We start from the raw sequence: 70,765 nt of genomic DNA on the forward strand, positions 1-70,765 counted from the left end.
ATTGCAGACAGCGAGGAGCTGAGTGGCTCCGCCGTCGAGCTCAACCCGCGCTCACGCTCGCAGCACAGCCGCCAGCTCAGTGCGAGAGCACGGCAGGAGCTGCCGGGGACGCCCCTTATGAGCACCCGGCCCTGGGACGCCCTTTGTGACACGGGGCCGTGCGGGGCCGCGCAACAATGGGGCTGGCGCCGCCCGGCACCTCCTGCAGCTGCGGCTGCGGGGCCTCCCCAGGCACCGGCCGCGGGGCAGGGGCTCCTCCCCGGCAGAGCGCGCACCTCTGCCCACACCAGGGTTCAGGAACAGGCCAGAAGGCGCTCCAGCCTTTTGGACAAAGTACGATCGACTTCAAGACTCATCACTCTTGTCCTTTTTCCGCCAACACTACTCCACGAGGTTGTCAGGAAAGTCAACTTCTTCACTGAAACAAGGAAGAAGAAGGAGTGTGTTTGCAGTGCTGTGAGCTCCCAGAGAGGAGCATCGAGCTCTGGCAAATCTGCCAGGTTCTGAGTCCCCCACGCAGGGCGAGGTGCCCATTGGAAGGCTGAGCAGCAGCTTCTACTGTCCCCTTCTTCTCCTTTCAGGAGTTTTCCGTAAGCGCCGAGTGCTAATGTAACGTCGAGCAGTTGGAGCAGGTTCTCGGTCGGTTGCTGCTGCATCTGGTCCCTCATGTCTGTCATCTCCCTCTCCTTTGCATCCAGCATCTTTGTGATCTTCTCCCACTCGCCAGCCATTGTTTCCTCCAGCTCGCGAATGCGATCTTCCGTGGCGCTGGCCTGTGAAAAACACAGTTGGCATCTATGTGGGTACAATAAAAACGTTCAAAAATCCATCTCCCTCCCAAATGGACGTCAAGATTTCTGTCCGCAAAATTCATGGAACGCAAAGGGACGGAAATGTCAATCCATCCAAACACCACAGTGCTCTGGATTAGTTATGAGAGCAAATGTAGTGCCTTTACCTGTTTCTGAAGGCGAGAGAGCTGGTAGCTGAGAACTTCTTTCTCATAAGAGCCTCTTTCAGCTCCTATCGCGCCGCACCGGCCGCTTTGTTGTTTCGGTCAGAGGACAGTTTGGCATTTTCCAGCTGGAAGGCAAGATTGATACACGTCACTTGCACCGAGTTGGATATTCTGCAAATATCCTTTCAGTACAAAATAGAAGCTATTTAATCTCTAATAATTTTAAATGGAAATCTGGGAAGTTTATTAGAAGAATTGCATAATGTTAAGGAAATGCCCAAAGGACCAGAAAAATCTATTTCAGTCCTATTTCTATAGGATTTGCTTATAGAGTCACTACCTAGATCACATCTAACAAGGGGGCTGTTGCTGCTCAGAGATGCCCCCACGGTGGCTGAAGTGCCCGGGATGTTCAGCGCTGCCCAGTGCCCATCGACAGCCATTGGCAGCTCCAGAGGTGATGGGGCCACCGCATTCCCCTCTGTGCCGCTGTCACCCAGGTCCCCAGGCACGGGGCTGCTGCCTGGACCATCCTGGCTGGACTCCACCGCCCCCCTGGGAGCAGCCGAGTAGCTGCAGGGCCTCTTGGAGCAGCTCATCCTCCGGGATGGCCAGTTCAGCTGCCAGGTCTGCAGAGGCTGGTTCGGCAGCAGAGGGGCCGGATGGAGCGTCGCTGCCCAGGGCTGTCGCCAGGGGGTGGCCACCGCAGTCCCCTCTGCGCTGCTGCCACCCGTGTTCCCAGGCGTGGGGCTGCTTCTGGGACCATCCTCGGTGACCCGCACTGTAGCTGGAGTGACACCAAACAGCCAAAGGGCCTCTAGCAGGAGCATCTCCTCAGATACGTCAAAGCCATCGGTGGGGTTCTCAGGGGCTTCATTGAGGAGGGCAGCAGAGGGGCTGCTCCCGGGGATGTTCCTGCCTCCAGATGCCCCCGCGGCGGTGGCCGTGCTGGGAATGCTGATCGGTGCCCGTTGCCCCTGGACGTGCCGGTAGCCGGGGATGGAGGTCGGCAGCACCGGGGGTCTGGGGCCACCGCTGTGCCCTGGTGGCCGTAGGGGATGGTCCACTGGATGTGGAACAGCCGGGGGTCAAACCATCCAAGTAAAACCAAAAACCCTCTGTGCCTGTTTACGTTGAGTTCTTTAAGGAAAGTAGGTGGGAATTCCTGCAACAAAGCTCTGACAATCAGGTGCAAACTTGAGTGGAGAAGCCTGAAAAGTGCTCCTTGAAAATGTCCTCTTTACCTTACCTCCTGAAACCTCTCTAATTTGCTGTACAAGTCTTCAGGACTTGAACAAAATGATGAAAGAGGCAGGGCTTGTCAGGCTTTTTGCCATTTTAAGAAGCCCATTTGTGTGTTTGAGGCTGCGTCCATGAATCACAGGTACTGAGAAGAGACTGAAAAAAGGCCTCAAGGACCCAAACTCAAAATCAAAACCTCAGAGTTCCTTGAAGCATTAATGGGCCCCACTGAGGACTGTTACTGACAAAGCCTCCCCAGGGGCTCGTTAGAGCAGATAATTGGAGGCTGTTATGAGAGGTGGGCCAAGGCCCTGTGCAGGTGGCTCTGATGCTCAGAAACCCCTTGGTTTGCTTTCTGAAGCAGAACGGAGAAGCCCTGACCTGCAGGCAATGGGAAGGGGGATCCTGTTCCTCACATGCGGCTCTGGGCTCTTCCTGGGACCGTGGGATGTGGGTGTGCAAGGCCAAGGGAAGGACAACACTGGTACAGCAACTTCCAGCTTCCCCGTGGGGCTGCAAGGAGGCAACGAGGCCCCAGTGCCATGAGGACAACATGTCTTCTCCCAGGCCTCAGTGGCAGAGACAACTGCCTTGGCCAAGGGACAAAGACCTGGGTCCTGTTGGTCCCTTCCAGCCTTGCCAGCGCCCTTTGCCATCTCCACCTCAGGCTGTTCTTTATGGTCCTACCCCTGCCCCTCTTTCCCTCCAGGCTGCAGACACCCATCTCGCTTCCCCACCTGCTCTCACCCCAGCATTTCTGCACCTTCACTGCTGTGTCTGCACCTTCACTGGCTGTTCTTTGGAACACAAACCATGGGCTGATCCAGACTCCCTCCTGGGGACATCTTGCACCACAGCACTGCTCTTCCAGTGACATTTTTTCCTCCTGATACCCAGTCTCCACCTTCCAATCTGCATTTGGTGTCTTTTCCTTCTCTCTCCTGCTTTTTGCGACTACCAGGGAAAGCTCACCCACCTCAGAAATTGCCCTTCAAACAGGGAACCCAACCTGTTTAGGCTTTTTCTGGTCTTCCACTTGACCAGAGAGAAGTAACCTCGGCATGATCTTCTAGATCCCATGAGTGCTGCTGGCCTTTCAGCTTCTCTGACAGACACGACCATGTCCCTGGGCACTTTGGCAGAGGTTCTTTCCCAGCCATGTCCCTGCTGCTGGGCTGTCACCTCCAGAGACAGAACTGACTGCATGGTCCCCTTCACAGCCACATGCATCTTACAGGATTAAGAGTTTCTGAGACACAACTGACCTCGTACACCACCCTCCGTATGGCCCAGGACCTGACCAGATAAAAGTATGTTTGTTTTATGAATTTGATGAAATCTATTTCCTGCAAATGACTGGAGTGGAGAAACATTCTTCACAGGAACTGCTGTATTTATGTTGACACTTTTTAGTTCTCTTCCTCTGTCTATTTTTTGTTTTTTTTTTTCCTTCTTCCTCCACATGTTCTGTTTTCAAAAACCTCTCCAAGGTGAAGATTCATTGAATCATAGAATAACTCAGGTTTGAAGAGAGCCCTGAATATCACCTTGTCTCACTCTCCTGTTCAAGGCCGGCTGAACCAGGTGAAGTTTTTCAGGGCCTCTGCTCAACGTTGCATCTTCCACAAAGGAACTGAAAGTGCACTGTGTCTATCTGGACTTCAGCAAGGCCTTTGACACTGTCTCCCATAATATACTCCTGCAAAAGCTGGTAGCCCACGGCTTGGACAAGTGCACTCTACGCTGGGTTAAGAACTGGCTGGAGGGCCGGGCCCAGAGAGTGCTGGTGAATGGGGCTGCATCTAGCTGGCGGCCAGTCACTAGTGGTGTTCCCCAGGGGTCAGTGTTGGGTCCAGTCCTATTTAACATCTTTATTGACGATTTAGATGAAGGGATTGAGACCATCATCAGCAAATTTGCTGATGACACCAAGTTGGGAGGGAGTGTCGACCTGCTGGAAGGCAGGAGGGCTCTGCAGAGGGATCTGGACAGACTGGAAAAATGGGCTGATTCCAATGGGATGAAGTTCAATAAGGCCAAGTGCCGGGTGCTGCACTTTGGTCACAACAACCCCCTGCAGCGCTACAGGCTGGGCGCAGAGTGGCTGGAGAGCAGTCAGACAGAAAGGGACCTGGGGGTACTAATTGACAGGAAGCTCAACATGAGCCATCACTGTGCCCAGGTGGCCAAGAAGGCCAATGGTATCCTGTCCTGTATCAAAAATAGCGTGGTCAGCAGGACAAGGGAAGTGATCCTTCCCCTGTACTCTGCATTGGTGAGGCCACACCTGGAGTATTGTGTTCAGTTCTGGGCCCCTCAGTTCAGGAAAGACATTGAAGTGCTGGAGCGAGTCCAGAGAAGAGCAACAAGACTGGTGAAGGGACTTGAGCATAAGACCTATGGGGAGAGGCTGAGGGAGCTGGGGTTGTTTAGTCTAGAGAAGAGGAGGCTTAGAGGTGACCTCATCACTCTCTATAACTACCTGAAGGGAAGTTATAGCCAGGTGGGGATTGGTCTCTTCTCCCAGGCAGTTAGCAATAGGACAAGGGGGCATGGGCTTAAACTCTGCCAGGGGAAATTTAGGCTGGATATTAGAAAGAAATTCTTTACAGAGAGAGTGGTCAGGCATTGGAATGGCCTGCCCAGGGAGGTGGTGGACTCGCCGTCCCTGGAGGTTTTTAAACTGAGATTGGACATGGCACTTAGTGCCATGATCTAATAAACGGACTAGAGCTGGACCAAGGGTTGGACTTGATGATCTCTGAGGTCTTTTCCAACCCAGTCGATTCTGTGATTCTGTGATTCTGTGATCATTGAGAAGGAGAATAAAGATGATGGCCCAAGTGCTGGTCGCTGAGGGATGCTACTAATAACTGGCTTCAGAGAGGACTTTGTACCACTGGCGACATGTGGACTTGACCGTTGGGCCAACTTCCCACCCAGCGTCCACTTCTTCAGCCCAGAGAACGCCAATCTGGCTGTAATGACACCACAGGAGACTGTTCTTGACCCTGCTTATTTGGGTTCAACAATCCCGTTCTTGTCCTTCAAGTGCCTGAAATGGCTACAGGTAGACGAGTGCCATCCCCTTCCCAGGGACAGAGATAGGCTGACCAGCCCGTAATTCTCCCACTTGTCATTCCTGCCATTTTTGAAGATGGGTTTGTTGTCTGCTGAGATGAATGTCACCGGGCCAGTGGGGTTTGTTCCTAGAGCCACACACAGAAATGTCAAGGCAGCCACATCTGGCCTTGTGAACTCCTTAAGCAGCCAGGGATGCTCAGGGGCAAAGTCTTCCCCTTCTGCTAACAGAGGCAGGAGTGACAGTGTCTCTCCAATCTCTGGTTCCCACTACCAAAGGATGGGTGGCAGCTCAGCCCTGTGGTGTGCCTTGTTAGTCTAGAGTCATCTGAAATGTCCCACTTCATGAGGAACGGGCATGGGGACATTGGTTTGAGGAAGCACATTGCAGTGCTGCATTTACATGGTTTCCCATGGGCTGTTGCTCACAACATGAAGTGACCTTGAGATATTGTCTGTCCCTCAGGCCTTCACGGAACACCGAGGAACAGCTGCCTTTTAATTTGTTTCAACACACGTAGAGCACAGCTCCTCATTTACACAGCCGCTCAGTCAAGAAGTCACTGCATCCTTGAGCTCCTGGTTCCTCATGCGGTAGATGAGGGGGTTCAATGTTGGAGGCACCAATGAGTAGAGAACTGTCATCCCCAGGTCCAGGGTTGGGACGGAGAACGAGGGGGGCTTCAGATTGGCAAACATGGCAGTGATCAAAACCAGGGAGGCTGCGGCCAAGTGAGGGAGGCACGTGGAAAAGGCTTTGTGCCGTCCCTGCTCAGAGGGGATGCTCAGCACGGCCCTCAAGATCTGCACATAGGACACCACGGTGAACACAAAACAGCCAAAGAACAAAAAGTCGCTAATCACAGGAGGCCAGACTTCCCTGAGGTGGGTGTCTGAGCAGGAGAGCTGGAGGATGTGGGGGATTTCACAGAAGAACTGGCCCAGGGCATTGCCCTTGCAAAAGGCAGTGAAAATGTACTGACCATGTGCAGCAGAGCAGTGAGAAACCCAGTGGCCCAGGCAGCTGCCGCCGTGTGGACACAAGGTCTGCTGCCCAGGAGGGTCCCGTAGTGCAGGGGTTTGCAGATGGCAACGTGGCGGTCATAGGACAGGACAGTGAGGAGAAAATACTCTGAAGCTGAAGCTAAAGCTGAAGCTGAAGCTAAAAAGAAAACAGAAAGACTTGAGAAGCACACCCTGTGTAGGTGTCCCACAGGGAATTGACCACGGATTTGGGAAGAATGGTGGAGATGCAGCCCAGGTCGAGGAAGGAGAAGCTGAGCAGGAAGAAGTACATGGGGGTGTGGAGGTGCTGGTCACAGGCTATGGTGGTGATGATGAGGCCGTTGCCCAGGAGGGCAGCCAGGTAGATGCCCAGGAAGAGCCAGAAGTGCAAGAGCTGCAGCTCCTGTGTGTCTGTGAACACCAGGAGGAGGAACTGGGTAATGGAGCTGCTGTTGGACATGTATATGGGCATTTACACTCTAAGGCTTGATAGCCCATGCACAAGCACATACCTAAGTGGTTCAGATGAAGGATAGTCTTGCACAAGTCACCCTTTGTGTCTCCCGGTGCCATGGACACAGGGTTGGTCTCTCCAGAGAGTGGCAGAGGATGCACTGGATCCCCTTCTCAGGACAGACCCCTTGCCAGAAAGACACAGGCACGGGGGTAACTCTGGGTAACTCATTCAGATGAAAAACATCTGAACAGCACCGCAGCCATTGGTCCCAGCCAGCGCGGGTTCGTGAGGGGATCTGGGGGTTCTGGTCGACAGCAAGTTGAACATGAGCCACCATTGCCCCTGGCAGCCAGGACATACTCTGATTCCGTCATTCTACCAGGGTGCAGGATCGGGCCCAGGGCAGGCAGCACTTCACTCGAGGCTCCCGGTGATGCAGCTCCTGGGAGAGCTCAAGAAACGGCGGCAGTTGCCCATAAGTGCTATTTTTGGTCTCTCCCCATCGCTCTCTGGCCGGCTCGCTGCCCCCATTCTGTAATTCCCCCCGTCTCCGTCTTTAGCCCATTGTGCTGGTTTAACTGCAATCGAGTTACTTTTCTTCAGACACTTAGAAACTCTTTTGGTTTAGTTTGGTTTTGGTTTGGTTGTCATAGCCAGCACAGCCATTGTTTGGGATCCCATGACAGAATTAATGTTTTTCTTCACGTAACTTCCCAGTGGTCTTGAGGTTATTTCTTTAACTGTATTTATCTCAATCCACAAGATCGTCCCTTCCCTTTTGATTCTCTCCCCTATTTGGAGGTGGGGAGTGAGAGAGCGGCTACCGTGGATGTGATTGCTAGCTTGAGTTAAATTCATTTATTAATAAACTCATTTATTAATACATTTAACAAATAATTTACGAAGGGCAAACCCTGGCCAATAGATGAAGGGGATTATAGCGGTGCATACATGGAAGTACAGAACGAGAAGGGGTAGTTACTGAGGATGCACTGGATAGCGTGGCACCTGAGCATGGCACAAATGGCATGAAATGGCAGGAGAACCCCAACAGCATCCCGGGACGCCCACTCACCAGCCCCGTCTCTCAGGAGCCCCTCGGAATCCTCCAGCAACCCCCAGGAAACGCTCTTGCCGTCAGCGAGCTGCCCCGAGCCCCTGCCCATCCTACACGCTGCTGGAGCTGCCAGGAACACAGAGTTCCAACCCTCCCCAGCCCTGGAATGCCAGTGCCGAGGGGAGGGCAGAATAACAAGGGGCAAAACACTTCAAAATTCCACACGGACACTAATTAACCCGACACAAATGAACCTCTGACACAGATGAGCCAGATCAAGAACAGGAACGTTCATGGGCTGAGGAATCGGGTTTGCAAATCTTCTACACCAATCTGAAGAGACACAGCATTTTTTATTTTTTGCCTTTGTTTCTGCTCTGGTGTCAGCTGAGGCTTTCTGGTTTTGCCATCTTCCCATGAACCTGCACTCGATAAATGCAGGTATATTTCGGGTATCCCCAGTTGCTCTTGACAAGAAATTTGACGTATGAAAAGGCTCTGGGAAGTGCCTGTGAAGAAAAGAGGCAAAAGGAAACGGAGGCGTCAAGAGCCAGAGTGCAGTCAATGGATCTGCCCCTGCCAGCCCGGCTCCTGCGCAGAAACCAGCTCCCAAAAGTGCTGCGGGCCCCTGTGCCCAGCGAGAAAGCGTTCACGCTCTTCCTGCTGCGGACGTGCGGGCAAACCTGCTTTGCTCCCTGGCATCTCTCCCCCGCATGTGGACCGTACCTTCAGCGGGAACGTCTGGATGGGCTCTTTCACCACGTTGTACATGAACGTCCCAAGCAGAGTTTCCTCTTCTCCGTCCGCATCCAGTCCCTCAGGGGCGAAGCACAAGGAGAGCAGCTCAGACTCATCCCAGCATCGCGGGGATGTACGCGCTGGATCAGCCCCGTCCCGTTCCCAGCCTCTCCTGGGAGCCCAGCGCTCGTCTGGTACTGGTTGGGCTGGAGCTCAGTCTCCACCTGGAGTTTTGGTGAAGAACCCTGAGGTGCCCTGGACAGACTAAGTCTTGAGAGGGAGGAAACCTCTTGAGCCCTTGAAGTATCATACCAGGGCACGGCCGGGCTCAGGAGAGAGCGGGACACAAACCTCTGGGCATACACAAAGTCACTGTTACGGCTTTGCCCCAGGGCAGAAGCGCCCAGCAGACACTTACAAAGACGGCGACGTCTCTGGGGGCGCTAATGACGGACCCAGAGGGAGAGGCTTCCTTGGAGATGTGCTGCACGGTGACGGCGCTCAGGTGGACTCGTGCTGGCAACCGGATGACCACCTGGCCCTGGCACCCTTGGAAAGGCCAGCAGTTCCCTGGGGAAACATCCGGCTGCACCCAGAACAGCAGAGAAATGAAGCGTGAGAGAGCACTGGGGCCAACACAACTGCTCCTGGAGCTTGCAGCGCAGGCACCGGGTGTCTGTGGGGTCTGCTGCAGCTGGGAAATGCCCCTGAGATAGACTCCAAGATCCCAGGAAGGAAGGAAACCAGCACTGAGGATTTCTGCTGCCCTACCTGCAGAACAGCCTCAGGAGGGTTGGCAGCACGAAACAGCTGGATAACGCTGCAGATCCAATTCCCTTGGCAGCTGTAGGTCTGGGAAGTTCTCCGCGTGTCGATGGCGGCACCTGGAAGGAAGGGGGGGCAGATGACTGCAAGCTGAGGACTCGGTGCTCAGACGCGACCCGTGAGGCCGCTGCCAGCTCCTCGTTTTTCAGTCCTGTCCTCATCACCAGTTTGGAGAGCAGCGCCGGGAGCACGGCTGGGCTGCTTGTGTCCGTACCAGCGCTCTGCAGGGCCCAGTCAGACATCTCCACGGAGACTTGCGAAGCCGCCTCGGACGCTGCCTGGTTGAGGAACAGCGCGGTCAGCAGTCCAAGCCCACCAACAACCCCAAGGAGGCTTTCTCGGGGCTTATGCCCAGCCAAACCTCCTTCCCCAAATGCACGCTCACCTTCCTTGCGCTCAGGACCTGCACCCTCAGCTGAGCCACCTCCTGCAGCAGATGCCGCATAGTTTGATTTTGTGCCACCAGCAAAGCCTGGTAATCGCTGAAGGACCAGGAAAGCAGATCTCGTCAGAGAGATGTCCATCCCCTCTGGGGAGCGTCGGAGCTCAGCACGGAGCACAGACACGGGTGCTCGCCTGGCTTTGCCAGCGCTTCCCTCCTCACCAGGCTGAGCAATGCAAAGGCCAGAGGGAAGGACGGGAGCCCTGGCTTTAGGAAAATGGGTGGAGGTAGCACGAGGTGTTGGCTGAGGCTTCTGCACAGACCCAGTTCCAGCTCAGGAAACATCTCTTACCTCCGGGTCTTCCCTTCGATCGCAGACCCACAGATCTGCTCCTGAAAGGGAACAATTCCCCGTTAGAGTCTCCACCACCAGAGCTGCCGGGGCTCCCCGGGGGAGGCTTCCCCAGGAGACACAGCACAAGCTGCTCTTTCTTTGGGTCGCCCTGCACGGAAGCAGAAGAGCCCGTGATTTCTCCAGACGCTGTCAGCAGCACTCCCTTGCAGGAACCACCCACCTCCATCCATCCCTTTGCCCGCATTGTCCACCCTGGCATTGAGGTTTTGCAATAAATGCCAAGAGCCACCAGGAGCAACAGGAGGATGACTTGGAAGCACCTCAAGTCCCTCAAGAACTGCATCCTCTGCCTGTCCATCACAAACCAGTTCTTTTTGGGGGCCATCTTGTGCCTGAAAAAGAGAGTCCAGGGGCTGTCAGGGAACCAAGTGCTGAGCGAACCCCTTCAACAGCTGGATTTGCATTCTTAGGCTGAAAAGCTGGAGGAACCTGATTTCTGTCCACACTGCTCAACACTACTGGCAGCTCTTCCCCAGAGGAAGAGCTGCAGGAGCACCTTCTGAAAGAGAAGGAAAATAATCCATAAAGAGCAAATGAAGACTCTTGTCAGCAGCCTTGTGGTGTGGACCTCGCCCTCTCTTTGGCTGAGAAACCAGGATTGTTCTCACATAGAATCACAGAATAGTTTGGCTTGGAAGGGACCTTCAAAGCACATCAAGTGCAACCTCGTGCCATGAGCAGGAACATCTTCACCCTGATCGGGTTGCTCAGGCCCCGTCCAGCCTGGCCTGGGGTGTCTCCAGGGATGGTTCATCCACCACCTCTCTGGGTACCTGGGCCAGGCTCTCACCACCCTCAGGGGCAACGATTTCTGCCTCATGTCTGGGCTGGGGAACACACCCTGTTCTCCCCTTTGTTTGCACTGGCCCTGGACATCCCCTTCCCCCCGTCCACAGCAGAAACCTGCACTACGTACATGGCAAAGACGGACACACTCAGCAGACGCGTCCACAGGGAGACCAGGGCACCTGTCCCATGGCAAGTGAGGCTGAAGACCATCCCTGGGCAAAAGAAAATAGAGACAAGTCAGGCCTGTTTCTTGAGGTCTCCTCTCCAGGAGTTCACCCCCTTTGTCTCTATTTCTCGTATATCTCCAACCCTGGCATGCCTGGGTGCGGAAGCAGAGGGCAGAGGTCTCACCCTGCTCTTTATCATTTTAAGGGCTGTGCAGAGAAATGCTACTTAGGTGTACAGTGCCACTTCCACATGTTGGCGAGTACGTGGCCGCAAAGCTGGGCGACCTGGGCTGCAGCTGCGTGCTCTTCCAAACCTTTGGCAAGTGCGTTTACAGTGTCACCTGCCGCTTTGCCCAGTCCCACCTCGGAGCCGGCTACCAGAACAGATGAAGATCTTATAAAGCTGCGGGCATGCGAGAAGAAGAAGGTGAGTTTGGTTGAGGGCTGCCGTCTCTTGTCAAGTGGCTGAGATTGTGCTTGGGAAGACAGGAGGGAGCTCTGGGCTGGGTGAGAGGCAGAGGACAGAGCTGCCTGGGGACCGTGTTACTGTTGTGAGGAGCGGGATGTGGGAAGGTGAGCTCTTGGGGTCGTGGTGGTGTCCTTGGAGGGGGAGAAGCAGGAGAAGCTGCGGCTCCTTGCACGTGGAGGAGCTGAGCTGTTGGTGAGGGTGGAAACGAGCTGCTGGAAGAGTCGAGGCTGGGGCTGGTTGGTTTGTACTGCACGATGCCCTCCTCTCCTCCTTGTCACCTCCCGCCTCTCCTCCTCGTCACCTCTGTCCTTGCACCCGTTAGCCAGTCTCGCATCCCTCGGTCTGTAACTGCTTTGAGTTTTCTCCAAGCCGAGAAGTGAAAACAGCTGGAGCGGTTCAGTTTCTGGTTCTTTCATCCAAACAATACATTCTCAGGGAATAGCTGAGGTTCCTGAACAAAACCAGAGATCTTCTGGTTTTCCCACTGAGTTATTCCCATGGCAAGTGATAAACTTGCTGACTGGAATATCTTCCTCCATCCCTCTTGTTTCCCAGCTGGAAATCCAAGGCAAGCTCTACTTGGCTCCACTCACCACAGATCATTCTCTCCTTTTGTCAAATGTTGCTGTTCCACATTTGGAGCAGGGCAGATCTGAAGAACCACGTCTCTGCTGTCTCTCCCAGTGTGGTAACCTCCCTTTCCGAAGGATCTGCAAGCGCTTTGGGGCGGATGTCACCTGCGGAGAGATGGCTGTGTGCACCAACCTGCTCCAGGGCCAGTCCTCCGAGTGGGCTCTCCTCAAATGCCATCACACCGAAGATATTTTTGGGGTGCAGGTGAGTGCTGTCACCTTGATAACCTAAAAAAATGATAACTCGCTTCTGAAGAGAAAAGCTGCTTCTTGAACTCAGGCAACCTGTCCCCGCCTACGTAGCTGGAAGGGGCGTTTCCAGACACAATGACCAAATGTGCAGAGCTCCTGATCCAGACAATTGAAGTAGACTTTGTAGACATCAACGTGGGGTGTCCCATTGACCTGGTCTACAAGAAGGTAAGATGTTCTCTAGCACGGTTTGTGAGTCCTGTTGCTCCAAGTCTTGAGATGCTCCAAAAGTCTTGAGATGCTCCAAGTCTCAGCTGCATCCCCTGAGCAGAGAGCTGCTGTGGAGCAGCTCCAAGCAGCATCTTCACTATGCGAGGAGGCAGAAAATCTTGACTCTCCCGCTTTTTGTCCCCCAGGGAGGAGGCTGCGCCCTGATGACTCGGACCAACAAGTTTGAACAGATCGTCCGAGGGATGAACTCGGTGAATCGGCGCATCTGCCGGCAGCGGGGGATGAGCTGATGGAGCCGACTCCTGCCTCACCCTCCATTTCTGCAGGTGCCGGACGTCCCGCTGACTGTGAAAATATGGACGGGGGTGCAAGAGAAGATGAACGTGGCTCACAAAATAATCCCCAAGATCCGTGAGTGGGGAGCCTCCATGGTCACGGTACAGGGATCATTGGCCGTTGTCCAGGGAACTCTGCGCAACACGGGGGTGACTTTACCACTCCCCGCAGCCCAGCGGCTCTTTTAAACACCTTTGCCAAGCTGCGTACGAGGTTTTAGTGTTTTCTGCTCATGACTGTGAAAAATTCAGGTGCGGGGAGTGTTTTCGTGGGTGCTTCTGAGCTTTGCGTGCATGACAAAGGGAGATGGTCCCTGCGGTGCTCTGGGAGGGAGCTTTCAGCCCAATAAACCTCATTCCAGAGGGATCCTTGACCCCTGCCCGTGTCATTTCCTTTGCTGAAGCCCGTTATTCCCAGTCTGCTCTGCCTCCTCCGGGCATTTTTTGGGGTCTCACTGCAGGTTTCTTCGCCAGCTCCACGGCCGGTCCCGGGAGCAGCGCTACACGAGGGGCATGAACTGGGACTACATAGCAGAGTGTGCCAGAAGAGCCAGCCCCATGCCTCTCTTGGGTAGGTGTTTCGTTTTGTCACGTGGAGTGGAAGTGCTGCGTGTTGAATTCAGGAGGATTAGCCTGAAGGAGGTGGAGTGTCAGCAACATCCCTGGGGGGCTCAGAACATGAGCTGCGGGGCCTCTTTGGCCAATCTGGCTCTTGGACCCCGTGTCCTTTGTGAATTTTCTCCCATGCCTGGATTCGCTCAGCTTGACTTGCCCTCTGAATCGCTCTGACCTCTGGCTTCTCCCTTCTGGACAGGAAACGGTGATATTTTGTCTTATGAAGATTCTAATCGAGCCCTGCAGATGGGTGTTTCGGGAATCATGATCGCAAGGCAAGTGCTTGTGTTCCCCCCTGGCTTCTGAGCTCCATTGGTGCAAGAGTAAAATGGGAATTAAATACCTGAACAGACCTGAAACACCAGAAGTTTCTTCTTGGCGAAACTACTCTTTGAAAGTTGGTAAAATCACTTTGCATCTGTGGGAACGTCCAGCAACGTCCTGTTGAAATTGAGATAAAAATTCAAGCGGCACTGGCTGGCAGGTGAGTGCTGGAAAGCCTCTTAGATTAGTTGGCATGTTCAGAAGCATCAGTGAGGGGAATAACAATGCACTTCTTTGCTGCAGAGGGGCACTCATCAAACCGTGGCTTTTCACTGAAATTAAGGAGCAGCGCCACTGGGATATCTCTTCCAGTGAGAGATTTGGGATCCTCAGGGACTTCACCAGCTATGGCCTCGAGCATTGGGGCTCGGACACGCAGGGGGTGGAGAAGACGAGGAAGTTCCTGCTGGAATGGCTCTCGTTCCTCTGCAGGTAACTGCTGGCCAGGGATGCTCAGCACAGCGAACCCGCATTGTCCGAGCCACCGCACCCACCGCTGTTGCGTTTCACTGCAGGTACATCCCAGTCGGCTTATTAGAACACCTACCTCAGAAAATTAACGAGTGACCGCCTTACTACATGGGGAGAGACTATCTGGAGACGCTGATGGCAAACCAGAACGTGGATGATTGGATTAAAATAAGGTAGGAAAGCGTTGAATTTCAGTAAAATCGGTGGGAAGGGACAAGGCAGAGCACAAAGTCACCTATGGAAAGTTTTAGCTGAACCAGCATCCAGGAAATATGTTAAACCACCTGAACTCTAAAGAAAAGTACTGTGCACTGAAAATACAGTGTGAAATAGTTCAAGTCTTAAGCGAGGGCAAATGTGATCGCGCTAGCGCTGACTGCCATTATTTTGGGACCTGACCTTAATGCGGTTTGGCAGGAGCAGGGTTCTGGCTCCGCACACACACAGCGAGAGGTTGGGAGCAGCTTTTCGGAGGCTCGTGTTGGTTTTTGGCACGTCCCGGCCTGCAGTGATGCCACGTTCAGGTCACCAAACCCGGCACCGACCCTGGGGGCTCCGCGGCGAGAAGGACGTTGCCCTTACCTGGTGGTCTCGTCCCTCCGGGGCTGTGGTTTGGGGCTGAAGCTCAGCACTGTGGGTGCTTTTGTGCAGCAGCCTTCATTTTCAGGGAGATTAAAGTCTTGATTTGAGACAGCTGAGTGTAGTCACCATCGCTATAGAGCCACGGGGCCATAAAACAACTGTGTATGGTGCACTGAACACAAACCTCTCATTTTTTTGTTTTATTCTTCTCTTTCTTCCAGAGAGATGCTTCTGGGCCCTGTACCTACCAGCTTTACCTTCCTGCCCAAACACAAGGCCAATTCCTACAGATAGGGCTGAGGAGCCCTTTCCCGCGTCTGCGAGTCGAGCGGAGGCGTCGAGGGGCGGGTTGGCTCCAAAATGAAATAAAGGTTGATGTTTTTAGAAGCCCGGTTGTCTTCACGCCCCCAACGAGAGTCCTTGCCACGAGTCCCGCAGCAGATGGGCTCAGCCAGCCTCGCGGCCAGCGGTGCCTCGCTAGTAGAGAACAGTGCGATTAATTAACAGCATATGGGCCATTGCAGAGCTCTGGCCTCTGTTTCGCAGCAGGAGTTGTCCTGGCTCACATAGCAGAAGCAAAAGCCCTCTTGTTCCTCCCAGGATGTCCTTGGTGGTGCCAAATGATGCATGTACGATGTACTGACCCGATCCCCGGGGTCCTGCAGAGCACAAATAGTCCCAGCACCTAGGCAGATGTGCAGCATCCATCCCGTTTTTTGGGGAGCACACAGTGGTGGGTTCCGTCTCCTCCCAAGTGCCACCCGCCTGGGAAAGCTCAGCGTGCAGCAGCAGCCCATCCCTGCAGCCTGGGCACCTCCCCAGGCCCCACCAGCAGGTACGGCACCCCTGGCACCCTGTCTGCTCGGACACCCCGGCACCTTCGGCCCCTTTGCCATCTCCAGCCCCGGGCACTCCCAGCACCCACCACCCCTGTCCCCCGCACAGGGGTTCAGCCAGTGCGGCCAAGCGGCCCTGCCCTGCGTCATATGTGCCCAGAAAATCCCGTTTTCTGAGCATTTTCCCAGTGCCCGGGGCCATCTCTCCCGTTTCCCCTCCCAGAACTGAGTCTCCTCCCACTTTGCAGCCCCGTTCCCTGCACAGAGGCTCACCCCATGGGGATGTCCCGGCCACTAGCAGACCCAGGGGACATTGGTGATGGGGACCATCCCATGACAACTCCCTCTCCCCCTCACAGGGCTGCTGAGGGCACCATGTGGGTGCTGCTTTGACCCCAGGGTGTTCCGCATTCAATGGACCGTGCCCTATAAGCACTAGGGCACAGCGGTGGCCGCAGCCACTCTACTACTGCCACCTCTCATCCCATCTGGCTGCCAGAGCCTGGAGGAAAAATTCACACGTCCGACCATCTCCAACAAGGCCACCGCTGCAGGGACAACCCCGGGCCGCCATGTCCGCCCCAGCTGCTCAGCTACCCCCAACAACAAAGCCGCTGGGGACCCCACAAGCCACCTTGCGGTCCCCAAGAAGATCGTTTGAGAACATGCCCTGAGCAAGAAAGAACTCAGTAGTGTCCCCAAGCCTGAAGAGCAGGGGCACAAACAGAGGCACAAACAGGGGCACAGCCCTGAGCCCCCAAGCAGGCACAGAACAGCGATGGAGCTGCCGCTGTCCCAGGCTGCCCCGGCAGAGAAGCAGGGCTGCAAACGGAGGCACCAACGGGGGCACAGCCCCGAGTCTGAGCCCCCCAGCAAGCGCAGGGCAGGGGTGGGAGGGGCGGGATTAGACGAAGAGCAGGGGATGGGGTTCTGGGCAGGGTGGGGGTTGGAGGGGTTTGGGAGGATGCGATGCTGCATTGAGCGGGGGCTGGAGGGATTTGTGAGGATGGGATGCTGCATTAGGGAGAGGGGCTGGAGGGGTTTGGGAGGACGGGATGCTGCATTAGGGAGGGGGCTGGAGGGGTTTGGGAGGATGGGATGCTGCATCAGGGAGGAGGGGGGCTGGAGTGGCTTTCATGGGACCTTTTTTCTTTTTCGCTTTCCATTAAATGCTGTTTTTCCAGAACTGCTCTTTGCCTGTGTGGGGTGGGGTGAAGGGGCACTGAAAACCACAGACCCGGCTCCACCTCCCTGCTTCAGCAAAATAACCCCAAATCACCCCCAGAATGGCGAGGGAGGCACTGCAGGGCAGGGACCCTCCTGCCCTCGTCTGGCTGCACCTTGGGCAGCTGTTTTTCCCCTCCCTGGTCCTGCAACCAACCAAACAATCACTACACTAGCCAGAAATTGCCTGGAAATCTCATCTCCCTTTATTGCTCATTTCCCACCCCAGCTCCACAACCTGGGGCCCATGGAGCACCCGACGACCCCAGCTCCGCGGGTCCGGCCAGCAGCAGGTGCATTGAGCCCCCATTCCGGACGCTGGTGACGGTGCAGCCCCCGCTGCTGCTCAGCACCCCGAGCTTAATCCTGGCCCAAAACTCGGGTCCCTGGAGCAGCTGCAGCACCCACCACAGCTCTGGGCGGGGGGGGGGGCACAGAGAAAAGGAGAAAAAAAAGAATCCCCAAACCCAAATGTAGAGAAGCCTCAGTGCTGCAGGACGAGCTCTCCCCTCCCGATGCTGCTGGAGAAGCCGCTGGCGCCATTGTGGCTGTGGGGCAGGTGCAGGACCCCCTTGCAGAGCCCGAGGAGCTCGGACACCCCGGTTGTTGCTGGGGGGATCCCGGGGCGGGGTTTGGGATCCCGAGAGGAGCTGCTGGCCCAGGGGGCCCAGGCGGGCGCCCCGCTATCCCAGGCACCGCGGGGGCTCTCGGGGCTGGAGCAGCTGCCGGTGCCCACGTTGGCGTCGAAGGGAGGGAAGAGGTCACTGGAGAGGAGCGATCCGGTGAAGGTGTCGCTCCAGTCGCTGGGATTGAAATCGCTGCTGGGCCAGGTGGGTTCCGAGGGCTCCTTGTTCAGGAGGAGCGATGGCAACACTGAGGCACCGTTCAGCTCCTGAGCGCTGAGCAGGGAGCCCCTGAGGCTGTAGGGGAACATCGCGGCTGTCGCCTGCGCTTTCAAACCCAGATGATCCACCAGCTCCTCCACCGCCTCCAGTTTCTTCTTGGAGCCCTTCCCGCTGAGCTGGACCACCCTGATGCTCTGGCCACCCGGGTGTCCGAGCTCCTCCAGGGCTCTGCGGGCGCTCTCCAGGCTCTCGTACTCCACCAGCGCGCAGCAGCGGCTCAGCAGCTCGGGGAAGCGCGACGCGTATTTGCGCACAGCCGAGGGCAGCTTGCGGCCCGGGCGCAGGATGCAGATGGAGGCGATGGCACCGAAGGGGCTGAACATCCTCGTGATGGTCTCCAGGAAGTTCTTCTGCAGCGGCAACAGCGCGTCCTGCTTGTGGGGCAGCAGCTCCCAGGCCAGCAGCAGTTTGCTGGGGGGCATGCTGAGCAGGGACTCGGGGATGGGGACACGCCGCCGCACTTTGGTGCCCTCCTCGTTCACTTCCAGCACCTCCGAGAACCGCAGGGCGTAGAGTGTGAGCCGCCAGTCGCGCGTCAGGTATTTCACCTGTGGAAGAGACGGGGGTCACCACGTCCCCATGAGCATCTCAGGCAGGGACCACCCTAAGCCTGCCGTCCGGGCAGGCTGCGACCCCATCAACCTGAAACCACAGCAAAGCAACGTCCCCATGCCACATGAGCATCTTTGGGGTTTGCAGGAGAACGTTCCCAATGGGCTCTGGAAATGGTAACCTGGACCTCCCCATACACCCCAGCAGAAGCAGACAGAGAACAGCCAGACACACGGACACCCTCCACATGAAGACCACTTCCCAGCCCCGCTGGCCAGCACCAGGGGCCACCTACCTTCTTGAAGGACGTCAGCAGTTTGATGCTGACGAAGCCCATCTTGTTCTTCTGGATGTCTTTCAGCAGGAAGGCATCCTTGGCCAGGTTCTCATTGGAAAGGTAGAACTCCACCTGGGACAAGATCCTCCAGACCAGCTGTGGGTCAGGGATGGAGCAGCTGCGGTCCAACAGATCAGCCCCCAAGGCATCACTCATGTTGCAGAAGCTCCTGGCAGAGCAGCAGGGACACAGGTGTGCGCTGGTGGCCTTTGGGATGTCAGCACTGCCCAGTCTCTGCCATGAGGGCAGTAGGGACACCAGGGACCCCAGCCCTGCCCTGAACACAGGGGAACAGCAGCCTGCGCCCTGCGAGGCTCCCGGTGCTGAGATCGTGAATCTAAACCCATCCCAGAGAAGAGACACGTTCCCTTGGGGACAAACACGAGGTGAGACCCCGTGCACATCCCAACAGCCACGTACCCGCTGAAGCCCTTGCCGAATCCCTCACGGCTGAGCAGGGCGAGCGAGCGGCTCCGGGACGCACAGACGTTCAGTGCCGGGACAGAGTTTCTTTGCGCTATCAGAGCCCACTCCAGAGCTACGTGACAACATCGTCCTTCATCTGGGACGGCAAACAGGAGGAGGACAGGGCTGGGACACCTCCTGACTGCAGAGCCCCCGAGCCCAGCCCAGCCATGGGGGAGCAGAGGCAGCTCATTGCTGTGTCCTTACCTGCTTGGCAGTGCTGGGAAGGGTAGAAAATCCTGATACTACATCCTAGAGACCCACAAATAGCAAAACCCAACCCTCCCCACCTCCAAAGTGAGGTTCCTGAAAGACAAAGTGAAAAAGAAGGACAAAAACAAAGAAAGAAAGAAAAAGCCCTCAAGACAAGCAGGCTGCTGGTTTATAAGGGGAGCTGCCCACTAAGAGCCCAGGTGGGTGCTTATGGACCCACCAGGCTCCAGGTGAGACCTGTCAGGGGTTAAACAGCCCCAGCTGAGCCCGGAAGCAGCTGGGCTGGCCTGCGGTGACCCCAGAGCAGGTGGAGGGGCAGAGACAGCGCTACCGGCAAGCGGCATGGCCGTGGTACCGGCACGGCCATGAACTGCTGCTGTGAAACGGAAAATCATAGAATGATTTGGGTTGAGACCTTCCCAGCTCCCCAGTGCCCCCCCTGCCATGAGCAGGGACATCTTCACCAGCTCAGCTTGCTCAGAGCCCCGTCCAGCCTGGCCTGGGATGTCTCCAGGGATGGTTCACCCACCACCTCTTGCTCAGGGTCAGGAGGTGCTGCTGAGCCCCTCAGGGGGAAATAACCCCCTTGTTTGGGCCCTGAGACTTGGGATCTGAAGGAAGAGGCTCAGGCTGGTCCAGCCACCCCTGCACGACTGGCACAATGCAGAGGGAGAGCGAAAAAGGATGCAGAGGGAGAGGCTGAGGCTACACCTTCCCCGTCCCGAGGGCTCCCAGCAGGAAGGAGCCGTCGCTGGTCACGTCCCTGTGTCCTGCTCCCATCCTCCACAATCAGTCTGGAAGCATCATTACAAGATGCTTCTTGCAGCCCCATCTCCCACTCCGTGGATTCTGGTCTCACCCCCCAAAACAGCCGCCGTTTTGCAGTGAATCCACCTCCCTGCACACACTGGATCCCTGGCCAAAACCTCTTCAATCAGACCAGACCCTGCACCTCCCCACAGTGCTGCAGCGTCTGCCTGACACCTTTTAGTGATTAAAGAAGAAATGGGACCACAACAATCCTTGTACAGGCCAGAGCATTTGATAGATGTTTATTGCTATTCAGGTTTAGTCGGGAATTGGGTGCATTGGATTGGGGGTGAATCCAGGTCAATGGAGGAGTTTGCTTTAGTCGATGAGGACTGGGTTAGGGAGCAATTAAATAGTCTGCACATCCATAAATCCATGGTTCCAGATGGGATGCACCCGCGGGTGCTGAGGGAGCTGGCTGAAGTCATTGCTGGACCGCTCTCCATCATCTTTGCCAAGTCTTGGGAAACGGGAGAGGTGCCCGAGGATTGGAGGAAAGCAAATGTCACTCCAGTCTTCAAAAAGGGCAAGAAGGAGGACCCGGGTAACTATAGACCGGTCAGCCTCACCTCTGTCCCTGGGAAAGTAATGGAACAGCTTATCCTTGGTGCCATCTCAAGGCATATCAGGGATAAGAGGGCTATTAGGGGCAGTCAGCATGGCTTTACCAAGGGTAAGTCATGCTTGCCCAACCTCATAGCCTTTTATGAGAATGTAACAAGGTGGATGGATGATGGCAGAGCGGTGGATGTGGTCTACCTTGACTTCAGGAAAGCCTTGGACACAGTCTCCCACAGCATGCTCACAGCTAAGTTGAGGAGGCGTGGTCTAGACAATAGAGTAGTGAGGTGGGTGACAAACTGTCTTAAGGAGAGAAGGCAGAGAGTGGTAGTCAATGGTGCAGAGTCTAGTTGGAGGCCAGTATCTAGTGGAGTGCCTCAGGGGTCAGTACTGGGGCCAATATTATTCAATATATTCATTAATGATTTAGACGAGGGAATAGAGTGCACTATCAGCAGGTTTGCTGATGACACCAAGCTGGGAGGAGTGGCTGACACGCCAGAGTGCTGTGCTGCCATCCAGAGACCTGGACAGGCTGGAGACTTGGGCGGGGAAAAACCTGATGAAATTTAACAAGGGCAAGTGTAGAGTCCTGCATCTGGGCAGGAACAACCCCAGGTTCCAGTATAGGTTGGGAGATTACATATTAGAGAGCAGTGTAGGGGAAAGGGACCTGGGGGTCCTGGTGGACAGCAGGATGACCATGAGCCAGCACTGGGCCCTTGTGGCCAGGAAGGCTAATGGCATCCTGGGGTGTATTAGAAGGGGGGTGGTCAGTAGATCAAGAGATGTTCTCCTTCCCCTCTACTCCACCCTGGTGAGACCCCATCTGGAATATTGTGTCCAGTTCTGGGCCCCTCAGTTCCAGAAGGACAGGGAACTGCTGGAGAGGGTCCAGCATAGGGCAACAAAGATGATTAAGGGAGTGGAGCACCTCCCTTATGAAGAAAGGCTGAGGGAGCTGGGTCTCTTTAGTTTGGAGAAGAGGAGACTGAGGGGGGACCTTATTAATGTTTATAAATATATAAAGGGTGAGTGCCACGAGGATGGAGCCAGGCTCTTCTCGGTGGCAAACAATGATAGCACAGGGGGTAATGGGATCAAGCTGGAACACAAGAGGTTGCACTTAAATTTGAGAAGAAACTTCTTCTCAGTGAGGGTGGTGGAGCACTGGAACAGGCTGCCCAGGGAGGTTGTGGAGTCTCCGTCTCTGCAGACATTCAAAACCCACCTGGACATGTTCCTGTGCGACCTCACCTAGGCATTCTGGCTCCAGCAGGGGGATTGAACTAGATGATCTTTTGAGGTCCCTTCCAATCCCAAACATACTGTGATACTGTGGTGCTGTGATAATTTGATGCTGTATTGGGATACTGTCTCTGGGATGCTGCACCTAGGATGCTGTATCTGGGATGCTGTATCTTGGATGCTGTATCTGGGATGCTGTATATTGGATGCTCTATCTAGGGTGCTGTGTCTGGGATGCTGTATCTTCGATACTGTATCTAGGATGCTGTATCTGGGATGCTGTATCTTGGATGCTGTATCTAGGATGCCGTATCTAGGGTGCTGTATCTAGGATGATGTATCTAGGATGCTGTATCGGGGATGCTGTAACTAGGATGCTGTATCTGGGATGCTGTATCAAGGATGCTGTTTCTAGTATGATGTATCTGGGATGTTGTATCTAGGATACTGTATCTGGGATACTGTATCTGGGATGCTGTATCTAGGATGCTGTATCTGGGATACGGTATATCGGAAACTGTATCTGGGATACTGTATCTGGGATTCTGTATCTAGGATGCTGTATCTGGGATACGGTATCTGGGATACTGTACCTGGGATACTGCATCTGGGATGCTGTATCTGGGATGCTGTATCTGGGATGGTATATCTAGGATACTCTATCTAGGATGCTGTATCTAGGATGCTGTATCTGGGATGCTGTATCTTGGGTGCTGTATATGGGCTGCTGTGCCTGGGATGCTGTATCTTGGATACTGTATTTAGGATGCGGTGTCTGGGATGCTCTATCTGGGATGCTCTATCTGGGATACAGTATCTGGGATGCTGTATCTTGGATGATGTATCTAGGATGCTGAATCTGGGATGCTGTATCCCGGATGCTGTATCTGGATGCTCTATCTAGGATGCTGTAGCTGGGATACTGTATCTAGGATGCTGTATCTGGGATGCTGTATCTAGGATGATGTATCTGGGATGCTGTATCTAGGATGCTGTATCTGGGATGCTGTATCTTGGATACTGTATCTAGGATGACATATCTGGGATGTTGTATCTAGGATGCTGCATCTAGGATTCTGTATCTTGGGTGATGTATCTGGGATACTGTATCTACGATGCTGTATCAAAGATGCTTTATGTAGAATACTGAATCCAGGATGCCTTATTTGGGATGCTGTATCTGGGATACTGTACCTGGGATGCTGTATCTGAAATGATGTATCTGGGATGCTGTATCTGGGATACTGTACTGTTAGAGAATGGCCAAGAGAGAAAGGGCATGAGACCCTCTCTACGGAGAGGATCTCTTCTAGTTAGCCTGAGTAGGCCTCAGTTAGCATGAGCTGAGCAAGGGTAAGTGAGAAGGTATTGCCTGAGAAAGGCCTGGACAAACAAGTCTCAGGAGGCAGCTCCTGAGAAAGGCCTGGATAAACAAGTCTCAGGAGGCAGCTCCAAGATAACAAGGGAATTCACATACCAGGGGGGCCACAGAAGGGGATGGACTCATTACGTATGTTGGGATGGGCTCATTACGTATGCTATCAAATCGGTGTTTGACGAGTAGGCATAATTAATAGAACCACTATAAAGGTCTGTGCTCTGTATCAATAAATTGAAGCATGTTTATCATCCGCATCGGATGGCCGCATTTCTTCCTCCATCGCTGTCGGCCCGAACCCATGTCGGGGGTCTTGACCCCCGACATTTGGCGCCCGAACCGGGACCTGAAGGCCGAACACGGACTTGAAGGCCTAACAGGGACCCGAAGGACTAACGAGGACTTACAAGGATTAATGGGGAATCACAAGAACTAACAAGGACCACGGAAAGTACCACGGGGCCGAAGCGACGGAACCGACAGGGCGCCGGATCAGCGACCAGCGGGCAAGAGCGACTGAACACTGTGCTGCGGTGTGTCGTCTCCGACGCCTGAACCGATTAAAGTTCGCCACTGAAGGGCTACTAAAGGGCAGAGCAATAAAGGGCAGAGCAATAAGGATATCGCTGAAAAACATAAGTGGATACATAAGAGGACACATAAGAGGACCGGCCGGAAACATAAGAGGTACCGTGCCAATTTCATTATGGATAAGGGGAGGCATGGATTTAAAAGTAGCCTTAAATCTTTTACGGAGCTTTTTAGAAAAGCGGGGAGTTGATAATAGTTGCGTTAAACAGCTAGCTGGTCTAGTAGCAACAGGGAGGACTAAAGGGTGTTTTCAGGATCCTGATTTATTGTTTGATGAGGGAGAGTGGATCAGCGAAGAACCTCAAAGGACCTGTCAGGAGTTTTTCAAATAGAGACTTGGAAAAAAAATGGGAACTGTGTTGTGGAAGGCAGTAAGTCACCGTGAAAAATATATTCTCGGCCTTGTAACCACCTGGAAACTGATAATTACTACAGTGAAGCAATTAAAACCTGAAAAGACTGTTACGAGCATTAGTGACTCAAAACTTGAACTTTGGGACAATATAGAGCAGAAAAAATGGGATAGAGTCAGCAATGGAAATCATGGGACTGTCTTAAAAGACCTTAAGGCTGAACGACATGCTGCTGCCGGAATTTTTGCAGCGTTGCAGTCCAGGGCGGGGGGAGGAAAAATGCCGAGCGGGTGGCCTCCTGTACCGTCATCTAACAGCAAGTCCAGGGGATTGGAGTCAGACAACTTGCTCAAAGAATCTGTGACAGATGAGAATGCTAAAGTCATAAGCAAGTGTACTATCAGTCCTTTTACCAATTCTACCAGTCTGCTTTTACTGTCTTTCAACCCTCTAACTCCTACGAAAGAGCGGAAGGAGTCGCCGGATGAGAACTGGGCAAAAGAACTCTGTGAAATGCGACAGCTGCAATTTATTGACTATCTCCAAGAGGCCGTCAGTAAGCAGGTCGAAAACTTAGAAGCTGAGGCAGCACGAGTGCTGAGATTAGCAGCAAAGAATGCTAATGTTTGCTATCAACATGTTATTTGTGAGTTTTACAGCACATATTAAATGCTCCTGTGTATTGCCTCTCGGAAAATCAAGCAGCTTGTCAGGAATGTGAGTTAACTGTTTTCAAGCAGACCTGTGCGTTTCCCCCCGCTTCCCTCCCTCCCTCCCTCCCTCTTCTCAAGGTTTTTACTTGCAAGATGGGGTCAGGAATAATTGTTTTCAGTTGTGTTCCTAAAAAATCAGTATTGGGAGGTGTTTTAAAACTTGGGAAAGCACTCGGAATTTTAAGGAAGGAAGATCTTGTTAAATATTGAAATCAGTGTCGGCTGCTAAGTGTCCGGAGGATAGAATCTTGTTGCAATTAATGTTGTTTTTGAGGCCAGCAGAATAGGACAAAATGAATCCCTACAAGAGATCATTAAATCCTTTCAGACAGCTGAAAGGGAGTTAACTGATAACACACAGGTCACAGCAACCTTGTTAGAGTCTGTGAGGTTCTTTCCTTATTAACCTGTTTTCTTTGTGGGTATCTGTTTAAGTATGTTGCAATTTTGGTAGGTTTGTGCTATATGGTAAGGTAGGTTCGTAGTCTGTTAAATCATGAGAATCCGTTGACTCAAAATGCGCATTTTGTGATAATTCAGAAAATCATGAGTAATTCAGTTCCTTACTGCGTGAATGTGGTCGTAAAAATTTTTGCGTGTAGTAGCTGTTATTTTTCTCTCTAGCGTACTAGCCTTATTCCGATATCCAGACTTGCGCAACTCTGTGACAGGCTGTCTCTCATGTCGGTGCACTAAATTTGGCTTTTTCGTATGCACATCAAGTAAAGAATCCAGGTTTTGGAATAACAGCTGTAGCGCGCCAGATGAGACACTGAAAACAAAACAAAGCAAAAAAGAAGGCCTTGCTCAGTCCGGCGAGTGCCGATGGGGGTCCAGCGCACACTGACTTTTTTTGTCAGGGAGACCCAGAGGTACCTCCACCTGGCTGAGCAGTGAGCGGCTCAAGGGTGCAATGCAAAAATTGAGATGTTGTCTTGAATTAGTGTAAATTCCGCCTTGCTTCACCTTAGGATTGCATCCTTACACATTAGAGTAATTGCTTATACTGTTATCTAGTAATTTTGAGGCTGGAAAAGAATTTAAAGTGTTGAACTCCGCAAAAAAAAAAAAAAAAAAAAAAAAAAAGGAAAGGAAACTGTTATAATGGATGTGAACTTGGTATTGTATGAAGTTATGAAGTTGTGTTTAAAGGTTGCTGGAATATGAACTGATTTGGATCTAGGACAATAGAATAATGGATTGATGTTTATTATACTGTTTTTTGACATGTCTAATTGTAAAAGGTAAATGGAACTAAGGAATGTGTAACTGAGAGGTTTCCCAGAGCCTCCCACTTCGTACCAGCCATTATGCCAGCTGCGTGACCTTGGTTATCTCTAAACTGCAGCACGAAGAGAAAGAAAAACAAAAATGGAAAAACCTGGCTGCCTGCTTTTGAAGCAGTGAAAAAGGGGGGGTCCCCCCCCACTGTGGCGATGTAATACTGAATGGAGCAGTCCGAGGGTGCAGTTTGAGGTTATGGGAGAAAACGGAAGAAAGGCCGTTTTTTGAGACAAATGGAATGCCAAATTTGAAACAAAGTTTTAATACATGAATACTTATAGTTGCCAGAAAGTCCTATACCTCTCTTAGGTTAAGATTTGTTAAGTAAACTGTAAGCTCCAATAACGTTTTCTGAGAATTCTGTTTAGTTGCATGGCCTACAAGAAGCTGCTGGGATGGTGCAGATCTGCTTGCTGCAAGTGAGAAATCTCCAAGGAAATTTCAAATGCTATTAACAGCCAATGTTGCGGTAGAGCAAATTCTACACTGATGGATCTGAAACAGGACTTCGATCCGGTAAGGGAAAACAATATCCAATAAATATGACAGCCAAAATGGAGATAGGAACTTTGAGGAATGAATTTATGACAACTTTACAGGCTGACTGCATTTGATTGGACTTGCAGATTTGTCTATAGCTACAACATAGAAACAACCTGTGGCTATTGTGGGACAATATGATGAGATTGCTAGCACACTAATATACTCACTGTTATATGCCAATTGTCACTCTGATCAAGAAAATGCAGGAAATGAAATTAAGTCTTAATAGGCCATGATCCTTTTGTCATATATGTACCATTTGTGAAATGTAATTCTGATTTTCTTAGTTTGTCATCTATGTCTTTATAAATTGCACTAGCTGGTTTTCTTAACAGCACAGCTTTTGGCATGCATGTAAAACGTAAATTGCTGCAGAACCTGCAAGTCTTTAACATCACGTCATAGGCCATACTTGTATTTGGTCTGATCTTACATACTTGAAAAGTTTTTGTTGATGATTCTGGGAGGTGTGAAGATAACAATTGGCATCATTCTGTAAAAATTATTGAAGGCTCAACCCAATTAGCAGAACTTGGTACAGCTTTAAATTACTTAGAGCTTTTTAAGGAGGAACCTCTAAATTTGATTTATGATTCTGAGTACGTAGTCAAGGTCCAACGCACGTATCTGATTCTGCACTGTGCTTTTGTTTTAGTTTTGTTCCTTCTTAAAAGAAAAAGGGGGGTGAAGTAGGGAAAACATCACAAAACCAATTGTCAAAAGCATTGTATGTGATGAAATACTTTGCAAGTGTGACCCAAAACCATGCTAAATCAGAAAGAACCTACATTAGTTATGGTCAAATCACTAGTCAATGGAAAAGGCCACATCAATTGATAACCTGGGGGAGAGGTTGTGCTTGTGTCTTTACAGATCAAGGGCCGCAATGGTTGCTGGCACGAAACGTGAAACCTGTGTTCCAGCTGCTGTGTTTTGAATGCCTGCACAGACAAAGACTAACATGTGGAGTAGCTTAGCCAACATGACTGACCCGGACTCTATATGCCTAACTATGATGTCTCCGGTAAAACCGTTCCACACATGCTTGGTTGGCATCGCCCTTGATGACTACAGCAGCATCACACAACTGTTTCAAAATAGTGGTCAACGTAAAGGCATTGCAACAAACTGTAATAATACCAACATGGCACTTCGGATTAATTGTCTCCTGGAAATAGACATTGAACCACAGGAACTGGAACTGCTGGGATCTGTGCCCATGGATGCTTGTATCCAGCTGGTTTGTGAAAAGTGCCAGGACAATATGCTAAAGCATGGATGGATAGGACTGCAAAATATTAATGCTACCCTTGGTGATTATAGAAATGAAACTCGATGGTGTAATCCTTCGCAGAAGAATCCGAGGGATGTCATTGATAGTATGGGACAGACTGTATGGTGTATTCTTGATCTGTGAAGATAAAGCCTAACCAGGAATTCCTTCTAATGCTGTTGGAGGACTGTGTATTCTGGGACTATTAACTCTCTTAACACCCATGATAGTCGATCACAGAAAAGCGACACGGGAAAGACATTTTTTGCATGCATATAAGTCAAAATGTGATGATAATGTAGATTTTTGGAGGTCAGGGTTAAGGGGTTTAGGATCGCTTGTATCTGGTGTTGGCACAGCTAAAGCTTTGAATATTTTAGAAAATTAGGATGCTGGCTAGTTAAGCAAACTAACAGAACTTCAAGGGCTTTAAGTGGACTTTTGTTAGATGTAGATTCTGTAAGACATGCCACACGATAGAGTAGAGCTGCGACAGACTTTTGTTATTAGCTCAAGGACAGGGGTGTGAAGGATGTGATGGTCTCTGCTGTATGGACCTAAAAGATAAATAGATTTCAGTCCATAAGGAAATTCAACGACTTATGGACCACTCCCAAAAGATTCAAAAGGATGTGGGGTTTTTCAGCCTAGAAAGTTTGATGAACTGGCTGGGACTGGGAGGATGGGTCAAAGACCTTTTGCAAAGTCTGTTAGCTATTGTGATTATTGCAGTTATTGGGCTTTTGTGTTTAAGCTATGCTTTATCTTGTATTAAGAGAATATTTGAGCACACGTTGAGACAATCTCTGCTCGTCCGAAAAGAAAAAGGGGGGAATTGTTGGAGAATGGCCAAGAGAGAAAGGGCATGAGACCCTCTCTACGGAGAGGATCTCTTCTGGTTAGCATGAGTAGGCCTCAGTTAGCATGAGCTGAGCAAGGGTAAGTGAGAAGGTATTGCCTGAGAAAGGCCTGGACAAACAAGTCTCAGGAGGCAGCTCCTGAGAAAGGCCTGGATAAACAAGTCTCAGGAGGCAGCTCCAAGATAACAAGGGAATTCACATACCAGGGGGGCCACAGAAGGGGATGGACTCATTACGTATGTTGGGATGGCTCATTACGTATGCTATCAAATCGGTGTTTGACGAGTAGGCATAATTAATAGAACCACTATAAAGGTCTGTGCTCTGTATCAATAAAATGAAGCATGTTTATCATCCGCATCGGATGGCCGCATTTCTTCCTCCGTCGCCGTCAGCCCGAACCCATGTCGGGGGTCTTGACCCCCGACACTGTACCTCGGATGCTGTATCTTGGATGCTGCATCTAGGATGCTGTGTCTGGGATGCTGTATCTTGGAGACTGTATCTAGGATGCTGTATGTGGGATGCCGTATCTTGGATGCGGTATCTAGGATGCTGTATCTAGGATGCTGTATCTAGGATCCTGTATCTAGGGTGCTGTATCTAGGATGATGTATCTAGGACAGTATATCTGGGATGTTGTATCTAGGATCCTGTAACTAGGATGCTGTATCTGGGATGCTGTATCAAGGATGCTGTATCTGGGGTGCTATATCTGGGATACTGTATCTAGTATGCTGAATCTGGGATGCTGTATCTAGGATGCTGTATCTAGGATGATATATCTAGGGTGCTGTATCAGGGATGCTGTTTCTAGGATAGTATATCTGGGATGCTGTATCTAGGATCCTGTAACTAGGATGCTGTATCTGGGATGCTGTATCAAGGATGCTGTATCTGGGATGCTGTATCTGGGATGCTGTATCTAGAATGCTGTTCTAGGATGATGTATCTGAGATGCTGTATCTAGGATGCTGTATTTATTACGCTGAATCTGGGATGCTGCATCTAGGATGCTGTATCGACGATACTGTACCTGGGATGCCGTATCTGGGATGCCGTATCTAGCATGATGTATCTGGGATGCTGTATCAGGGATGCTGTATCTGGGATGTTGTATGTAGGATGCTGTATCTGGGATGCTGTATTTTGTATGCTTTATCTGGGATGCTATATCTGGGTGCTGTATCTAGGACACTGTATCTAGGATACTGTATCTGGATGCTGTATCTGGGATGATCAGGGATGCTGAACCTGGGATGCTGTATCTGGGATGCTGTATCTAGGATACTGTATCTGGGATGCTGTATCGGAATGTTGTATCTTGGATACTGTATATAGTATGCTGAATCTGGGATGCTGTAACTAGTATGCTGAATCTGGGCTGCTGTATATGGGATGCTGTATCTGGGATGCTGTTTCTAGGATGCTGTATCTGAGATACTGTATCAAGAATGCGGTATCTTGGACGCTGTATCTGAGATACTCTATCTAGGATACTGTATCTAGCATGCTCTGTCTGGAATTCTGTATCTGGGATACTGTATTTAGTATTCTTTATCTGCGATGCTGTATCTGTGTGCTCTATCTAGGATGCTCCATCTACGATGCAGTACCTAGGATGCTGTATCTGGGATCCTGTATCTAGGATGCTGAATCTGGGATGCTTTATCTGGAATGCTGTATCCGGGATGCTGTATCTGGGATGCTCTATCTGAGATACTGTATCTGGGATGCTGCATCTAGGATGCTGTATCTGGGATGCTGTATCTGGGATGCTGTATCTGGGATGCTGTATCTTGGATGCTGTATCTGGGATGCTGCATCTGGGATGCTCTCTCTAGGATGATGTATCCAGGATACTGTATCTAAGATGTTGTATCTGGGATGTTTTATCTGGGATGCTGTATCTGGGATACTGTATCTGAGATGCTGTATCTAGGATACTGTATCTGGGATGCTGTATCCGAGATACTGTATCTAGGATACTGTATGTAGTATGCTCTGTCTGGGATGCTGTATCTGCGATGGTGTATCTGGGTGCTGTATCCAGGATGCTTTATCTAGGATGCTGTATCTAGGCTTCTGTATCTGGGATGCTGTACCTGGGATGCCGTGTCTGGGATGCAGTATCTAGCATGATGTATCTGGGATGCTGTATCCGGGATGCTGTATCTTGGATGCTGTATCTAGTATGCTGTACCTGGTATCGTGTATCTTGGATGCTGTATCTATGATGCTGTATCTAGTATGCTGAATCTGGGATGTTGTATCTATGATGCTGTACCTGGGATGCTCTATCTGGTATACTGTATCTGTGATGATGTATCTTGGATGCTGTGTCTAGGATGCTGTATCTGGGATACTTTATCTTGGATACTCTATCTGGGATGCTGTATCTAGGATGCTGTATCTGGGATGCTGTATCCTGTATGCCGTATTTAGGATGCTGTATCTGGGATGCTGTTGTTAGAGCGAGATAAGGACTCAGCAGAACCAGTCGATTCAATGTGAATCACGCTAAGCCATTTAGTACAGAAACAAGTCACTTTATATACGTATCTATATTCTAATCACGCGTCCACGCTCCAAGCATGGATTCGCTAAATGAGTATCGTGGGCTGTCCGTGCTCTGGAGTCTCACTGATGATACGTCCGATGACTCACGCCACGGCAGGACCCCGGTGATCATGGAACGCCCCTCCTTCCCACGGCAGATTCTGTTCTCAGCTTCCCGAAGCGGCCTTGAGACTTCTTCAAGCCAGACTAATTCATCAACAAAGTCCTTATCTACCAGAACCCCCTCCACACTTCCCCCTTTCTGTTCTTGAATTAGTCAGGCCCCATCAACCGCATGGCGAATCATTTTTGAAACATACTGCAACATAGAACACGTGATTAACAACACAATTACAAATACATATAATACGATTAAACCTTACTTAATAAGATCAAACAACTACCTGCCTATTCTTAAAATCTTAATTCCATTATAACAACCTTATCAACACATTATTTTAATAGATCCAAAATAACCAGCCAAGTTAATACAATATATTCTCTTAACTTCCCAGATGTCTATAGCTGCGCAGCTTATAGAGTAATATACTTAATACCACCAGCATATGCTAATTATTGAATTAATATCTTAAAACTTAAACTTATATCTAACTTATAATCTTATTAACTTATAATCTTATATTTAAACTTATACTTAAAAGATCTATAGCTTAATCTTAATATTTCTTTTAAGACCTTATCAGCTGCTAAATTAAATTACCATGGTAGAAATATCTTCTACTTTTACCTTATCTATGCAAAGATTATCTAATTGTGATATCACCCTTTTGGAACTCTTACTATCTATTCAACTTAACATTTTCTATAGAAGGTACCTTATTTGTTTGCTAATAAGCTTTCAGACCACTGGGTCTAGGAGCATCTATAACACTGAATAGGAATTCATGGTTTACATTTAAGATAATTCTCACGACTTATCTCCCTCCTGCCCTTCTGCATCTGTTGAATCTCTGTTATCTTTATTCAGCCATGGCTTGATCCATTTCGCAGGAATCCATTTTGATCCTTGGTCTGTAATGACACAAGCATAACCCTTTCCCCAAGTTATTAATTGGAAAGGACCTTCCCATTCACCAGTAACTCCATTGCGTATTTTGACCTGACATTGATTTTCTCTAAGGTCTGTCAAATGTCCTTTTAAGCTTGTTCCATGACGAATCATAGGTGGAATGTCAAACCCTTGTGGAAGGCGTAAAAAGTTCAGGACATATAATGCTTTGCTTAGTCTGTCATGTGGAGTAGTACAGTCAGTTCCCCCTTTCTGTTTGTCAAGTTGATGCTTAAGAGTTCGATTCATCCTTTCTACCAAGGCCTGACCAGTAGGAGAATTTGGTACCCCTGTAATATGCTTAACACCCCACAACTGAAAAAAGGTGGCAGTAGCTTTAGCGATATAACCAGGTGCGTTGTCTGTCTTGACCTGTGCAGGAACTCCTAAAGCTGCAAAAGCAGAACGTAAATGTCGTTGCACATGTGAACTAGTTTCACCAGTCTGAGCAGTGGCCCATATGGCGAAAGAATATGTATCAACAGACACATGGACATACTTTAGCCTACCAAATTCAGGGACGTGTGACATCCATTTGCCACAATTCCAAAGCTCCTAAGCCTCTTGGATTGACTCCTGCACCCAACCCTGCCGAGATGCGCTGACAATCTGCACAACTTTTAACAATACCCCGGGCCTCACTTTCGGATAATGTAAATTGCCGCTGTAAAACCTGAGCAGACTGATGGAGGAAACTATGAGAACGTACTGCTTGCCCAAACCTATCTATTGGAGGTGGAACCCAGGCAGGAGATACAAGAAAATCAGCTCGGCGGTTTCCTTCAGCTAAATCCCCTTGAAATGTCAGATGACTACGGATATGTGTTATGAAGTAACGGTGTTGTCTCTCTTCGACCAACAACCACAGTTGCTTGAACAATGACATGAGTTGTGCATCCTGAACCTCTTTGAGCAATGACCTTTCAATGCGAGCTACCACACCTACCACATACAAAGAATCACAAACAATATTCACTGGGCTGTGAGCAAATCTGATAAACACTTCTATTACAGCCCTAAGTTCCAAATGCTGAGTTGATCCTTTCAGGTCCGTTAGAATCACATCATGCCATTTCCCATCTGTTTTCCACGTAATTGCTGCTTTCTGCTTTTTACCTCCTGCGTCAGTAAACACTGTGGGTCCTTTAACAGGAAATTCTGAGAGAAGAGGGGGACCCTCCTCCATTGATCCCATATTCAAGGCTGACATCAACTTGTGTGGAGGGGAAACCGTCTTAATTAAAGCTTGAGAGTCTAATAACACAATCTGAAAAAGTAAGGAGTTCTGCAAAGCCCATTGTAAATACTCTGAAGCGAGGGGAACAACGATATACGCAGGCTCACCCCCTGAGATTTCAACTATTCTCTGTCTACCTTTCATTATAAGCTGAGCAAAGACCTCGACCCGGGTTGTAATGGTTCGTTTGAGTTGAAAAGGCAAAAACACCCACTCTAAGATCCTTAACGGCTCCTTACCGGTTGTCCACTGCATTATGAGAGCAAAAGGATAATTAGTATTGTTCACAATTAATAGTCCGATTACATAATCTGGGTTCCACCTATGGCTAAAAGCTGTTACAAGTTTGGACATGATCTTTTTCAGGGCAGCTTCCGCCTCAGCTGTAAGCGTCCTGGGAGACCCAATGTCACTATCCCCTTGTAGCAATTTTACAATTGGAGCTAAATCCTCATTAGTGATCCCACAAATGGTCCGGACCCAATTCAGATCACCCACTAGTTTCTGCACATCATTTAAGGATCGAATGGCAGGCCGACATACTATTTTCTGAGGTTTCACTGTGGACTGAGAAATTTCCCAACCAAGATATTTCCATGCTGGTTGAATTTGTACCTTTTCTGGAGCAATTTGTAATCCCCTATGCTGCAATGTATCAGATACTTCATTTAACAACAAATCAGTCGAAAAAGTTTCCCCAGCTATTAATATGTCGTCCATGTAGTGGTAAATCACTAACTCAGGATGAGATTTTCTAATCGATTGCAAGGCCCAAGCTACATAAATTTGACACATGGTTGGGGAATTTTTCATTCCCTGAGGCAAAACTACACATTGATACCTCTTTGCAGGCTCAGCCTTATTTACAGAATGTATGGAAAATGCAAAGCGTTTACAGTCATCAGGATGCAAAGCAATGGTGAAAAAACAATCTTTCAAGTCAATTATTAAGATCTGCCAATTTTCTGGAATCATGACAGGGGATGGTAATCCCGGTTGTAATGCCCCCATGTCTTCCATGGTATCATTAATTTTTCGAAGATCATGTAACAACCTCCATTTGTTTGATTTTTTCTGAATAGTAAACACAGGAGTGTTCCAGGGACTTGTAGACGGCTCTAAATGCCCTTTTTCAAGCTGTGTCTGAACTAGATCTTCGACATGGGCGAGTTTTTCTTTACTGAGCGGCCATTGATTTACCCAGACCGGATCATCATTTTTCCACTGTAATTTCAGTACTGGTCGCCCATCATCAATGGCCGCTTCTAGAAATGCTGTTGTTTTGTCACCAGAGTTGCTCCTAGTTGTCCTAACACATCTCGTCCTAATAGAGAAACAGGGATAGACATCACATAAGGTCGTACAGAGCATAACGAACCATCAGACAACTGCATTTGTAAGTGATGTTTGCTCACCTGGGTATTCTGCATACCCCCAACACCCATGACTGGTATGTGCGGAGACTCGAGAGGCCACCAAACTGGCCAATCTTTTTTGCTGATAATAGTCACATCAGCACCTGTGTCTACCAGAATTTTAAAAGTCTGTGACCAGCCAAATTTGTCTAAAAGAGTCACCTTTTCCATTGGCTTAGCCTTACCAATGTCCAGAGCTAAATACAACTCTGCATTGTCAGTAGAATCAAGGCTTTCTTCTGCACACTCTTTGATTGAAACTTTTGGAAAACTTGCTTTAAACGACACCAATTGACCTATCTTTGAGCCTTTGGGAATGTGGACTGGTGGACTAAGACTCCATACCATAATCGAAATAATGCCGGCAAAATCTGCATCAACTACATCAGGAAGTATAAAAATGCCATTTCTAGTGGCAGATGATTTCCCTAGAAGCAAAGCACTTATACCATGCCCTAGTGGTCCAGTCATGTTTGTTGGTATGCATTGTACCTGAGTGTCAAGTAATGTTACATCTTTCGTAGTTTCTACGTCCAGTGTGGCACTCCCTGAGATGGCAGCGGTGACTGTGCAAGCAGCCTGAGACCTCACTTGTGTCATCGCGCCTGGTCTCGGAGCGCTCGTCTCCCCGTTTCCCAGCGGCTGCCCATTTTTATGAAAAATAGACCTACAGTCTTTAGCTCTGTGTCCAGGTTTCCCACAGCGGTAACATACATTACTGTCTATAGGGTTTGTACCACTCTTACCTAATCTTCGATAATTCTGATTGGCATGACATTGGAATTTGTAATGCCCTGTTTTTCCACATTTGAAACAAAATCGGCCTGATCTATTTGGAGTGTGAGCTAACAGGGGCTTCATAGTAGCCGCAAATGCAGAAGCCAGAAGACCATATTTCTCTTCATCTGAGCCCACCCTGGCACAAGCATCCATCATCTCAGCTATTGAGCTATGCTTTGGTAAAGCAAGCAAGATTTTCTTACAAGCTGGGTTAGCATTATCAACTGCAAGTGTCATAAGCAAAGGTTCTTTTACATTAGTATCAATCGGTGCCCTATCCAAAGCTTCCCTTAGACGTTCAAGAAAAGCCATATACGATTCATTGTCCTTTTGCTTTACCTGAGAGTACGGAGGGACTGCATTACCTTCTTCCGGCAGAGTTCGGAGAGTGTCTCTTGCAAGAGAGGAACTCTGCCACAAGATGGCAGCATCTAACTGCGCCTGCACCTGAGGGTTAGCAAATTCTCCCTCCCCCAGTAGCTTGTCTTTAAAAGCAAGGCGCAACGGATCTCCTTCCTTGCGGTCTAAGTTATAAATAGCTGTTTCCTCACAAGCATCAATCCACCTGCTTCTCCAGAGAACTTCTTGCATTGGTGTTAGTAGCAACGTAGCCAATTGACGACAATCGTAAGGAGTTAGTATCTGTCCATCAAAAAGATCATTAAGAAAGCCTTGTGTATATTTTCCATGCAATCCATACTGGTGTACAGCCTTTCTAGCCTCTTTTATCTCCTCCCAATGCAACCCAGACCACCCAGGACTCTGATTACCCTGTTCATCTCGCTGGTAAAAAACTGGGTATGCGCTCGTTATTTCACCTTCTATCATCGCATTTCTGATAATTCCCCGCCAATGTCTTTTAACATCATAATCATTCGTAGAGCCCGAACTCCCCGATGCACCTCCCGTTGCACCTCCCGTTGCACCCCCCGTTGCACCTCCCGTCTCGTCACCATCAAGATAATCGCCTTTCCGAGTGCTGGATTCTTTCAGTTGTAGCCGATCTATTTTTTCACACAGTTCTTTAACCCAGTTCTTTTCCGGCGACTTCCTCTCCTCCGGCGTAGGAGTTAGAGTGGTAGAAGGTGGTGAAGGCGGACAGGAATCAGCAACAGGAGTAATGTTACACTTATTTACGACTTTAGCATTCTCAGGTTTCAACAGTTCTTTTGACAATTTATCTGACTCCAGTTCCTTGGACTGCTTGGTCTCTTTAGGGCCGTGTGATGGTAGAAGAGGCCATCTGCTGAGTGATTTTCCTCCCCCCGCCCCAGAGTCCTGTATTATCGGGGGTGCTGATGGTCTGACAAGGGTTACGTTAGGGAGGGGGTCAAAGACTCGAACTGGATAAGCTTCACAATTATTTTTAGAGTTCTTATCAGACTGCAACGCCGTAAAAATTCCAGTAACCGCAGCCTGTTCAACCTTAAGTTCTTTTAAGGTGGTAAATATAAGCTTCCAAGTAGTTGCTAGTGATTTAGCTTCTTTATCTCCGTCGCTAACCTTATCCCATAATTTCTGCCCTATCTCGTCCCAAAGTTCGATTTTTAAAGCTTTTTCAGCTTCTGTCGGGTCGCCGTTAGTTCTACACCAAACCAACAGTCTACGGATATTACTTTCTTCATATTTAAGTCCTCTCATAGAGAGAATATGCAGGAGGAGTTTAACTATGGCTTCTTCCTCAGAGGATATATTTTGCCCCATAACTTCACTCTTCCCTCCTCCCGCTCCCAGCCGCTCACCCTTTTACGGTGACTTCTTCAATTAACGCGGAGCGTCCGTACACTCCGCCCGGTTTTCAGTCCAGCTGATCCGCCTCCGGCTGGGCCTGCTCTACGCTTTTCCCCAACTTCAGTGGTACGCCCTTCAGAGTATCACGTCGGGGTCAACGTTTGTTAGAGCGAGATAAGGACTCAGCAGAACCAGTCGATTCAATGTGAATCACGCCAAGCCATTTATTACAGAAACAAGTCACCTTATATACGTAACTATATTCTAATCACGCCTCCACGCTCCAAGCATGGATTCGCTAAATGAGTATCGTGGGCTGTCCGTGCTCTGGAGTCTCACTGATGATACGTCCGATGACTCACGCCACGGCAGGACCCCGGTGATCATGGAACGCCCCTCTTTCCCACGGCAGATTCTGTTCTCAGCTTCCCGAAGCGGCCTTGAGACTTCTTCGAGCCAGACTAATTCATCAACAAAGTCCTTATCTACCAGAACCCCCTCCACATGCTGTATCTATGATGCTGTATCTGGGATGCTGTATCTATGATGCTGTATCTATGATGCTGTATCTGAGGTGCTGTTTATTTCTATCCTCTCCTATCTCTCTGTCTAAACCAGTTCTTGTGTGCATGTCCCTTGTGGATGGTGGATCTCATCAGATCCAGCTTACACACACAACGGAGGAAAGTGTTTTGCTCTTTATGAAACTGTGCAGTGTTCACACAGGAGAGCAGGTGCAGCTGGTGCACAGGAGCTGCAGCATCTCCTGCAGAGCTCAGTGGAGAAGTCTGATGGAGGAAAAGTGATGCCATCTCTGGTGGCCAATGAGGGAACCGGCAGACTGGGGGTGGGGGTGAGGAGCCAGGTTGTCCATACAGTGTCCAGCCTCAAGGGACCGTTCTCCTGCCTGTCCAGATGTCTTCAGGAGACCCTCGGGATCAATGTCCAGTGTAGAATGCTGCTGTCACTTCTTCCATACACTGAAAAATGACAGAAAATACCCTGGAAAGAAAAAACCCTCCTTTATGAAATCGTCTTTGAAATCTTCATCAGCAAATGTCCCATTGAAACCTCTCCCGTTAGTTCTACAAGTCTGGAAGATTTGAAGGAAATTAGGGAAACATCGCTCCTTAGGGCTTTCTGTGTTTTAATGAGCCCCATGGCGTATTTGGTGCTGAGTCCATGAACCTCAGATACCAAGCACAGACTGAAGAGTCTGCTCAAGAAGTCCAAGTCAGAAGCAAACTCCAAAGTACCTTGAAGCATTAATGGGCCCCACTGAGGGCTGTAACTGACAAAGCCTCCCCAGGGACTCCTTAGAGCAGATATTTGGAGGCAGCGATTGCATCAGGCAAAGGCAAAGTGCAGCAGCTCTGATGCTGAGAAAGCCCTTGGTTTGTCTGATGAAGGACAATGGCCAAGCCTTGAGCCCCTGCCCCTGGGAAGGGAGATGCTGTCCCTCTCGTGTGGCTCAGGGCTCTTCCTGGGGCTGTGGGGAGTGTGATGCCCAGTGCAGGACAATGGTGTGACACCTCCTGGCCTGCATGGGGGGTGCAAGGAGGCAATGGGGAGCCATGGCCATGACAACCATGTGTCTCCTCTGAGGCCTGGCTGTCAGGGACATCAGCCATAGCCAAGGGGACAAAGACCTTGGCTCTTGCAGGGACATCCAGTGTCACCCTTGGCCATCTCCACCACAGTCCATCCGACACTGTCCCAGGCCTGTGGCTGTTTCCCCACAGGCTGCAGACATCCCATGCACATAGACCAGAGTTCTAACGAAGCTGGGAAATTAAACCATTCTTTTTTAAATAGACTTATTCTGTGGTAACTGGTTGTAAGAGACTTCTTAGTAAATTCACCATGCTAGTTTTTAGGTTATGGAAGAGAATGAAAGAAAGGCCACTTTTTGAGACCAATAGAATGCCAAATTTGGAACAAAGTTTTTCCGTAAGAATTCTTGTAGTTGCCAGGAAGCCCTCTATCTCTCTTGGGTCAGGATTTGTTAAGTAAATTGTAAGCTCCAATAACATTTTCTGAGAATTCTGTTTAGTTGCATGGCCTACAAGAAGCTGCTGGGATGGTGCAGATCTGCTTGTGCAAGTGAGAAACCTCCAAGGAAATTCCGGATGCTGTATTTCCACCAGTATTAACAGCCAATGTCTCGATAAAGCAAACACTACACTGATAGAACTGAAACAGGACTTCGATCCAGTAAGGGAAAACAATATCCAATAAATATGACAACAAAAACGGTGTTAGAGACTTTGAGGAATAAATTAATGACAACCTTACAGGCTGACTGCATTCGATTGGACTTGCAGATTTGTCTCTTTATAGCTATAACATAGAAACAACCCGTGGCTATTGTGGGACAGTATGATGGGAATGCTAACTCTGATATACCGATTGTTACTCTGATCAAGAAATGCAGGGAATGAATTTAAGTCTCAATAGGCCATGATTCTTTTGTCGTATATGTACCATTTGTGAAATTTAATTCTGATTTTTTATTTGCAATCTACATCCTTGTCAATTGCACTAAGCTGATTTTCTTACCAGCACAGCTCTTGGCAGCATGAATGTAAATTGCTGCAGAACCTGCAAGTCTTTAACGTCAGGTCACAGACCATACGTGTATCTGGTCTGATCCTACACACTCGCACAGTTTTGTTGGTGGTTCTGGGCAGTCTCATAAAGCTGTAGTGGTCTGGCGTGAAGATAACGACTGGCATCATTCTGTACAAATTATCGAAGGTTCAACCCAATGAGCAGAACTTGGCGCAGCTTTACATTATTAGAGCTTTTTAAGGAGGAACCTCTAAATTTGGTTTGTGATTCCGAGTACGTAGTCAAGGTCCAACGCACGTATCTGATTCTGAACTGGTTTTTTTTGTTTCTTCTTCATTTTTAAACAGAAAGGAGAGAGAAGCAGAGAAAACAGCACAAAACCAATTGTCAAAAGCGTTGTATGTGATGAATCACTTCTATCTAAGTGGTGCAGCCCAAATTTGCCCTGTGATGAAACACTTGGCAAGTGTGACCCAAAAACATGCTAAAACAGAAAGAAGCTGTTAGCCTCAAGTAGCAGAGAAAGAGGGAGATGTGCCTACTCCTTCCAAACTGGGGGAGAGAGGGGGGTTGCATTCTGCCACAGGAGGGTTGGCAGCATGAAACAGCTGTATAACACTGCAGATCCAGTTCCATTGGCAGCTGTAGGTCTGGGAAGTTCTCTGCGTGTCCATGGCAGCACCTGGAAGGAAGGGGGGGCAGATGACTGCGAGCGGAGGACTCGGTGCTCAGACGCGACCCGTGAGGCCGCTGCCAGCTCCTCGTTTTTCAGTCCTGTCCTCATCACCAGTCTGGAGAGCAGCACCGGGAGCACGGCTGGGCTGCTTGTGTCCGTACCAGCGCTCTGCAGGGCCCAGTCAGACATCTCCACGGAGACTTGCGAAGCCGCCTCGGACGCTGCCTGGTTGAGGAACAGCACGGTCAGCAGTCCAAGCCCACCAACAGCCCCAAGGAGGCTTTCTCGGGGCTTCTGCCCAGCCAAACCTCCTTCCCCAAATGCACGCTCACCTTCCTCGCGCTGATGAGCTGTACCCTCAGCTGAGCCACCTCCTGCAGCAGACGCCGCATATTTTGAGTTTGTGCCGCCAGCAAAGCCTGGTAATCGCTGAAGGACCAGGAAAGCAGATCTCGTCAGAGAGATGTCCATCCCCTCTGGGGAGCGTCGGAGCTCAGCACGGAGCACAGACACGGGTGCTCGCCCGGCTTTGCCAGCGCTTCCCTCCTCACCAGGCTGAGCAATGCAAAGGCCAGAGGGAAGGACGGGAGCCCTGGCTTTAGGAAAATGGGTGCAGGTAGCACGAGGTGTTGGCTGAGGCTTCTGCACAGACCCAGTTCCAGCTCAGGAAACATCTCTTACCTCCGGGTCTTCCGTTCGATCGCAGACCCACAGATCTGCTCCTGAAAGGGAACAATTCCCCGTTAGAGTCTCCACCACCAGAGCTCCTGGGGCTCCCTGGGGGAGGCTTCCCCAGGAGACACGGCACAAGCTGCTCTTTCTTTGGGTCGCCCTGCGCGGAAGCAGAAGAGTCCGTGATTTCTCCAGACGCTGTCAGCAGCGCTCCCTTGCAGGAGTCACCCACCTCCATCCATCCCTTTGCCCGTGTTGTCCACCCTGGCATCGAGGTTGTGCAGTAAATGCCAAGAGCCACCAGGAGCAACAGGAGGATGACTCGGAAGCACCTCATGTCCCTCAAGAACTGCATCCTCTGCCTGTCCATCACAAACCAGTTCTTTTTGGGGGCCATCTTGTGCCTGAAAAAGAGAGTCCAGGGGCTGTCAGGGAACCAAGTGCTGAGCGAACCCCTTCACAGCTGGATTTGCATTCTTAGGCTGAAAATCTGGAGGAACCTGATTTCTGTCCACACTGCTCAACACTACTGGCAGCTCTTCCCCAGAGGAAGAGCTGCAGGAGCACCTTCTGAAAGAGAAGGAAAATAATCCATAAAGAGCCAATGAAGACTCTTGTCAGCAGCCTTGTGGTGTGGACTTCGCTCTCTCTTTGGCTGAGAAACCAGGATTGTTCTCACATAGAACCACAGAATAGTTTGGGTTCGAAGGGACCTTCAAAGCTCATCGAGTGCAACCTCGTGCCATGAGCAGGAACGTCTTCACCCTGATCGGGTTGCTCAGGGCCCCGTCCAGCCTGGCCTGGGATGTCTCCAGGGATGGTTCATCCACCATCTCTCTGGGTACCTGGGCCAGGCTCTCAACACCCTCAGCAGCAATGATTTCTGCCTCATGTCTGGGCTGGGGAACACACCCTGTTCTCCCCTTTGTTTGCACTGGCCTGGACATCCCCTTCCCCCCGTCCACAGCAGAAACCTGCACTACGTACATGGCAAAGACGGACACACTCAGCAGACGTGTCCACATGGAGACCAGAGCACCTGTCCCATGGCAAGTGAGGCTGAAGACCATCCCTGGGCAAAAAAAACAGAGACAAGTCAGGCCTGTTTCTTGAGGTCTCCTCTCCAGGAGTTCATCCCCAAGGACGTCACAGCGAGCAGCAGTGGCTGAGCTTACATGCAATTTTTGTAGCCTCATTGCGCCACTTTGCAAATCCCCGAGTGGCTGAACCGGGACTTGACTCCCAGAATCGCGTCACCAGCTCCAACCTCGTGCCGGTGCTCCTGCGGGAGGACAAAGGGAGATGCCGCTTGCCCACCAGCCCCACGCTGTGTGGGCATAGAAATATCTCTGAGAACACGTGGGATACGTACCTGTACAAGGGGTTCAAGGCAATGATGTCCCGGATTGTTTTGACAATTTCTGCAGTAAGAGCCTATAAACAAACCAAAGATTTAATCAAGGAAAAGACTGGAAAAGGACAAATAAGGCCTCAGTACAAATATGACACTCCATGACGTCTCCGGCACGGGAGCACAGCAATGCAGCCCCTGGTCCCCGCTGTGATGGTGTGTGGGATCGGTACCGCGCGCTGGGGCGGTTATTGCTCTGGAGACAAGGAAAGGCAAGAAGGGGAACAGGCTGGGGTCCTGCACACACAAAACAACTGGGTTTTGACCAGAAAATATGATCAGGTTGACCACTCAAGTCACCCGGTTTGATGGAGGATATTACACAGATTTAAGCACAGCCCAGCCTCGTCGTTCAGCAACGTTTTGAAGCTAATTGAGCTGTGGCAATGAAAAATAATTCTTTTCATCTAATCCCCTCATGCAGTGGCCATGAGAAGCATGAACTGGTGTTTCTGAGGCTTGACATTAGAGCCTGATATTTCAAGCAACTCTACAGGACACGTCCAGGTTTGCGTGATTAATTCACTCACTTTAACCTCTTCTGTGATCTGAAAATCTTCATGAACCACGTTCTCGACTTCCACCATGAGAACCTCCTGCGCGGCCGCAGCGACAGGATCCAGCACCACTTCCACAGCTTGGTCCTTTGCTCCAGGCTCCTCCTCACCCTCTTTCTTGGAGCGTTTCTGTTTCCTTCGAACCTTCTGCTTGTTCTCGGGCTCCTCAGGCTCAACTTCCAGCTGCTTCTTTATACGGATCCTGAAAGCCAAAAGAAACCAGCTACAACCAATTCTGTCACATGTGATTTCAGCTCTTCGGCATAAAAAGGAAAGTCTAAATTATATTCTGAGTAAGCTAAAATTTCCAATTTTGACAAAGGTAACTGATTGTACGTGTTTCAACAAGATTTAGCTTTTGCTTTGTTTTGTCAAAATAAGGCTTGATTGAATAAAACATAATAAACGAGTGCTAGATACTGACAGGACTTACTAAATAAATTTACAGTAAGTAAGTTGTCATGCAAACAAATTTAACCACTAAATTAGTGGGTTAATGAGAGGGCGAGGGCGGCTGACAGCACCTTTATCGTAAACTCTATTAGTTTAACCAGTTGCAGAACTACAAAACCAGACTTCTAAGGATTAAAAGAATCTAAATAACATCAGACTGTCTGAATTCTCAGCCACATGCTGCAGCACATGAACAGAACAATTAATCAGGCATCATTGTTAATAGCTCAGGAGCTGCATGAACCAACAACTCTGATGTGGATTCATTCCCTCTTCTTGTCTCTCCAGAAAAGCAAGTTCGCTCTTGCACTTTAATTCTGGATATAATGGCTTTAAGTCACATCTGCTGCACTATCCACTGTAATACTAAATATTATATACCATGTGTAGAACAGATTTTGAAGTCATTCCATACATAGAGATTTGAAATTTTGGTTTGTTACACAGGTTTCCTAGATCATGATTTTGGAAGAGATGAAACCCACAGTATATTCCACACCAATTAATCAAGTATTAGTCCCTAAAAGGGACATGGCATGAGCACCCTCCAAAAAAATCAGTTTCCCTGTTACTGTTTTTAAGCTTTTCTGAGTTTTTCCTGCTGTGCATCCAACCCCATGTCAGATGTTTGCAGTACAGAGCATGACCTACAGTTCTCCAGACCGGGATCAAAGTCTTGCCCTCTCCACTGCCTTAAACTTTCCCCACCAGAGACCAGCGCTACACAAACACTCAGGAACCGCAACAGCCTTTGACCAATCTGTCTTACTAGGCCGTGAATATGGAGTCAAAAACCCCTTGTGGTGCAGCAGACTCCCCGCTCACGCGATCACTGCGTTATGCGCAGGGTGTAGGTCTTATTTTCCATGTGCTCTTTAAAAACAAACAGCTCCCCAACTACTCCAACTCTCTGCCACTGGCAACTTTTGACTAATTTTGACGACTCTTGTCAATAGAGTTCAAAGCCATTTTCTGGAGGGTGGGGTTGCAGCATGGAAATAGCTCTGGATTAACTACAGAAGGTGTCTAGAAGGTGTTCGGGGAGAGAAAAAGGAAGGATGTAGAAATGAGAGGACCCACACTTGCAGGACACCACATTTTGTTAATTTGGCTGCCAATCAAAGAGTTTCCTTTTCTATCTTTTTCCCTGTAAATACAGCACGTTCCTCCCATCCGATGTCCCGTGTGGTTCCAGTGACTGACCAGCGCTCTGTGTCTCAAATCAATACAGATGAATCCCCCACCCTTCCAAGGTCCAGGGAACTATTTCTATTCCAAGGAAACCAAAACCAACAGTTGCCAATTTCCAAAATCCAATCAAAACTGCGCTTTGATAATGCACTTCAAAGCAAAACCCACCCTCAATGTCTCCCCACCACGTTTCTGTCCTTTTGTTTTCCCTTCAAATGGAAATTCATTACTTGACACATTTAAAACCACGATTTTATATTGTCTTAGCTCAAAATACTTGGCACGATACAGCTACACCTACATTCCCAACAATAATCCTATTTTCTTCAGTTTGGTTCTTGGACAAGATTATAAAGACAAGACATCATTATAGTTCTGGATCACATTTCTTTTTCTTGAAGCAAAAATACTGGCTTGAATTAGTTCCAGAGAAAGTTTTTCATCATTTCTGAACCTTGCTGTACTTGACAAAGAAACCACTCTACTTCAGCTTAATGAGTGTTTGCTTGTATCAAATTAAAATCTATATAAGAATGACATGCACTAGCTCTTCCTTTTGGAGGTTAACCTGTTGGATCTGTAATATTACCCAGAATATTGGGGCTGGAGCACCAGAGCTCTATCAGGATATGTGTTGTAACAAAGCAAAAGGTTGTTATACACAAGTTGTGTATGAAAATGAATATACGTGGTGAAAACAATAAAGGGATATATCTGTTTATAAAGAAGTCTGGTGAGACGCAGTGGAAGGACAAGTAAGAAATCACCTTCGGTGCCCCACGACGATCATGCGCAACTTGTCTCCAAGGTCCTGCATTTCGTGAATCTGCACAAAAGTTCCTATTTGGTAGATTTCGTTCAGATCCTCTACCACGTCCGATTCATTGCTATTGAGGGGAAAAAGGAGCAGATATTCAGAATCTTGAGGGAGCAGGTAACATTAAAAAGGACAGAAACGATCACTGGTTGCAGAACTTTAAACTGGACTCGGGAGCAAAGATCCTCGACTTTATCCCCACTGTTACCACCACGTAGCTCCTTTCCAAATCACCCACCCGCCTGGATGGTTCATCTCCCTCCCAAATAATAATGGCAATAATAAACACAATTTCTGTAACATTATCCAGGGCAGGGAACTTCAGATCACAACTTTTAGTATAAACGCAGCCTATTAATGGAAATAACTTATTTTCAAAAAGATCAAGAGAAATTACTTATCATCCTTTTTCAGAAAAACACCAGCATAGGGCTGGGCAAGACGAACTTTCCTCCTCAGCAGCTCAACCAGCTTCTTATTTTTCACCTAGGACAACAACGGCTGTTGTCATTTGGCACAATGTCTAGCAAAGCGATGCTTGCCAGCGTCACAGGCGTTAACAGAGAGAAGAAAAGTAATAATTCTCTATTCACTGCAGAGCCTTCACATCGTCAGGAAATAAAGTATTAAATGGCAGAATTAATTTGCAGAATGAGAGAGAATATTTAACAATTATTTTAATAGAAGACACTGTTGATCTATGCATTGAAACGAATGACTTGAACATAAAAGTGTTGTGTGAAAATGTGCCTAAAGATCATAGTAATATATAACCTTCCCCTTCCCTCAACACATCTATAAGGACACTACAAGGTGCACATATTAGATTTGGACATGCAGAAAAATACTACAGCAGATATTATTATCAATAACACTACGTGAACAGGAAAATATTGATTCCGTTCTTGTTACATTTACTCCAAAATCAGATTGATAAAATACTAGTAAGGTGCAAAAATATGAGTACTTGTTCCAAAATGCTTGCATTTCAGGAGGAATATGTATTTGTGGCCTATGAGCTCAAGTCACATAGCAAAGAGCAATTTATGGCTCTTAAAAATACATATGGGGTGTAGAGGGGAAAGATCACGCTGAAATTTTGCGATGCCCATCCCCAGCCCTCACAGCCTCTCCCGTCACAGCAGCATCGCTCTGTATTGAATTTGTACTTTCTCCTCGCAGTTTTCACAAATATCGTTCTTGGTGCTACGACACAACCCCATGAAGCTGAACCAAAGACACATTTGCTCAACCTTCAGCAAAAGAACTCGGAGAAACCAGCAGACCCTGAAATAGCTTCTGTGTGAATCACTGACCTTCCCCGTTAGATGCAGCGTTAGTGATTCTGATGCAACACCCATGAAACACAAAGTCCGTACCCCAGAAGAAACCACCATTCCAATGTGGTCAGGATGTATAGTTAGAAATCACGGAATCCCCAGCCCCCCCTGCTCACGCAGGGTCACAGAGCAGATCACACAGGTGGGCCCAGGGGGTTGGAATGTCTCAGAGCAGGAGACTCCACACCCGCTCTGGGCAGCCTGGGCCAGGCTCTGGCACCTCCCAGCAAACAAGTTTCTGCTCATGTTCCCATGGAGCCTCCTGTGTTTCAGTCTGTGCCCGTTGCCCCTCACCCTGGCGCTGGGCACCACTGAACAGAGTCTGGTCCGTCCTCTGACACCCACCCTGAGATGCTGATCCACTGATCAGATCGCTCTCAGCTGCTCTTCTCCAGCTCAACAGCCCCAGCTCCCCCAGTCTCTCCTCATCACAAAGATGCTCCAGATAAACACTAAAAAGCAGAAGGCTGCACACCTTGCTACCCCCCCAAGCCTCTACGATTGAAATAAACCTGTGAGGACACAGAGCGCGGCTCTGAGGAGAAAAGCGCCCCTGGTCTGTTAGAGCCCCGGCCCCTCACCTCGATGATCCTGATGAATCGCGGGAACACGGGGTTGCGGGTCACGGCGATGAGCGGCACGCTGGGGAAATGCTCCGGGACGAGCAGCGGCGTCAGCGCCGTCATGACGGGCCCGGCCCCGCCGCCGTCCTCCCCGCTGCCGCCGCTCCCGCCCTCGCCGCCGCCGCCCTCCAGCGCGTCGCCCCCCGCCAGGCCCCCGGCGCTCCGCTGCTGCCACGGCGGGCCCGTGCTGAAGGCGACTCGGACGGGCGGCGCGGGGCCCGGCGGGGCCGGGGGCATCACGGAGGAAGCGGCCGCCAAGAAGCGGCGCCGCGGGGGCCCAGCAGCGCCGGCCGCCAGCGCCCGCACAGCCGCAAGCAGCGGGCGGCCGCCACGCCGCCGGCGCGCGCCCCGCGACACTTCCGCCCCCATGACTACCCGCGCAGGCGCCGGCAGCGCCACGGCGGGTTCTGACGAGGGGCGCGTGGCGGCACGCGCGTCCGAGCGCACCCAGAGGTCCCGGGTTCGCGTCCCGGCCCCGGCAGAGCGCGCGATGGGCGCGGGAGCTGAGGGGGCCAAGAAGTTCAATGGTACCTGCGGTGGGTTAGAAGGGGGTGGTCAGTAGGTCAGAGAGGTTCTCCTGCCCCTCTGCTCTGCCCTGGGGAGACCACACCTGGAATCTTGTGTCCAGTTGTGGCCCCTCAGTTCCAGCAGGACAGGGAACTGCTGGAGAGAGTCCAGCGCAGCCACCAAGATGCTGAAGGGAGTGGAGCATCTCCCGTGTGAGGAAAGGCTGAGGGAGCTGGGGCTCTGGAGCTGGACAAGAGGAGACTGAGGGGGGACTCATTCTTGGGGATCAATATGGAAAGGGGGAGTGTCAGGACACACGCACACTGGAAGAGCTTCGTTCCTATTTTAAGTCCAGACCAAAGCAGCCAAGAGCCGTTTAGCGTCCCCTGGGCAACCTGACAGAATTCATGTTCCAGACCTCAAACACCGCTGCTCCGGGGGGTTACAGACAGAAACGGGGATCGCTGTCCTTCTTGACAGGGCTCCTAAAGTAGAGGACCTGTGGCTAATATTAGACACTGCAACTGCAGCAAGCAATCCAGCAGCCGCTCTGTCCTGCTCGGCTCTGCCCACTGGTCACTTTGTCACTTGGAATCCGGCACTTCGACTCTGGAGCTCTGCCAGGAGTTCCCTGCTCAGCCAAGCTGCTCTTCTGCCGCTCGCTTGACGTCCGACCTTGGACTTGTCCCACCAAGTACCCCCATACCAAGGATGTCCCAGCTCTGGGAACGGCCCAAGGCTTCCAGCCAAAGGCACTTGCAGCCCCAGCCCCTGGGAGCCGCCTGTGGGGGCCAGGGCAGCCCAGCCCCCTGAACCCTTTCCCTGACCAGGAGGAGCTGGGGAGGCTCTTGGGCTGGGACAGAACACGGGGAGCCCCAACATTCCCTCCTGGGACACCCCAAAGAGTCCTTAGTTACCAACAGCCAGAGGGATGATGGCGCAGCCACCGCTGCGGCTCCCAGCTCAAGGCCCCCGGGCCCCCCTGTTTTTTCGGCTCCTGCAGCCCCTGCAGCCGATTGTGCTCCCCCAGAGCTTCTGCCCCCCAGGTAGGGACCCACCCCGACCCCTGCAGCCCGGGACGCTCCTGGGGGCAAGAGCGGAGGTGAGCGCCGGCCATGGCTCCTGTCTCTCCTGCAGGCTCAGCCCCCCTGTGCCCACTGCCCGGGCAGGAGCAGCCCTTCCCCACAGCCTGGGCACCCCGGGCCGGGGGGGCACCCCCGGCCCCCCAGGCCCCACCAGCAGGTACGGCACCCCTGTCTGCTCGGACACCCCGGCACCTTCGGCCCCTTCGCCATCCCCGACCCCGGGCACTCCCAGCACCCACCACCCCTGTCCCCGGCACATACGGCACTGGGCAGAACCAGGGCTGTTGGCGATGGGGGCCGGCTCGAGGGTTCCCATGGAGGGTCCCCCCGGCCCAGCACCGCTCCCTCTCCCCCACACAGGGCTGCAGAGAGCACCATGCTGCTGCTGGTTCAACCCCTGGGTGTTCCAGTTCCAGTGGGCCATGCCCTACGGCCACCAGGGCACAGCGGTGGTCCCATCCCCTATGGTGCTGCCAACCTCGATCCATGGCTACCAGCACGTCCAGGGGCAATGGACACAGCCGTACAGCTCCGGCACGGCCACCGCTGAGGGGACACCTGGGGGCAGCAACATCTCCAGCGGTTCTTCTGCTGCTCCCCAGGAGAAAGACCAGGAGGACCCAGGAGCTAAGCTGCACTTGTCTCAGGAGATGCTGTTTGGAGAGGCCCATCGGCTCTTTGGCGTCTCTGCAGTCTGCCGGCCTGGTGCCAGCAGCAGCCCCATGACTGGGGACACTGGGGACACCCCTGGAGAGGGGAGTTTTGTGGCTCCTGCCTCCTCACCACTCCCCATGTCTGTCACCACCTGCGAAGGGCCAGTGGAACCACAGAACGTCTCCGGCACGGCCACCACCACGGGGACACCCCCAGGCAGCACCAGCCCCCTGGGCAGCACCAGCCCCCCAGCCCCTCTGCTGCCCCCCACCACACAGCTCCTGGGGACCCAGTGGGACACCCTGCAGTTACCGAAGAGGTGCCACTGGAAGAGGCCCTAAACATCTTTGGCTGCTGCTTGGACACAGTGGGGGTCACCCAGGACACTCCTGTCAGCAGCCCCAGGCCAGGGGACCCTGGTGTCACCAGCCCACCTGTCCCCCAGCCTGACTTCTCGTCCCTCTCACTGCCTGAAGATCTTCTGAGCCCTGACTACACCATCTCCAAGCTCAGAGAGGCCGTGCTGAGCATGGCCGAGCTCTATGTGCTGGGGATGGAGCCCCCGGAGCTGTGGAGGGACGTGGGGATGGAGCTGCCACTGCCCCAGGCAGCCAAGGCAGAGCAGCGAGGGCAGAAGCGGGGGCAGAGCCCCTCGGCAGAGCCCCCCAGCAAGCGCAGGGCTCTGGCAGGGAGCAGGGGCGTGGGAGGGGGGATTAGACCAGAGAACACCAGGGGTGGGTGTGGGAGACGAGGGGTGCAGTATTTGGGGGTGGGGGGTCTAGGGTGTGTGGGAGGAGTGCGAGTGTGTTTGGGGGTCTGGGGGGTTGGAGGGTGTGGGAGGAGGGTGGTGGGTTTGGGGGTGGGTGGGTCAGGGGAGGTGTGGGAGGAGGGGGGTGTTCGGGGGTGTTAGTGGGGGCGGGAGGAGGGGGTGGGGGGTCAGAGTAACTCTGGGACCTTTTCTCTTGTTTTTCTGTATTAAACCTTGTTTGTCCAGAACTGCTCCGTGTCTGTGTGGGAGGGGGAGGGAGCGCAGGGGGCACCGGGAAACTGCCCTGAGAGCTGCAAAAGCCCCAATGAGCCCAAATCAGAGCCCATGAGACCCCAAGGACACCAAGTCCCCCAAAGGCTGAGTCACCGCCAGCGGGACAGGCAATGGGGGCTCCCCTGTCCCCTTCCCCAGGGCAAGACGCGCTTTGGCGGGGGGAGCAGGACAGACGGGTCCTTGTGCGACTCACGGACACGGCCCCACGCAGGAAGCAGCTCGGAGCCCCTGGGACAGGGACAGACCTGGGGGGGCCGGGCTGGGGACGGACACACAGACAACAGGGGCTGCAACGTCTTTGGAACACGAGCAGCATCCCCTGCAGTGGGGACAGGGCTGGGGACAAAGCCCTTCAGAGCCTCAGGACAATCCGGCCCTTCCTCGGGTCTCAGCGCTCAGCTCCAGAGCCCGGCTGTGCCTCCCTGCCCACAGAACAACCCGAATCACCCCAGAATGGCGAGGGAGGGGCTGCAGGGCAGGGACCCTCCTGCCCTTGTCTGGCTGCACCTTGGGCAGCTGCAGGACCAGGAATGCCTGGAAATAAAATTGGAAAGATAATCAACCACTAAAGCATGTTTTTAAGTGGGGATTCCAAACGCCTCTGAAATGCTTACAGCCTTGGCGCATCCACCACCCCCCACAAAAGCCTCTTCCAGTGCTTGACCACCCTCTCCGCAAAGAAATGGCTCCTCCCGTCCAGTGTGAAGCCCCTTGTGCAGCTTCGCCCCATTCCCAGGGTCCTGTCCCGGCTCCAGGAGCAGAGCTCAGCGCCTCCCTCTCCACGGCCCCTCCCCAGGAAGCTGCCGAGCCGGGAGGGGTCGCGCTTTGACCCCAGCAGCGACTCCAACCCACGGCAGCCGCTCGCTCACTGCCCACCCACCCCAGGGGAGAGGGCACCGGGGCACTCGGGCTGGACACAGACATGCTTTAATGAGACCACGGAATAAGACTAATGGGCTACTAGTAATATTATATATACAGTGAAAAGTCGACTATAAAATAAGAGACGTTAACTGCAACTCCTCACAAAGTGCGTCCCAGCGAGCAGCCGGTCCCGGCAGCAGCACCTGGTCCCCAACAGCGGATCCGGAGAAAGAAGAGAGACAAAGGCAGCAAAGGCCCAGAGGCCTCTGCAAACGGCAAGATGGCCAAAGGCCCTACTAAAGAAACCCCAAACAGAACCGCACCGGAACAGCAGAACCCAGACAGCTGTCTGTCTGTCCCTGTCCGTCCCTCCAGCCACAGCATCCTAATATCCTGCAAGGCGAAGCCTGAGGCCAAGGGCATGCAGCGTTCTCATTGGTCGGTCTGGATGTCAGTCAGGGGCTGCCCCGCCCATGGCCCCTCCCACCCGTGGGCGGAGCTCAGAGGCCTCGGCTGCCACCGCAGAGCCTGGAAACATCAACTCTGTCCGGGGTCGGGTTGTTGTTCTCCCGCCGCATCAAACTGCCGCGCTGGCCTCGGAACAGAAAGGTTTCTGACGGCGTGAAGAGCGGGAACTGGCTTTGGGTCACACAGCACAGGCTGGGAGGGCGTCTGTGCTCCTGGGCCCTGAGAACTTGTGACAAGAAGTTCTCTCCGTCGCTGCCGTTGCTCCAACGTTTTCTTCAGATCTCCTGTTGCCCTGAATGCACTTAATAAAGCCCTTCTTGGTGTCTGACACAGATCCCACCAGTTCCAGCTCCACTCGAGCTCTGCCCTTTGGTGCCATCTCCCCGCACCCATGACCGACGGCTCCATCACCTTCCTGCCCAGCCTGACCTGGCTCTAGAGACGGTGAATTCCTGTCTCCTCCGGAGCTGGGCCAGGAGTTCCCTGCCCAGCCAAGCTGCTCTTCTGCCGCTCGCTTGACGTCCACCATGGGAACTGCTGGCTCCTGAGCTTCTCCACGGGGCTTCTTCAAGCCTGAGCAGCACCGGCCGACTCCTGAGCCCTGGGCGATGGGCAGCAGCCACGCAGTGCAACCTCTGCTCTGTTTGGCGGCCCCTGACCCTCCCCCAGCGGCTCTGAGCCCCCTCCCGTCTGACTGGAAGGGCTGCAGCATCCAAGCTCTCCCTTCCACCCCGTGCGACAGCTCCACCTCGCCTGCCCTGCCCACCCCTCCTGCCCAGCCCGGACCCTCCTGCCCAGCAGTGCAGGCGTGGGACTCGTCCCACCAAGTCCCCCCATGCCAAGGATGTCCCAGCTCTGGGAACGGCTCAAGGCTTCCAGCCAAAGGCACTTGCAGCCCCAGCCCCTGGGAGCCGCCTGTGGGGGCTGGGGCAGCCCAGCCCCCTGAACCCTTTCCCTGCCCAGGAGGAGCTGGGGAGGCTCTTGGGCTGGGACAGAACACGGGGAGCCTCAGCATTCCCTCCTGGGACACCCAAAGAGTCCTTAGATACCAACAGCCAGAGGGCGCAGCCACCACTGCGGCTCCCAGCGCGCGGCCCCCAGGCCCCCCCGGTTTTGCGGCTCCTGCAGCCGATTGTGCTCCACCAAAGCTTCTGCCCCCCAGGTAGGGACCCACCCCGACCCCTGCAGCCCAGGACGCTCCTGGGGGCAAGAGCGGAGGTGAGCGCCGGCCATGGCTCCTGTCTCTCCTGCAGGCTCAGCCCCCCTGTGCCCACTGCCCGGGCAGGAGCAGCCCTTCCCCGCAGCCTGGGCACCCCGGGCCGGGGGGGCACCCCCGGCCCCCCAGGCCCCACCAGCAGGTACGGCACCCCTGTCTGCTCGGACACCCCGGCACCTTCGGCCCCTTCGCCATCCCCGACCCCGGGCACTCCCAGCACCCACCACCCCTGCCCTGGCCTGGCTGATTCATCCCCAGAAAATTCCATTTCCAGAGAACATCCCCCATCCCTGGGGCCATCTCTCCTGTTTCCTCTCCCAGAAGCGAGTCTCCTCCCCCTTGCAGCCCCGTTCCTTGCTCAGCAGCTCACCCCATGGGGATGCCCATGTGCCTGGGCAGAGCCGGGGGCTGTTGGTGATGGGGGCCGGCTTGGGGGGTGCCCATGGAGGGTCCCCCCGGCCCAGCACGGCTCCCTCTCCCCCACACAGGGGGAGTGCAGAGAGCACCGTGCGGCTGCTGCTTCGATCCCGGGGTGTTCCACATACAGTGCACGAGTCCCTGTGGCCATCAGGGCACAGCGGTGGCCCCAGGCCTCCGGTGCTGCCGAGCTCCATCCTCGGCTACCGGCACGTCCAGGGGCAACGGGCACAGCCCTACAGCTCTGGCACGGCCACCGCCGCGGGGGCACCGTGAGTTGCTTTTCCCCAGAGTTCTGTGTTGCTGCAGCTGGCAATGAAGTATTTGCAGTTAGAGCGTGCTGGAGCGCCAGGGCAGCTGCTGGCAGTGCTCTGCTGAGATTTCTGCTCTAACGGGTTGAATTCCTGTCAATGAGCATTCTTTTCCTGGAACTCATTCCTACCAAAGCCGGGTGGCACGTGGCTGCCGTCTGGTGGCACGGCCCGGGATACTGACTGTGTGAGCGGGCGGCTGCCCTGGAGACGGGGGCTCTAGAACATGGGGGTGGCCGAGGGGGAGGGGAGGGAGCGGGGACAGAGGCCCTGGGCCTGGGGCCGGGGCTGCTTGGCCTTTCCTCTGATCGGCTGCCTGGGACTGAACCCTTGCTCCTCCCATCAAAAGATTGGTCAGAAAACCTGCCAATCATCCATGTGCCACTCTGCTTCCAGGTATGATTGGTGGAGCCAGCATGGCCCGCCCTTCACAGTGCCCAGCCTTTCAACCCTTGCCACCTCCCCTGCAGCCTCAATGTTTATTGGTTGGTTACATATCAATCACAGACCTTCTCCCCACCCCCTCAAATGCCATTGGCTGTCCTGACTCCCACACCGACTTCTGGGTGGTTGTTGCCAGGCAACGAGCTCCACTTAAAAATGCAGCTGGGGGCTCTAAGCAAAGGCCATGGGTAGTGGAAGACACGCCAGGATCCTAAAAATGAAAGTTTGAGCACTAAGAAGGAGGCTCTGGGCACTCAAAAGGACGGGCAGATGCTACAGCTGGTGCTTTGGGCCCTGAACACGAGGGGAAACGGGTGGTTCCCACCCGAGCTGGGTTTGGTGCCCGTGACCCCACGGGACAGACACCAGTGCTGTCCGGAGTGGCCACGGAACAGACGGAGCCCAAAGCCACGGGCTCCATGAGCTCAGCGGGGTGTTGTGACATTTCATGGACATTTCACAGGGGTGGTCCATGGGCTCAGGAAATGTGGGGGGAGAATCAGAATAAAACTGAGAAAACTTGTGGGTTGAGATCAAAAGCGTTTAATAATCAAAGTGAAATGATGATAATAATTACAAATTGTAATGAAAAGGCAAATAGAGAGAGAAATAAAACCCAAGAAAGACAAGGGATGCAGCTGAAAACAATTGCTCCCCACCAACCGACCGATGCCCAGCCAGGCCCCGAGCAGCGGCCCCCCCACCAACCTCCCTCCTCGGTGGAAAAAGGCACAAAAGGGCGACAGGGGTGGCTTCTGTGAGAAGCTGCGAGAAGCTTCCACTGTGTCCCATAGAGCCAAGTCCAGCCGGCTCCAAGACAGACCTGCCCAAGGCTGAGCCAATCAGCGGTGGCACCTCTGTGATGACGTGTTTAAGAAAAGGGGGAAAGCACCAAAAAGAACAACAAACTGCAGCAGTCAGGAGAGGGCCAGAAGCTGCTTGAACCTGTAGGACACTCCAATACCATCCTCAAGACTCAAGTGTTGTCTTTTTTTCCCCAGCACTACTGTCCGTGTTTGCCAGGAGAACGCAAGCACCTGAGTCTCTAATCGAGCAGCTCTGGAGATGCTCTGTGCTTTGGCATATGTTCACTGAGAACTCTACATGCTAATTTATTATGCTCAGCAGCTGTAGAAAGCTTCTGCCCTTCTGGCTCACAAGGCTGCTTGCATCGCTGAAGGCTGAAATTTAAAAAACGTAAAGAAGTTAACAATCAAACAAAACCCAAATCAAGCTCCTCCATTCTTTCCTGAGTCGTCAAACTCTGCTGGGAAATCAGGTGGTGCCACTTAGGACTGGGTTTGGCTATGACGGCAATTTTATTGTTGCAGACACACATGTCAAGTTCAGCCGTCAGCATCCTCTTGAGAATGTTTGTCTGTGGCCTCTGATGGTCAGTGGCCAGTGTCGATGGTAATTTCAGCCACGAGTACTGAACGCTTCTGTCCATAAGCCGTGCACCTGGAACACCTGGCAGAGAGGTTGGCAACATTGCCAGGTGAGGCTGCAAACGCGGCCTCCTTTGCAGTCCTCCTCTCCCGAGCTCGCTTTGGATTTCCTGATCTTCTTCCCGTTCTGGCATTTCTCTTTCAAGGCTGGATCGCCAGAAGGCTCACTTCTATCCTTGCCGCTTTCTTTCGGGCGCACTTTCACCCTCCTCTGCACAGGTCTGTTTTCTCTTTCTGCACGGCGGTTTTTTGTTTGCAGCCTCTGGGTGAACGGGCACTGGGGGGAGCGCACCTTGTTTTTCAAGCTGCAGCTGACGGGGAGCGCGCTTCTGTGTTTCCACAGGGCCGGTGCACCTGCGCTTGGGAGGGGGACAGTCTGGGTGGCTCCCGTCCAGCTTCTCCCCCTCCTCAGTGGCAGAGTGCCTTCTCTTCCTGCCGCAGCGCAGCTGCTCCCCTCCTGACCCGGGGTGCCAGTCTGCTCGGTGGCCGCTCGAGCTGTACAGCCCTTCCCAAATGGAGCTTCTGCCATAACCAGAGCTGTTTCTGTCCCTGTGGGAGGAGCGGCGCAGGATCCCACTGCCACGCCGCAGCTGACGGGGAGCGCGCTTCTGCGTTTCCACAGGGCCGGTGCGCCTGCGCTTGGGAGGCGGACAGTCTGGGTGGCTCCCGTCCAGCTTCTCCCCCTCCTCAGTGGCAGAGTGCCTTCTCTTCCTGCCGCAGCGCTGAGGGGGAGGCGCTGCGGAGTCCCGTGGGCTCCCGTTCTGGTGGATCCTCTGTGTACTTGCTTCACCTTCCGGCTTTCTCGGTGCCACGAAGCCTCGAGAAAAGGGACTCTTCGGCTCTTGAACCGACTTTGCCAACCCAGCGCTCTGTGTCTCTTGGCGTTCAGCGCCCGCTCCGGGGGTCAAATCATGGTGCCTGGAGAAACAACAGGGATCTTAATCTAGGGTTGTTCTCGCAGCCTCCACGTGGCTTCACTCTCATCCTGGCATCTTCTGGCAGCATTTGATATGACACGCAGAAGACTGAACCAGGACTGGAAGCTGGAAATTAGATCGTGCTCTGTCAGTCGTATCTGCCCCTTTCAGAGCAGGAATTCATCTTTCTACCTGCTTGGACCCCCGTTTCACCTCTTTTCACAGCCAGCCAGGCCCAGAGAGCAGACAGATAGCAATTTACGCAAGCACAACAGATTAGTGCCAAACAAGGAAGAAGAAGAAAGGACAGGGCCATCTGCAGAGCAGACAGAACTCAGCTGGACGGTCTTTCTCTCTTAGGACAGAAAGCAAAACCCACCGGAGAAGAACAGCAACGACAAGATCAGAAACAGGAGAGGGAGCGTATCCTGAACACCCTTTCACACTTGTTCTTACCTGACATAGAAGAGTAAATATGCACACCGGCCGAGAACTGTCTGGATGTCACACAGAACCACAGAGGCATCGTCCATCTTGTACCACCGTCCATCGCTGGCCTGCAAAGCAAAGCAATTCTATCTTCAGATGAACGGCAGGCTTTTGAAAACAAAAACACAGGCAGTACATCACTGAAGGGCACAATAGACCAATGCAAATCACACTTTTACCTTTACAAAGCAGTAATAGTGTCCTTGCTGAGAGCTGTGACCTTCATGGACCAGGACGGCATACAAGGAATAGAGGAGTGGTCCTCCAGCCGCTTCAGATGTGTATTTGCCAAGGTCCAAATATTCTGCGTACGGCACGACCTAAGGAGACACCAAGAGGATTCCCAAGTTATCCTGAGAGTCTTTGGGAAGCAGCCTGAGAAAATCCTGTCAAAGGATCTTCTCAGTTCATCAGAAACAGGTGTCGCCATGTCATCACCAAAGTGGCAGAAAACTGTTCTCGGCCAAACCAACTCTTCATGAGCACCCAGGTGCTCATCTTCACCCTGGAACTTTCCTCTGGCCACAAGGGCAAGAGCAAGGCAGAGCTGTTGCAATTCTTTTTCTCAGACGGCTGCACTCCATAGCCATCGTGTGCAGACACGAACAACTTCCAGAACAAGCGTTCTCCTTTGGGAAAGGACTCCTTCCAAGCAGACAACGTGGCTGTGCACTTGTTTACATACCTTGGTAATCTTTCTGCCAGAGAAAGGATCAAATCTCTTCAAGCACACGGTCAGGACGTTGGAGGCCTGATGGATTGTAAGTCTCTTGGACGCACTGACCCGCTGTTCACACCTTGAAAACACAGACCCAACGGTTGCAACCTGTCTTGCCCACACTCCACCCCCCGTCCATCTAGGGCTGAGTTAAGGCTTGTTTTGCCCAGTTCAGGTAGAAGGGGAAAAAAATGTACCCATCTTAGAAACAAATGCATTTTATTCCAAGTTGTGGATGATTCAGGAGGTTTGGTTGTACGGGGAAGAAAACCAAACAAACAGAAAAAACCCCAAGCTGTGTCACGACTGGGTTTCTCAGTGACGTCCAAACCTAACTACTGCTTCCAGACACGCAAATCCATAACCCAGTATCTACTATGAAGATGTCATTAGGAAAGATCTTACTTGCTACATTTATAGCTGTTTTTGCCATCCAGGTGCTCGGGTCTGACGAAGTCCTCCAGAGCTCCGGTGACAGATGTGGCTGCCTGGATGAGAAAGAAAGGAGAGCACTGAGCTCCTGGAAACTCAAAATCCCAAGAAATAGCTCCCCATGTGGTGCCAGCGTTAACCCAATAAACAGCTACTCCTGGGCAGCACCAGAGTGTCCTGTGCTCTGCCTGGTCAAAAGCAGCAAAAGCCACAAAAGCCACCCGTCCAGCATCATGTGCGTACTGAGGAGTCCAAAGCAGGGCGGTAGGACAGCGTCATCATGGCTGTCGACAGCATCCTTGCTCTTTGCCCAGCTGGCACCCAGCGCAGGGAGACCATTTACAGGGCTGCTACGGAGGGAGCACACAAGTCCAGTTCCCTTCCCATCCACCATCTTGCGTGGTAACAACCCGCAGTTTGAAGTCAACGGAGTTTACTGGAGAGAAACGAGGCCCCTGCAGGGACCTCGAAACATTTTGCACCACCATTTCCAAACATCTTACCTTGATATCCAAAGGAATATCACGGAATGCCTCGTAGGTGTCTGAAACAGCTTTGCAGCTCCAGCATGTTACTGGAAGGCAAAGAGAAAAGGTTCTCAGGTTGGGACGGACACTAACTCTGCCCATGTAATGGACCGGTGCAGCCTGGACATGCTGCTGCCTGAAAAAAGCAGTTGTCCACAAAGGGAGAAAGAGCCACAGACCGTTCTAAGGACAGGGATATTTTTAAAAATTACCTCTGGATCTTAGAAGTCCTCCAAAGACCTGATCAATGACTGTGCTGCCTTGAGATGTGTCCCAGCTGGAAAGAAACGGTAATCGCGGCTCAGAAGGTGGAAGGCAGAGAGCTCGCTCTTGCAAGAGTTTTCCTTGTTAGCAGAGCCCCGGAGAGCGGGTTTCACTGACGATTTACAGGAAGGAGTCAAAAGGGCCAGAGAACATTTCCATGGTCATGTGCTCATGCTTACTCGCTGCTGCTGCTCAAACAAGCTGTCTGCATGGCAGCCACGGCACAGCCGAAGAATTCATGCGCGTCTTCCTGGGCACCAAACTGGAAATCTCCTATTCCTGAGAAAGAAGAAGGTTTTCACGTTAATCTCCCCAAAAAAGGAAAGAAAACTGACCCTTCTAAAAGCTCTCATCCTTAACCTGAACCCGGAAAAAACAGTTACACATGGGGGTCTTCGGCAATGAAAAATACCTCCAAAGGAAACCATCTGAAATGACTCACGTGGCAGCTCGCTGACAACAGCCACAGGTGCGACGGCACTGCCCGAGCAAGACAGGACCTGCTCCATGTGCACTTCCATCGTACACATCATGCAGAAGCCTTTCTGCTCACCTAAGAAGGGAGGGAAAGAAGGAAGCAGCCCAATTAAAATATACACGGCTGTGGAAAATCTTCAAGGAAGAAAAACACCAAACCACCCCACAGGTTACAGGTATGACGTCCGCTCTCCCTTCTCCATCCTCTACATCTCATCCTCAGAGCCTTTTTCCCAGAGTCCCTGTGGTTTCTTCATCATTTAGAGCTGCCCAAGAGGTGTAAAAGAACGCGTAGCAAGGACTCACAGGACTGGCTGTGCTGGCGAGACAGCAAGTAGTTGGCCAGCGGAGGGGTGTATGTCAAACACTGCAGGACGGAATTGAGGAAGCAGGTGTTGTCCAGGTTGTAGAGGCCTCCTCCCACACTGCGTGTTTGCTGCCAGGCCGCGCAAATCTTCTGCGGAGGATACAGGTCCCTTTGTGGCAGAGCCATTCTGACACTGGTGCCTGCAAGGAAATCAGATTTTAAAGGAGATCTCCTTGTTTGGATAAGGAAAGCCCTCGAGTGGTGCGCCTAGACTTGGCCCTCTTTGAATGTGCTGGAGAAAAGATAACTAGGAAACAGGAATTCCGCTGACAGCCTGCATCTACCCAAACCCCAACGGGAGAGCCCAGTGGACAGCGAGGAAGGTACAGGCCAACCCACACTTCTACCCTCTCTCTATCTACGCCATCCCCTGTCTCAAAGGAAATGAAACATTACCTTTTCCACACACTGGAATTGTCAGGAAGGGCAGGGAGAAAAAAAAGGACGTAATTTCCAGAAAAAAAGAAGAGTATAGAATGAATCGCAGACAGCGAGGAGCTGAGTGGCTCCGCCGTCGAGCTCAACCCGCGCTCACGCTCGCAGCACAGCCGCCAGCTCAGTGCGAGAGCACGGCAGGAGCTGCCGGGGACGCCCCTTATGAGCACCCGGCCCTGGGACGCCCTTTGTGACACGGGGCCGTGCGGGGCCGCGCAACAATGGGGCTGGCGCCGCCCGGCACCTCCCGCAGCTGCGGCTGCGGGGCCTCCCCAGGCACCGGCCGCGGGGCAGGGGCTCCTCCCCGGCAGATCGCGCACCTCTGCCCACACCAGGGGCTCAGGAACAGGCCAGAAGGCGCTCGAGCCTTTTGGACACTGCACGATCAACTTCAAGACTCATCACTCTTGTCCTTTTTCCGCCAACACTACTCCACGAGGTTGTCAGAAAAGTCAATTCTTCACTGAAACAAGGAAGAAGAAGGAGTGTGTTTGCAGTGCTGTGAGCTCCCAGAGAGGAGCATCGAGCTCTGGCAGATCTGCCAGGTTCTGAGTCCCCCACGCAGGGCGAGGTGCCCATTGGAAGGCTGAGCAGCAGCTTCTACTGTCCCCTTCTTCTCCTTTCAGGAGTTTTCCGTAAGCGCCGAGTGCTAATGTAACGTCGAGCAGTTGGAGCAGGTTCTCGGTCGGTTGCTGCTGCATCTGGTCCCTCATGTCTGTCATCTCCCTCTCCTTTGCATCCAGCATCTTTGTGATCTTCTCCCGCTCGCCAGCCATCGTTTCCTCCAGCTCGCGAATGCGATCTTCCGCGGCGCTGGCCTGCGAAAAACACAGTTGGCATCTATGTGGGTACAATAAAAACGTTCAAAAATCCATCTCCCTCCCAAATGGACGTCAAGATTTCTGTCCGCAAAATTCATGGAACGCAAAGGGACGGAAATGTCAATCTATCCAAACACCACAGTGCTCTGGATTAGTTATGAGAGCAAATGTAGTGCCTTTACCTGTTTCTGAAGGCGAGAGAGCTGGTAGCTGAGAACTTCTTTCTCATAAGAGCCTCTTCCAGCTCCTCTCGCGCCGCACCGGCCGCTTTGTCGTTTCGGTCAGAGGACAGTTTGGCATTTTCCAGCTGGAAGGCAAGTTTGATACACGTCACTTGCACCGAGTTGGATATTCTGCAAATATCCTTTCAGTACAAAATAGAAGCTATTTAATCTCTAATAATTTTAAATGGAAATCTGGGAAGTTTATTAGAAGAATTGCATAATGTTAAGGAAATGCCCAAAGGACCAGAAAAATCTATTTCAGTCCTATTTCTATAGGATTTGCTTATAGAGTCACTACCTAGATCACGTCTAACAAGGGGGCTGTTGCTGCTCGGAGATGCCCCCACGGTGGCTGAAGTGCCCGGGATGTTCAGCGCTGCCCAGTGCCCATCGACAGCCATTGGCAGCTCCAGAGGTGATGGGGCCACCGCATTCCCCTCTGTGCCGCTGTCACCCAGGTCCCCAGGCACGGGGCTGCTGCCTGGACCATCCTGGCTGGACTCCACCGCCCCCCTGGGAGCAGCCGAGTAGCTGCAGGGCCTCTTGGAGCAGCTCATCCTCCGGGATGGCCAGTTCAGCTGCCAGGTCTGCAGAGGCTGGTTCGGCAGCAGAGGGGCCGGATGGAGCGTCGCTGCCCAGGGCTGTCGCCAGGGGGGTGGCCACCGCATTCCCCTCTGCGCTGCTGCCACCCGTGTTCCCAGGCGTGGGGCCTCTTCTGGGACCATCCTCGGTGACCCGCACTGTAGCTGGAGTGACACCAAACAGCCAATGGGCCTCTAGCAGGAGCATCTCCTCAGATACGTCAAAGCCATCGGTGAGGTTCTCAGGGGCTTCATTGAGGAGGGCAGCAGAGGGGCTGCTCCCGGGGATGTTCCTGCCTCCAGATGCCCCCGCGGCGGTGGCCGTGCTGGGAATGCTGATCGGTGCCCATTGCCCCTGGACGTGCCGGTAGCCGGGGATGGAGGTCGGCAGCACCGGGGGTCTGGGGCCACCGCTGTGCCCTGGTGGCCGTAGGGGATGGTCCACTGGATGTGGAACAGCCGGGGGTCAAACCATCCAAGTAAAACCAAAAACCCTCTGTGCCTGTTTACGTTGAGTTCTTTAAGGAAAGTAGGTAGGAATTCCTGCAACAAAGCTCTGACAATCAGGTGCAAACTTGAGTGGAGAAGCCTGAAAAGTGCTCCTTGAAAATGTCCTCTTTACCTTACCTCCTGAAACCTCTCTAATTTGCTGTACAAGTCTTCAGGACTTGAACAAAATGATGAAAGAGACAGGGCTTGTCAGGCTTTTTGCCATTTTAAGAAGCCCATTTGTGTGTTTGAGGCTGCGTCCATGAATCACAGGTACTGAGAAGAGACTGAAAAAAGGCCTCAAGGACCCAAAGTCAAAACCAAAACCTCAGAGTTCCTTGAAGCATTAATGGGCCCCACTGAGGACTGTTACTGACAAAGCCTCCCCAGGGGCTCGTTAGAGCAGATAATTGGAGGCTGTTATGAGAGGTGGGCCAAGGCCTTGTGCAGGTGGCTCTGATGCTCAGAAACCCCTTGGTTTGCTTTCTGAAGCAGAATGGAGAATCCCTGACCTGCAGGCAATGGGAAGGGGGATCCTGTTCCTCACATGCGGCTCTGGGCTCTTCCTGGGACCGTGGGATGTGGGTGTGCAAGGCCGAGGGAAGGACAACACTGGTACAGCAACTTCCAGCTTCCCCGTGGGGCTGCAAGGAGGCAACGAGGCCCCAGTGCCATGAGGACAACATGTCTTCTCCCAGGCCTCAGTGGCAGAGACAACTGCCTTGGCCAAGGGACAAAGACCTGGGTCCTGTTGGTCCCTTCCAGCCTTGCCAGCGCCCTTTGCCATCTCCACCTCAGGCTGTTCTTTATGGTCCTACCCCTGCCCCTCTTTCCCTGCAGGCTGCAGACACCCATCTCACTTTCCCACCTGCTCTGACCCCAGCATTTCTGCACCTTCACTGCTGTGTCTGCACCTTCACTGGCTGTTGTTTGGAACACAAACCATGGGCTGATCCAGACTCCCTCCTGGAGACATCTTGCACCACAGCACTGCTCTTCCAGTGACATTTTTTCCTCCTGATACCCAGTCTCCACCTTCCGATCTGCATCTGGTGGCTTTTTCTTCTCTCTCCTGCTTTTTGCGACTACCAGGGAAAGCTCACCCACCTCAGAAATTGCCCTTCAAACAGGGAACCCAACCTGTTAGGCTTTTTCTGGTCTTCCACTTGACCAGAGAGAAGTAACCTCGGCATGATCTTCTAGATCCCATGAGTGCTGCTGGCCTTTCAGCTTCTCTGACAGACACGACCATGTCCCTGGGCACTTTGGCAGACGTTCTTTCCCAGCCATGTCCCTGCTGCTGGGCTGTCACCTCCAGAGACAGAACTGACCGCACGGTCCCCTTCACAGCCACATGCATCTTACTGGACTAAGAGTTTCTGAGACACAACTGACCTTGTACACCACCCTCTATATGGCCCAGGACCTGACCAGATAAAAGTATGTTTGTTTTATGAATTTGATGAAATCTATTTCCTGCAAATGATTGGAGTGGAAAAACATTCTTCACAGGAACTGCTGTATTTATGTTGACACTTTTTAGTTCTCTTCCTCTGTCTATTTTTTGGTTTTTTTTCCTTCTTCCTCCACATGTTCTGTTTTCAAAAACTTCTCCAAGGTGAAGATTCATTGAATCATAGAATAACTCAGGTTTGAAGAGAGCCCTGAATATCACCTTGTCTCACTCTCCTGTTCAAGGCCAGCTGAACCAGGCGAAGTTTTTCAGGGCCTCTGCCCAACGTTGCATCTTCCATAAAGGAACTGAAAGTGCACTGCGTCACATCATTGAGAAGGAGAATAAAGATGATGGCCCAAGTGCTGGTCGCTGAGGGATGCTACTAATAACTGGCTACAGAGAGGACTTTGTACCACTGGCGACATGTGGACTTGACCGTTGGGCCAACTTCCCACCCAGCGTCCACTTCTTCAGCCCAGAGAACGCCAATCTGGCTGTAATGACACCACAGGAGACTGTTCTTGGCCCTGCTTATTTGGGTTCAACAATCCCGTTCTGGTCCTTCAAGTGCCTGAAATGGCTACAGGTAGACGAGTGCCATCCCCTTCCCAGGGACAGAGATAGGCTGACCAGCCCGTAATTCTCCCACTTGTCATTCCTGCCATTTTTGAAGATGGGTTTGTTGTCTGCTGAGATGAATGTCACCGGGCCAGTGGGGTTTGTTCCTAGAGTCACACACAGAAATGTCAGGGCAGCCACATCTGGCCTTGTGAACTCCTTAAGCACCCAGGGACGCTCAGGGGCAAAGTCTTCCCCTTCTGCTAACAGAGGCAGGAGTGACAGTGTCTCTCCGATCTCCGGTTCCCACTACCAAAGGATGGGTGGCAGCTCAGCCCTGTGATGTGCCTTGTTAGTCTAGAGTCATCTGAAATGTCCCACTTCATGAGGAATGGGCGTGGGGACATTGGTTTGAGGAAGCACATTGCAGTGCTGCATTTACATGGTTTCCCATGGGCTGTTGCTCACAACATGAAGTGACCTTGAGATATTGTCTGTCCCTCAGGCCTTCACGGAACACCGAGGAACAGCTGGCCTTTTAATTTGTTTCAACACACATAGAGCACAGCTCCTCATTTACACAGCCGCTCAGTCAAGAAGTTGCTGCATCCTTGAGCTCCTGGTTCCTCATGCGGTAGATGAGGGGGTTCAATGTTGGAGGCACCAATGAGTAGAGGACTGTCATCCCCAGGTCCAGGGATGGGACGGAGAACGAGGGGGGCTTCAGATTGGCAAACATGGCAGTGATCAAAACCAGGGAGGCCTCGGCCAAGTGAGGGAGGCACGTGGAAAAGGCTTTGTGCCGTCCCTGCTCAGAGGGGATGCTCAGCACGGCCCTCAAGATCTGCACATAGGACACCACGGTGAACACAAAACAGCCAAAGAACAAAAAGTCGCTAATCACAGGAGGCCAGACTTCCCTGAGGTGGGTGTCTGAGCAGGAGAGCTGGAGGATGTGGGGGATTTCACAGAAGAACTGGCCCAGGGCATTGCCCTTGCAAAAGGCAGTGAAAATGTACTGACCGTGTGCAGCAGAGCAGTGAGAAACCCAGTGGCCCAGGCAGCTGCCGCCGTGTGGACACAAGGTCTGCTGCCCAGGAGGGTCCCGTAGTGCAGAGGTTTGCAGATGGCAACGTGGCGGTCATAGGACAGGACAGTGAGGAGAAAATACTCTGCTGAGGCTAAAAAGAAAGCAGAAAGACTTGAGAAGCACACCCTGTGTAGGAAATGGCCCTGGTGTCCCACAGGGAATTGACCATGGATTTGGGAAGAATGGTGGAGATGCAGCCCAGGTCGAGGAAGGAGAAGCTGAGCAGGGAGAAGTACATGGGGGTGTGGAGGCGCTGGTCCCAGGCTATGGTGGTGATGATGAGGCCGTTGCCCAGGAGGGCAGCCAGGTAGATGCCCAGGAAGAGCCAGAAGTGCAAGAGCTGCAGCTCCCGTGTGTCTGTGAACGCCAGGAGGAGGAACTGGGTGATGGAGCTGCTGTTGGACATTTATATGGGCATTTACACTCTAAGGCTTGATAGCCCATCCACAAGCACATACCTAAGTGGTTCAGATGAAGGATGGTCTTGCACAAGTCACCCTTTGTGTCTCCCGGTGCCATGGACACAGGGTTGGTCTCTCCAGAGAGTGGCAGAGGATGCACTGGATCCCCTTCTCAGGACAGACCCCTTGCCAGAAAGACACAGGCACAGGGGTAACTCTGGGTAACTCATTCAGATGAAAAACATTTGAACAGCACCGCAGGCATTGGTCCCAGCCAGCGCGGGTTCGTGAGGGGATCTGGGGGTTCTGGTCGACAGCAAGTTGAACATGAGCCACCATTGTCCCTGGCAGCCAGGACATACTCTGATTCCGTCATTCTACCAGGGTGCAGGATCGGGCCCAGGGCAGGCAGCACTTCACTCGAGGCTCCCGGTGATGCAGCTGCTGGGAGAGCTCAAGAAACGGCGGCAGTTGCCCATAAGTGCTATTTTTGGTCTCTCCCCATTGCTCTCTGGCCGGCTCCCTGCCCCCATTCTGTAATTCCCCCCCTCTCCGTCTTTAGCCCATTGTGCTGGTTTAACTGCAATCGAGTTACTTTTCTTCAGACGCTTAGAAACTCTTTTGGTTTGTTTTGGTTTTGGTTTGGTTGTCATAGCCAGCACAGCCATTGTTTGGGTTCTGTTTGGAAACAATAAGATAGAATCCCATGACAGAATTAATGTTTTTCTTCAAGTAACTTTCCAGTGGTCTTGAGGTTATTTCTTTAACTGTATTTATCTCAATCCACAAGATCGTCCCTTCCCTTTTGATTCTCTCCCCTATTTGGAGGTGGGGAGTGAGAGAGTGGCTACCGTGGATGTGATTGCTAGCTTGAGTTAAATTCATTTATTAATAAACTCATTTATTAATCCAATTAACAAATAATTTACGAAGGGCAAACCCTGGCCAATAGATGAAGGGGATTATAGCGGTGCATACATGGAAGTACAGAAAGAGGAGGGGTAGTTACTGAGGATGCACTGGGTAGTGTGGCACCTGAGCATGGCACAAATGGCATGAAATGGCAGGAGAACCCCAACAGCATCCTGGGACGCCCACTCACCAGCCCCGTCTCTCAGGAGCCCCTCGGAATCCTCCAGCAACCTCTAGGAAACGCTCTTGCCCGTCAGCGAGCTGCCCCGAGCCCCTGCCCATCCTACACGCTGCTGGAGCTGCCAGGAACACAGAGTTCCAACCCTCCCCAGCCCTGGAATGCCAGTGCCGAGGGGAGGGCAGAATAACAAGGGGCAAAACACTTCAAAATTCCACACCAACACTAATTAACCTGACACAACCGAACCTCTGACACAGATGAGCCAGATCAAGAACAGGAACTTTCATGGGCTGAGGAATCGGGTTTGCAAATCTTCTACACCAATCTGAACAGACACAGCATTTTTTATTTTTTGCCTTTGTTTCTGCTCTGGTGTCAGCTGAGGCTTTCTGGTTTTGCCATCTTCCCGTGAACCTGCACTCGATAAATGCAGGTATATTTCGGGTTTCCCCAGTTGCTCTTGACAAGAAATTTGACGTATTAAAAGGCTCTGGGAAGTGCCTGTGAAGAAAAGAGGCAAAAGGAAACGGAGGCGTCAAGAGCCAGAGTGCAGTCAATGGATCTGCCCCTGCCAGCCCGGCTCCTGCGCAGGAACCAGCTCCCAAAAGTGCTGCGGGCCCCTGTGCCCAGTGAGAAAGCGTTCATGCTCTTCCTGCTGTGGACGTGAGGGCAAACCTGCTTTGCTCCCTGGCATCTCTCCCCCGCATGTGGACCGTACCTTCAGCGGGAACGTCTGGATGGGCTCTTTCACCACATTGTACATGAACGTCCCAAGCAGGGTTTCCTCTTCTCCGTCCGCATCCAGTCCCTCAGGGGCGAAGCACAAGGAGAGCAGCTCAGACTCATCCCAGCACCGTGGGGACGTACGCGCTGGATCAGCCCCGTCCCGTTCCCAGCCTCTCCTGGGAGCCCAGCGCTCGTCTTGTACTGGTTGGGCTGGAGCTCAGTCTCCACCTGGAGTTTTGGTGAAGAACCCTGAGGTGCCCTGGACAGACTAAGTCTTGAGAGGGAGGAAACCTCTCGAGCCCTTGAAGTATCACGCCAGGGCACGGCTGGGCTCAGGAGAGAGCGGGACACAAACCTCTGGGCATGCACAAAGTCACTGTTACGGCTTTGCCCCAGGGCAGAAGCGCCCAGCAGACACTTACAAAGACGGCGACGTCTCTGGGGGCGCTAATGATGGACCCAGAGGGAGAGGCTTCCTTGGAGATCTACTGCATGGTGACGGCGCTCAGGTGGACTCGTGCTGGCAACCGGATGACCACCTGGCCCTGGCACCCTTGGAAAGGCCAGCAGTTCCCTGGGGAAACATCCGGCTGCACCCAGAACAGCAGAGAAATGAAGCATGAGAGAGCGCTGGGGCCAACACAACTGCTCCTGGAGCTTGCAGCGCAGGCACCGGGGTGTCTGTGCGGTCTGCTGCAGCTGGGAAATGCCCCTGAGATAGACCGCACATTCCCAGGAAGGAAGGAATACCAGCACTGAGGATTTCTGCTGCCCTACCTGCAGAACAGCCTCAGGAGGGCTGGCAGCATGAAACAGCTGTATAACGCTACAGATCCAATTCCCTTGGCAGCTGTAGGTCTGGGAAGTTCTCCGCGTGTCGATGGCGGCACCTGGAAGGAAGGGGTGGCAGATGACTGCGAGCGGAGGACTCGGTGCTCAGACGCGACCTGTGAGGCCGCTGCCAGCTCCTCGTTTTTCAGTCCTGTCCTCATCACCAGTTTGGAGAGCAGCGCCGGGAGCACGGCTGGGCTGCTTGTGTCCGTACCAGCGCTCTGCAGGGCCCAGTCAGACATCTCCACGGAGACTTGCAAAGCCGCCTCGGACGCTGCCTGGTTGAGGAACAGCACGGTCAGCAGTCCAAGCCCAGCAACAACCCCAAGGAGGCTTTCTTGGGGCTTCTGCCCAGCCAAACCTCCTTCCCCAATTGCACGCTCACCTTCCTTGCGCTCATGACCTGCACCCTCAGCTGAGCCACCTCCTGCAGCAGACGCCGCATATTTTGAGTTTGCGCCGCCAGCAAAGCCTGGTAATCGCTGAAGGACCAGGAAAGCAGATCTCGTCAGAGAGATGTCCATCCCCTGTGGGGAGCGTCGGAGCTCAGCACGGAGCACAGACACGGGTGCTTGCCCGGCTTTGCCAGCGCTTCCCTCCTCACCAGGCTGAGCAATGCAAAGGCCAGAGGGAAGGATGGGAGCCCTGGCTTTAGGAAAATGGGTGGAGGTAGCACGAGGTGTTAGCTGAGGCTTCTGCACAGACCCAGTTCCAGCTCAGGAAACATCTCTTACCTCTGGGTCTTCCGTTCGATCGCAGACCCACAGATCTGCTCCTGAAAGGGAAAAATTCCCTGTTAGAGTCTCCACCACCAGAGCTGCCGGGGCTCCCTGGGGGAGGCTTCCCCAGGAGACACGGCACAAGCTGCTCTTTCTTTGGGTCGCCCTGGACGGAAGCAGAAGAGTCTGTGATTTCTCCAGACGCTGTCAGCAGCACTCCCTTGCAGGAACCACCCACCTCTATCCATCCCTTTGCCCGTGTTGTCCAACCTGGCATCAAGGTTTTGCAATAAATGCCAAGAGCCACCAGGAGCAACAGGAGGATGACTTGGAAGCACCTCAAGTCCCTCAAGAACTGCATCCTCTGCCTGTCCATCACAAACCAGTTCTTTTTGGGGCCATCTTGTGCCTGAAAAAGAGAGTCCAGGGGCTGTCAGGGAACCAAGTGCTGAGCGAACCCCTTCACAGCTGGATTTGCA

General features: G+C 52.1%; 3 protein-coding genes across 3 annotated transcripts; 1 reads left to right on the forward strand and 2 right to left on the reverse strand.

Moving 5' to 3' along the window:
- Positions 1-8,183: 8,183 nt before the first annotated feature.
- Positions 8,184-50,017, reverse strand: LOC309452335 (uncharacterized protein; the record flags this gene model as incomplete). The annotated part of the gene is made up of 15 exons (XM_082076976.1): positions 8,184-8,309; positions 8,527-8,616; positions 8,957-9,124; positions 9,310-9,422; positions 41,313-41,376; positions 41,484-41,580; positions 41,833-41,873; positions 42,056-42,227; positions 42,811-42,895; positions 42,999-43,257; positions 43,765-43,993; positions 46,203-46,322; positions 46,650-46,738; positions 48,174-48,746; positions 50,000-50,017. 15 exons carry the CDS (start codon positions 50,015-50,017, stop codon positions 8,184-8,186), a joined length of 2,244 nt encoding a protein of 747 aa, XP_081933102.1.
- LOC309452328 (tRNA-dihydrouridine(47) synthase [NAD(P)(+)]-like) lies at positions 11,077-15,261 on the forward strand (the record flags this gene model as incomplete). The annotated part of the gene is given in 12 exon segments (XM_082076970.1): positions 11,077-11,138; positions 11,474-11,543; positions 12,270-12,422; positions 12,521-12,637; positions 12,826-12,891; positions 12,967-13,077; positions 13,450-13,546; positions 13,790-13,865; positions 14,158-14,346; positions 14,430-14,478; positions 14,482-14,558; positions 15,189-15,261. Coding segments are annotated over 12 exon segments (1,140 nt in total).
- Positions 17,512-19,843, reverse strand: LOC309452330 (uncharacterized protein; the record flags this gene model as incomplete). The annotated part of the gene is made up of 4 exons (XM_082076971.1): positions 17,512-18,480; positions 18,780-18,990; positions 19,242-19,383; positions 19,831-19,843. The coding sequence occupies 4 exons, from the start codon at positions 19,841-19,843 to the stop codon at positions 17,512-17,514; spliced, it is 1,335 nt and encodes a 444-aa protein (XP_081933097.1).
- Positions 50,018-70,765: the final 20,748 nt, after the last annotated feature.

This window comes from Streptopelia decaocto (genome assembly GCF_964273445.1).
Source record: "Streptopelia decaocto genome assembly, contig: HAP1_SCAFFOLD_30, whole genome shotgun sequence".
Classification (NCBI taxonomy): domain Eukaryota; kingdom Metazoa; phylum Chordata; class Aves; order Columbiformes; family Columbidae; genus Streptopelia; species Streptopelia decaocto.